Below are 54,792 nucleotides of genomic sequence, written 5' to 3' on the forward strand. Positions count from 1 at the left end.
ACCTAGTTGGTGTTAACAGAAAAAACCCTAGCCAACATTAGCCCAAAAACCTAGCTAATGTGGTTAAGAAATAGCTCTGGCTGATGTCAACCAGAAAACCCTAGTCGATGTCAGTAAAAAAATCCTAATCGACGTCGGCTAAGAAAATCTAGTTGGCATCAACCAAAACACCCTAACTAACATCGACTGAAAAATAACCCTAGCCGATATTGGCTAAAAATCTTTGGCCAATGTCAGCTGAAAACCCCTAGCAGGCGTCTACTCAAAAGTTAGTCATGACTGATGTCGGTAGAAAAAATCTAGCCAACATTGGCAAAAAAAATCATTGGTCAACATCAACTTAAAAAACCTGGATGATAATGGTCAAAAAATCCTTGACCGACATCAGCAAAAAATTCTCATGACTGATGTCAATGAGAAAATAACCCTAACCAACATTATATAAAAAAATTTAGCTGATATCGACAAAAAATAGCTTTGGTTGACATCATACAAAAAAAAATTGATCGAAAAAATATCGGCCAACGTCATTGAAAAACAACTTATGTTGATGTTGACCGTAAAAACTTTGGTCACCCGTGGTTGCGAGTGTTAAACGAGAAAGAGTCGCAAGCAAGAATGTGAGTTAGAGTGAACATCTCCGGAAAAAAAATTTCAAATTCTATATCTTTTGAGAGAATTTGAAATCACAGTGTTTTAGTCAATCAAAATGATTCATAAAAATACCAAAAATTAAATCTCTTTTCAAATATTTTATCCAAACAAGCTATTTTATCATGAATCATTTTAAATTCCTTGAAAAAATGAATTCTTCTACTGAATTGCTCCATTTTTTTAGGACATTTAAACATATACAAATTCCTTTGGTCTAATTAGTATTAAACTCGATCATTTCTCAAGTAAGATTTGCCATAGAAAAAATATCCTTAAAGAGAAAATCTCATTAAAGAAATATTAAAAGAAATATCATTTTACTAAACTTGATCATCTCTTAATTTTTACTTAATATTTATTTTTATTTTACATTTAAAATATTAAAATAAATATCATTTTAAGTATCTTCAATAAAAATTTCTCAAGTGAATTTTTTAACTTACTTTTTTGTCGTCCCTATAGTACTTTTTGTGATATTCAAAGTGTTATTTTATTATAAGAAATCCATACATATTTTTGCTCCAATGGTAAAGAAATTTCAAGAAACTCATTTTTTTTCAAGAAGTAATTTATTACAAAAGATATAGATTTATTTCGATGGGAAAAAAACAATTTTTTTCACTTAAAAGGCCCTTTAAAAAACCTTATTCGAGATGTTAATATCTAATTCATATAATTTTGAGGACTAGTTTCAGGATTTACTTTACACAAATTTTCAAAAATAAGTTTGAGGATTACCGGTCAATTTTGACATTTTATAATGAAAGAGTATCAGTTACAAAATTACTCTCATATTTTTTAAATAGATATTGTTATCTTAATTACTTATTAAATTATTACATTATGAACAACTTGGTGTTACAGAAACTCTTAATTATTTTTTTAACCAAAAAAATCTTATTATTGTTTATAATACTAATAATTACTATGAATGAATCTCTAAAATATAACTTTTTTAAATCTCACTAAGCATTGTTAAATTAAATTGTAATAACAAATTATGAATTGCTTCAAATTCTAGCTATCTCTTCAATAGCCGCAGCTAGTAATTGTTCTTGTTTTTCATCCAAACCTTTTTCTGAGAAATACTTAGTTTTGTTTTTTAGATGTATCATTTAAGTCATTAAAATTAGACAAAGAATTTAAATAATTTATTTTGAGTAAAATTCTACTTTAGTACTTATTATGTGATCCTTATTGATTAACCTTATTGTTTTGATTCCCTCAAAGTTAAATTTATATCATATGAATGGTAAAAAAGTTAATTATATGTAAATTAGACTTGATCGGTAATTTTGAAATGTTAAGAATTTAAAACTTTGAAGGATCAAATTTTAAAAAATTAACCAGTGAGTTGGTATTATTGAAAAAGATGCATGATGCGAGAATCATCTGTTCATAGATCCTTTTCACGGATTATGTTAGGGACTTACCCATAAAGAGAGCAACTTTATTAGACATTTAACTGCTAACCCAAAGAAATTAAAAAAAATGCAAAAATTCAATGTAACCACAACAATCATCAATGAAAGTTACAGATAGAAGTGAATGCACCGTAAAAGTTGCAGGAAGCACACACAATCGATGGAACAGAAAAGCAACGGTCATAGTATAATGTGTTGTTTCTCTTGCCAATTTCCATACGCTCACAAGTTTGTGAAACCTTTTCCTTCAAGCTAAAATTAGTGAATTTTATTTTGTTTTGGCTCGAATAAAAATCACTAGCTTGGCAAAATCCAGAAGTTGATGGGGGTTCAAGAATGCCATGCCAGGGCAACAGATGAAGCTATGTTGGCAAAGCATGCTTGAGAGAATGAGACTAATCACAAAAGAAAAATATTTTGGTCGTTCGTTGCCAATGGAGGCGAAAAGGGGAGACAAACCGCAGTGTTTCGAGAAGCCTTATTGCTTATTGAGAAATGAGAAATGAGAACTGAGGTTGGTGCATTCCCACTTCGCCATACACATGCAGCAGATGAATTTATTCTGCCCATTTAATTGATCAAATACTCAGTGAAATTGGGGTATAAACTTCTCTACATGCCATTTCATATTAGTAGATCTTGCAATATAGAATATGGTGTGGAAAGCTTGCTTCAGCATTCTGCCCACAAATAAGCAATTGGAAAACGCTTGGTCCTTGTGTCCTATTGTTCTTTCTGGTGTTGCAAATTTCAACTTCAATAAAATTATCTCACATTTATTTAGTAGGCTTTAAAAGAAGCATAAATACTCTCTTCTCAAATACTGTATTGTTAAACATAAAAGGCACACAATCTCTTGAGTTTTAGGATAGATTTAATTTCTCCGAGATCAAGTTCTTTAAGACTCAACAACAATTTTCTCCGAGAACCAACATAGCATTTTAATTAACTTGTCTAAGAAACACGAGATAATTACAAAAGCAAACAGATTCACGTTTCACATGCCCACATAAACACATAGATAGATGATTCTTTTTCTAAGCCGTCTCGCCTCCTTCAAAATCAGAACCCTAACCAACCTAAGCCCTCTCGCCTCTGATCCTGCGAGCAAGCTGAATATCCTTAGGCATAATGGTAACCCTCTTTGCATGAATCGCGCAAAGGTTAGTGTCCTCGAACAACCCAACGAGGTAGGCCTCAGCAGCTTCCTGAAGCGCAGAAACGGCGCTACTCTGAAAACGCAAATCGGTCTTGAAGTCCTGCGCGATTTCCCTCACGAGTCTCTGAAACGGAAGCTTCCTGATGAGAAGCTCGGTGCTCTTCTGATACTTTCTGATTTCCCTCAGCGCCACGGTTCCCGGCCTGAAGCGGTGGGGCTTCTTCACTCCTCCGGTCGCGGGAGCGGACTTCCGGGCGGCCTTGGTCGCCAACTGCTTACGTGGCGCCTTGCCGCCGGTGGACTTGCGAGCAGTTTGCTTAGTTCGAGCCATGTCGAAGTGAGACCGTAGTCAAGAAAGTGAAAGAGGGTTTTTTTTTTCTCGGGAAAGTGAAGGAAAAGAAAATTCGAAGGTGTGAGTGGGAAAGTGGGATTTGGTGGATATATAACGTGGAAATTTTTGGGGAAGGGAATGGCGCGGGAATTTGTGAAAAAGGTTTTTGGAAGATGATGAGAAGGGAAAAGCATGGCCGTTGATGGGAAGGAAAATCAGCGGTTGCTCGTGAGGTAAAGTAAGGGCACACGGATCACAATCCATGCCACTAGAAAGTAACCAATAGGGTTTTTTTGTCTCGTTAACAACGATTTTGGCGTTGAGTATTGAGAGGCAAAGTTCTCGGAAATAACTTTGTTATTCTTTAAGGACTTGTTTGGTTAAAAAGAAAGGAAGAGAAAAGAAACAGGTGGGATACAAAGAAAAAATATAGGTGATATAGTTTATAAGATTTGTGAAAATATCATTTTATCCTTACAAGCTTAATATGTTTTTTCTCTTTTTTTAATTGTGGATCCAATAGTTGATAAGATTTGTAAAAATATCATTTTATCCTAATTTTGATAGACTCCATTATGGTGTCTTCATCTTTTTGTTTGTGAATTTTTATGTCTTTGTATTTGTATTTTTCAACAAAAGAAGTCATAAAATTGATTGTGCTTCTATCAACAAAAATAACATTGGTATAACAATTGTCAGCAAAAAAAATAGCATCGAGAGTGAACAAATTATAACCTTAAAAGCACAACACCAAATAAAAAGTCATATCAAATTTGTAACGGCTTCAAAAAATGAAATTAATTTCAACACTGTCAATGAACAGATCGAACCAACCACGTTGAGTTATTTCTATCAACAAACCACCGATGGCATTCAAATCCAACGACGGAAAAAATGGATCTCGACAAGAAGAAATCATTATATAGATGAAAATCACTTTTCAAAAAGACCTGTGCGAACGAAGATAGGGAGGATGGGAGAAAGCAAGAACGAGTAGTAAAGTAAAATATTGAATTTCTTTGCAAATCTTCTCATCTAAATGGGGAAATATGCACATGAGGGTCCCATGCGATTTTCAAAAAAAAAAAAGTTGCCTATCTTTGCACAACCAAACCAAAGATATGAGTTGACTTTGGTACCTTTCCTTTCTCTTTTTAGATATTTAGGTGCAACCAAACAAATGCTTATACTTATTCATTAATTATAGTTTTCCTAATTTATGCTTTAAAATGACAGGTTTTGTAAGATGTATTATTTATGTGGTAATAAATTTTTTATAGAAAATAATTACTTATTTTCATAGAAATAAAAAAAAAATCTGAAATAAGTATAAGTTTAATACTTTAGTATAAATATTATTAAGGATTTAAATATGTTCTTATCCTTCGAAAATGTATCATATTTGATATTAGTCCATGGAAGAAAAAAAATCTTTGAATTTCATCACAAAAATTTAGAAATACTAGTGACATGGGAAAATATATGTAGGAAGAATGAAGAGGGTGGGCTACGGGTTAAGAATGTAAGGACTTTTTAATTTGGCGTTACTAGAAAATAAAGGTGGTTAATGAAGGGAAAATGACAAATTTAATTTCTAATATAGAGTAATCAAGTGTAAGTATGAGATGAAAGATGGAAGACAGAAAAATAAAGGCATAGGGTGCTTTAGGTGGTGGATAAACATAAACTTTATGGAGGAGGATTGCTACTTACATCAAAGTTAGCTATCGAACAATATTCGTAGAAAGGTAAGGGAGACAAGGTTATGTAAAAGGTTCATATAATTATAAATGATTTAGGTGGTTGACAATATGGGATAAGAGTATGGAAATAAAGATGGTTGTTTTAGTGATAACAAAAGCTATTGGGTGAGTTGGAAGTCACATTAAAGAATACATTTTTTAGAGAATGGGAGCAGCATGGGTGGGAGCAAAAAGTAGAGAAATCAAGTATTTTTTCAATCAAGTCAACATATTAAGTAATTGTGTTTAAACTCAAGGAACATGCATAGGAGTTTTTCAACATGCCGTGGGTGAAAAGTGTACCTCCAAAAGGTACAAATAGTTATATGGAAGCTTCATTTGGATATAATATCATCCCTTCAAAACCATGGACAAGGAAAATGTAATTGACCATAGTTAAGAAGGAATGTGATAAAGAAGTAGAATGTTCAACACATTTGTTTTTTGAATGTGTAGTCTCAGCTAAAATATGGATGACATGTTTTAGTTGGTGAGGAATTACCATAGTTCTACATAAGGATGTACATACAAAAATCCTACAATTTTATGGGGGTTCTTAGATTGTGAAGGGGCAAGAAAATGTATTTGAAAGTCAAAGTGGTTGGCTTGTAATTCCTTTTTTTTTTTACATCAAGTGTTATATATGAGGAATAGCTAATTGAGATAATCAAGATCCATTATTGGTGATGGAATAATGCTAATGGTGGGTTGAATTATCATCTCTTTGGTTGAATGGTGGGTCCTAAATCATGCTCGGGGATTAAATGAAAACATATGGATTGACAAGATTTATTGAACAAATCATGTCTGACAGACAACTATGACACCTTACCACAACGTACAGTGTGACATTAGCACGTTCAACAAAAAGTATAAGTTTTTATTGGTCTATTTGGTACAAATGACACTATTTCACTCTAGTTCACTTTGATTTTTTTACCAATTCAATGGTTTCAATATTGAGTCAAAGACATATCCAATCGAAAAATTAAATCAAGTTCGTTATAGGGTAAAATTTTGATCAAACTGATTAAATTAGTCAGTTTGAGTTAAGTTTCAAAACATTACTTTTATGGAATAAAATAATATATCTATTGAATAAAATAACTTCATTCTTTCTTTTGTTATTAATAATTGTTAGCTAGGAATTTCTATTTTGATGCAAAGCTAGTTTTTAGCCAAGATTTTTTTTATCGGCTTTTAGTCAAAATTGTATTACAAGGATTTTAAACATACCAATCACATTAACAAGTGATGTGAATTTGCATTTAGGGTTGAGTTCAAATTCTTTCTTTCTTTCCTCATTTGTGCTTTTACATGACTATCAAGAGAAAAAGAACGAAAACATATGAATTAAGAAGGCAATGGTAGGAAAGTTAGCAACTTAGTATATGTAATCTACCAAATAATATTTTTTAAGGGACACCAAAGAATGTTTTAATAACACTGAAGTGCATATTAATTATCATCAAAACGGAGGAGTTAGTGATTATAACATGTGTAAAAAAACAAAAATAAATTTATAATGACAACATTTGTAAGAATTAAAAAATACATAACTAGTTTATAAATAAAAACTATGACAACAATATTTGTAAAATCCAAAAAATTGAATTACCTTACGAGTAGTGAAACATTAGTGTATCTTCTAAAATGTAGCACATTTGCCAATCACCATTTACCCTTTATAATATATAAGGACATCCATGATAAATTTTTATAGAGTAAATTACACAAACTTTTCTTGATATTTAAATTTATTACACTTGATATCCCTCTGTCTTAAAACATTACTTTTAGTCCTATCTCTGTAATAGCTTTTGATATTTTTTTAAAAGAGTAAATTACACCTACACCTCCTGTATTTTTCTCAAATTGCACCTGATACCCTTTATTTTTTATATTACTTTTACCCCCATTTAATCAACGTCGTTAACTAATGTCATTTGAAATATGTGAGTAGACGAAATTGTCCTAACATCTTTGTTACACTTGCACCCCTGTGTCTTTCTCAAATTGCACCCAATACCTCTTCATTTTTTTTACATTACTTTTACCCCCCTTCTGTTAACATTGCTAACTAATCTCAATTGAAATATGTGAGCAGACGAAATTGTCCTAACATCTTTGTTAAATACTCAATAACAAATTAACAATTGACCCTGTGAGTAGACCTTTCTTAAGGCAATAAATTGTTTTCCTATAACATTTGACTCTTACTTTATTGTTGCTAATATTTGGAGAAGAAGCAGCTTTTGATTGAGACATTATATCAAACATCTAGCCATCAAAAATAAATATTTCAAAGAAAGCAGTTAAAAACACAAATGCAAGAGCAAAACACTAAAATTTGAAGCAAATGATCATATCCAATCAATGAGCATTATTGGTAACACATCCAACAAAAATGCAACAGCCAAACGACCCAACACGCACAAAAAAATTGAACTAAAAGAAGAAGAAGAAGAAGAAGGAAGGATGTTAGCACATGCGTATCAATAAGGTGGGTTCACGTCCAACAAAAAGTTGGGTTCATATCCAATTAGAGGAAAAAGAAAAAGAAGGAAGAATGTTAAAATATTTTCAGGTTGAAAATAGTGTCATGTTTTTTATGAAGTTAAGAGGAAAAAAATGAAGGTATTTTAGACATGAATTTTCATTAAAAGTCATGTGATCAACATGTGTCTACCTTCTATTAAATTATTAAACAATGTTTAGGAGGGAGGGAGTCTAAGTGTAATATGAGCTAAACAATTAAGGAGTTTTTTGTTGGGTACAAAAAAGAAGGGGTGTCAAGTGTAATTTGGAAAAAACACAGGAGATTGCGACTGTGAGAAAAAATATAAGGGTATTTTAGACAAAAATTTTAATTAAAAGTCATGATACCAATATGTGTCTATTTTCTGTTAAATTACTAAATGGTGTTTAGGAGGGAATGGGTCTGGGTGTAATGTGAACTAAACAATTCAGGGGTTTTTTGTAGGGTGCAAAAAATGAGGAATTTCGGGTGCAATTTGAAAAAAACATAGGGGGTGTGAGTATAATTTACTCTTTTTAATAAAGGAAAACAAATAAAATTAAACTTTATGGTAATCTGAATTTGCCCCTCTCAATTAGCATGGTCAGATTAAGTTTAATCCTTCTCCATTGCACCTCACTCCCATCGTCATCTCTAACCTCATGAATTAGCAGCGGCGATGGAGATGGAGATGGAGATGGATGCTAGTTTTGCGACTATGGAGCGAAGGCGGTGAGATCGGAAGAGAGAAGCGTTATATCTAAAGAGCGGAAGCACCTATGCAAGAAGGAGATGAGATATGAAGAGAGAGGTGTTAGATCTGAAGAACCGCCATGGACGCACGTTGTAATCAAATTGAAAACAAACTGCCCAAATCCTTGTTTGCAAGCAAAAATATTAAATGTGGTTGATATTTATGCAAAAATGTTATCTAATGTGAAGTTCATTCTAGAGAAGCGGTTGAAGACACATTGAAGGTTCTGGAGATGATGATTGCTGTGGAAACACAATTTGTCTTTGAGGTCGAAGACACATTCAAGGCCCTTGCTTGAGTAGTTTGGGACCTAGTACAAAATATTTGGATGCTCGTTGAAATTTGTGACCAACAAGGATCCCAAGCTTGCAAAGTGTTTGGTGTTATCGGGGTTATCCTTTGTTACCAGCTCGACCTATGATCCTTTGGATAAATTTACATTCATCTTGGTCATAGTTGTTTTTAGTTGGTTCATATAAAATTATGGAAATTTCTTGATTTAATTCATTTGATTCTATGTTAGTTTGTGCTGAAGAGTTTTATTATAGTTTGATACTTTTATTTAAAGATCTTGATGTGTAATTATTTGATTTGAAGTGGAAAATTGTGATTAAAAGCAAAAATTTGAGGTGTTGATAAATTTGAAATTCATAGAATGCTTGGTGTTCTTGAAGTGTTCTTCAAGTTCTGAAAATAATCCTATGTGTGAACGTTAATTTTGTTTCTCAAGAAACCAATGTTATGTCAAATAAAAGAGATGATGACATTTTTGAAAAAAAAAGTTCATGTGCCAATAACATGACCTTTTCCCTTAACATCTTTTATATCTAACATGCTTAAGGGAATCTAGTGTAACAAACAAAAAAATTAAGAATTTTTTTTTTGTAAGATTCTAATATGAATCTAGTGTAATAATTGTAAACCTCAAAAGTAATATGTATAATTTACTCATTTTTTATCATTTTGTTTATTTTCTTATTAGTACATTATAGTGTAAAGTCATGTTATTTAAGGAGAAAATGACAATAGAAAATTAAAATTTTTGTTGTCTAATCTTCAATTATGGACTAAAATTTTACATTAGTATAATGTACTAATAAAATGAAGATCAGATTAAAGTTACAATTTTTAAAAAAAATTTATGAACTAAAATTAAAAATTAAAATAACATGTCAGAAATTACAATTTAGTCAAGAAAAAATGAATGTACATGGAGAAGGACTTGCCGATTAATTTGATTTTTTTCTTCATAAAAAAACAAATGTTACAACAAAATTCATTAAAAAAATAATACTCCATAATTGCACAACTCATCTTTTACTATAGGAGTACGAAACAGACGACGACGGTTTAATCTCTGCATTGTGTCGTTTAACCCATCTTCCGTAACGCATCCGTACGACTTTGGGCGTTAGGCACAAAACCCCGTTTCACCGACCAATCACGTTCGTTCCAACCTACCGACGCTCGCGTGAATCCTTTTTCGTTTTCGGGTATCGAAAACGAAGAAGAAGCATAGAGAACCAAAACGCGACGCAATTGCACTTTTTCTTCTTCTTTCGCAGCTCAGAATCGCTCAAACAATGACAGAGGATAGCAGCGTTAGGGTTTCTTCTTCCGACAAAACCTCCGCGGCCAACGATGCTTCGCAGACGCGGCAGAGGTAAAGTCTCCTTCACTGTAATGCCTTCCTTTTCGTGTTTTTTGCAAATTAAGTGAAATTGGTTTGAATTTTGTTTGGTGTCGATTCTATTGATTTATTTATAGTTCTCCTTTGTTTTTATTTGGTGCATGGAATTGTGATTATTTGTTTGGTGTAGTGCTTGAGATTTTAGAATTAGGGTTACATTGGCATCCGAGCTGAATGGTGTTGTGTGATCCATGTAGCTGATCTCAGCTATTGGAACAAGAAGTTGTTGTTGGTTTATTGATATGTGATGGAAATGCTAAACAAATTTGTCTCTGACGGATTTGGTGTGTGTTTTGGTTTCTGTGTAGAAAGAAGAGAAAGTGGGATCAACCGGCGGAGTCATTGATGCCAGTTGGGATGGCAGTTCCTGGAGCACTCCCTTTGAGCAATGCCGTGTCTCTTGGAGGGGTTGCATTTCCTGCCATGGCTCCGATGATCTCCGGAGCTCTTTTGAGGAATCCTCTGGCAGCTTCTTCTCAGCTTCCGCAACACACAGTTGCAGCTGCTGTTGCCGCACAAAAATTGAATCAAGTGAGTGTGGGATTTCTAATCTCTTATGATGTTTATCATATTTGTCGGTGCCCTTTCTTGATTAAACTGCTATGCCAATATTTTATTTTTTTGGTTTTGGGGAAGTTGAGTGTGTAGTTGTTAAATGAAATTTTATCCTAGGATTTGTAATATGGGAATGGTAGGGAGATCTTTGAAGGTGCAATAAACACAATAAAGGGGGATAGAAAAACCAAATCCTTGGTCCAATTAAAAGCAATATTGCAGCATAGAAATTTATAGTGAAAAGTTACAAATATGCAGAAACAAGGATCTGTCTGATGTTTAATTTTCCAGTATTAATAAGACTATGGGTGTGTTTGGGTTACAGTTCCAGTGAAGTTTACCCACACTTTTTCCGATCCATCAGTGTTGTTGCTTCTCTGTTTTGTGCTTTGGAAAGTGCAAACAGATGTTTAGTGCCTTTGAAATGGCAATCACACACTATATGGAAGTCCAAGTAAAGTGCAAGCAGAGATTACCTGAACCTGATTAGTAAGTTATATAAGCAAAATATTTTGGGGGGAGGGGGTTGGAGTTGGAATATAAGTAATACTTATTAGTTAGTTATAACAGTCAGCCATTAGAGAGAGGACAAAAAACCTGGCAAAACAGTGGAGTGCTAGGAATCTTATTTTCCTCCTGGGTTTTTAGATACCCACTGAAGCAAATTTGCATAAACAGAACTAAAATGAAGATACGTTGCAAAGATGTAAACAGAAACAAAATGATAAACAAGAGTTTGAGCATTCAAATATATATTGGTTTTGCCGAAAATGAGCCTACATCTAGTCTCCAGTTGAAAACCAGAGATTTTACTGAAGCTGAGTTGTATTTCTTCAACCTTACTCTTTCCATTTTAGAATAAGTTATTTCAAAGAAAACTCTCACATTTTTTTTTCTTTGAATAATGTATTTTATTATACAGATGAGAGCCACTTTGTTTCTGTTCTGATGCGACAATGTTTTTCCCTTCCGAGCTCTGATAACATGGTATAATCTAAATATATGGTGAAGAGAGTATTTCTCAGAGAATTCTCCACATTTCTTCAATTCATGTTTTGCACTATTTGGTGATCAAAATCACTTATAAATAGTTATGTAATGCCATTAAGTGCAGTAGAACACCTTTTTCACTGGACATTGTACACCCTTGTCCATTCATGTGGAACTTTGTGTCACAGGGACTGTGTACTAATATTATGGAATTGATGAGAAGACTATTGAGCTTAGCTCTACTGAGTTACACTTAAAGTGATCTTCTCTAGACTTAATCCTCTTGGAACTTGCTCTATCACGAGTTCTTGATGTCAAAACTTTAGAAATTCTGCAAATTTAATTTTGCAGTTTGATAATAACATGATTTGGTTGATCTTGAAACTTTTTAGGCTGGTTCTATTTAAGATCAAATATATTTTCAAATTATAAGTTTTTAGCTTGTACCCATTATCGCAATTTTTAATTTAGCCTGATTCATTTGTACTTCTCAGAGTCAATGCTCATACATAGGTTTTCAGAGTGGGTTTTGGGATGTGGGGTGAAATCAGTGACTATATTTTTGTCCTTTGTTATCATCAATATACTATCTCATTGATTATATATATATATATATATATATATATATATATATATATATATATATATATATATATTATTTCATTTTATGTGATAGTGTATGTTTTGAGAAATGCGTGTTCTGCGCATGTCACACACTCATATGTATTCTATTCTTTTTCTTCTAGTTTCCTTAGAATAATTGCTTAAGAGTAGATGGATGCTGTATAACCTGTCTAATTAGTAAGCTTTTATCTACCTAGATATTTTGCAGTATGCTTATGATGCCTTTTTCCACTACACTTTACATTTTTTTTATTATGGATTGCTTTTGTATATGTTAAATAATATTTCAAATTTCAAGTTCCATATCTTAATTGTGAGATGAATTTTCTTGTAGCAAAAGATCCAAGATGAATTAATAATTGCTCGAGAAATTGTCATAAATGATGCAGAGTCTTCTGTTCGCTACAAGTTGACAAAACGCCAGACACAAGAGGAGGTGAATTATGTACAATCAGTTCTACAATCTATTAACATCAAACTCTTAATTTTTATCTTTAATGATGGATCTTCTTCTTCATGCAGATCCAGAGGTGCACTGGTGCCATAGTTATAACTAGGTTTGTTGGTCATTTAAGGATTTATAAAATCCTTTTGGTGTTTTCTATACTCCTGTATGTAATGTATATCCTGAATTTTTCCATAGGGGGAAGTATCGGCTACCTAATGCGCCACATGATGGAGGGAAGCCGCTGTATCTTCACATCTCTGCAGGAGCTCATGTAAAAGCTGCTGCTTGATTTCATATAGCATGATGATTGGGTTAAATAATTGAATTTCATTAGATATTTTGTGTAATTCTTTGTTTTGATACTAAGTAAACAGTTATTACTTTATAGATTGGAAAGCTTTGAGAAGTCAAAAGAAAAATAATGTCTAATCAAAGGAATTAATGAAATGTCATATGAAAGGGATTGATGGATGTTTGTAACTGAAAATGTTTTCTTATTCTTTAAAAAAGAAGCACATGGCTTGTTTTCTGTTATCACTCATGACACAGTAATACACAAATGATAGTGTTTGTTTTTGGTGAATTATGTAATTTAGTTTTGCTTTTGGTGACATCAAATTTTATTGCAGATAAAAGAGACAGCAGAACGGATTTTAGCTGTTGATCGTGCTGCTGCAATGATTGAAGAAATGCTCAAACAGGAGCAAAATTCACAGTCAATTTCTTCCGCCTCACCTTCTGCTTTGGTTAATATACTGAAGGTAGACATTCATTTATTACTAGCTTATGCACATTGTTGTGATGTGTTAAATGTTAACCACCAAAATTTCTTACTGTATCAGATGCTGAGTACATGCGTGTTTTTGGGCTTTGATGCTGATCCTTCTTTGAACATTGTTGCTCGTATACGTGGACCAAATGTAAGCCCTTCCCTACCCAATTGATTTATCTAGTCACTCTTGGAGGTTGGGTTCATCTATGACCTGATGTGGTTTAGTCTGCCACATTTTATTAGACAATTGCCACAGTCTAGAAGTTTTTTTTGGTCTCTTTTGATTGTGATGTGACCCCTTGGTCATCTGCTGTTTTTGTTTTCATACTATTCTAGTCTTTCACTCACTAGGATTACCTGTGTCTTTGTTCTCAACTTATGATTTGATGGTGCGAAAATACTTGGGTGTTACTAGGAGTACTGATTTTCCAAGAGTTGATTAAGCAATAAAAGGGAGGACTGGGGAGACTGGAGGAGTGTTGTTACAGTTTATGGTTACATGAGAAATACTAGGAACACACTCTTTTAAACACACCCTCTTTTATTTGTTGAAATTTATTGAAAATGACTAAATTTTGTGTGTCTCACATCATATTTAATGATTCTCTCTCTTGATTTTGTAGTTTCAATAATTTTTAACCAATTAGAGAGTGTGTTTCTAGCACTTCTCATGTTTACATATGGCATTGTAATACTTGTTAGGTGCTGAAAGTGATATTCAGATGGATGGAATTGGAAAATGGTTCTTCTGATGACTTTTGAAGCACATTTTGTATGTGAATACTTTAATCCAAGAGACTGGGGTGAAAGTATGTCCACACATACACTCAATCACAAGTCACAAGAACAAATGATGCTTATCAAATATTTCTTTACGAGAATAAAAAAATAGATACTGAACATTCTCTGATTCATGCCGAACACATCAATCATCAATGAGTAAAACAATATTTATCCCCCGCCCCGCCCCCCCCCCCCCCCAAAAAAAACATCTGGACTTGTGCTAAATTGTAGTCTCATCCTACACTTCAGAAATACTTAGCCTGCCTAGGCTAGTATTTTTTTCTTCAATATCGTGCATCACTAATTTTTATTTGTATTTGCTGGATATAATTTTTCTGAAGTTGAGATAATCTAATGTTTCAAGCTTTCTCTGACATCTCCATACGATTGGGAGAAATTGTTTTGGTGTTGGTGGTGGTTTGGATTTGAACGTGCAGGACCAGTATATAAATCACATTATGAATGAAACAGGAGCAACAGTTGTACTGAGAGGACGTGGTTCAGGAAACAATGAATGCTTGAATGGAGAAGGTACCTTTTCATTTCTGTGATCTGGACTTGTTCAGGGCATGATATTTCAGCATAGCTTATGTTTTAATTGTATATGTTTTTTAATCTAGTTATGTTTTTGCTTGCAGATGGACAGCAGCCCCTGCATCTGTTTTTGTCTAGTAACAATGCGAAAAGTCTTGAAGATGCTAAGCTTTTGGCTGAAAATCTTTTGGATACAATCTGTACGGAGTGTGGTGCTTTAAGGTATTTATTTTTATACTAATAGGGGAATGGGATCTGTGGCCAGATGTTTCTCCTCCAGAGTGGAAAATTTCTGAAATTCTGTGCCCTCGTCAGATTTTAGCCCTTGCCGAGAAGAAATTATTTTTTTTCTTTCTAAAAATTCCTAATTTCTTGCATTTGATCATTCATGGAGCATGACACCTACCTTTTGATAATTCAAATTTACAACATACTATTTTCAACATGCAACATACCTTTTTCATTCTTGGATTATTTTTAGCACTTGTGCATTTGCTGTGAACTATTGGTGTATTACTTTGGTTCTATTGAGGAAAAGGGGGCCTAAATAGTAAATTTTTCTCTGTCTGTCCTGGAAAACCATAGACCCTCTTTTTAAAATAAGGGGTTTGACCTCATTTTAAGCTAGATTAGAAAGATATTGATCAGAGACTCAGATGCCTGGTTGTGCACCTGGTGCCTGACAAGAGGTCCTCGCCTCTGTAAACAATTGCTGCTTTAAGGTGCTCTTAGTAATTTGAAAAAATTGATATACTTTAGGATGAGACATAAGTAGAAAATGAATATTCTAGGTTTTGCACAAGTCCTTACTATGAGGGCTAGCCTAACCCTGTATACCCTAGAGGCTAGAGTTGAGTTTCAGGTTGTCACCTAGGAGCTTTTGCCCTCCATTCAGTCCATGCCAGAATCTCATCTAGGGTTGCATAGATTTTTTGTCATGAATGTAGGTTCTCTCTTCCTGCTGCTGTCTTTTTCACTGTCACAGTCACTGTTATAATTATCTTGCTGTCACTATTATTTTGTTTACAATTTGAGTACTTTGGGGTTGCAGGTATTCTTTAATATAGCTGTGCACTTTAATTTGGCAATTTAACTCTGGATTTCGTTGGATGATTCATATATTAAATTTCAAAGTTTTGCTTTATATTGAAATTTAGTTTTAATTTTTTGTGGAACTGAGATTTAGTTTAAGTGGGCAGTTTGTGGGTGGGAAGTTGAGGTCTGATACATCTGATTTGTAGTAGAGCGAATTTCCCCTGCCTTCTGCCATTTCAATGCTTTAAACTACTGTTGTTTGATTATATTTATTGTTGGTACGGTGATAAACTATTTTATGTTGGATTCATATAAGTTTTAGGGAATAACTTATGATTTAACTGTCATAGGGTTTCATCATGTAAGGTTTATAGTGCTGTTCCACCTCCACAGCAGGTATACACTGCTGTTCCACCTCCCCAGCAGGTTTATAGCGGCCCTTCTTTGTTGAAGCAGATTCCTACTGCCATTTCACCCCCACAACAAGTTTATAGCGCTGTTCCACCCCCACAGCAGTTGTTGACTGGAGTTCAGAGTTCTGGAATTGACCTAGAGGCAGGTACTAGCCTAACCTCTAGTTCAATGTCAGCAGCTGGGGTCTTGACACCGGTTCCTCCAGCTTCCTTGGTTGGAGTGACTGGTGTCACTGGTTCCCTCACTTTAGGGACTCCACCACAATCTATAGGACATTTAAGCTCTGGGCCTCAAGCAAACATGATTGGTTATACTCCTCCCCCTTTAGTATCAGGTGGTACTAGCTATATTGGATATGGCGGATTATATCCTCAAGCTACCCCTTTGCAACAAGTTGCCCTTGCCTTGAGACACTCACCTCCTGTCACATCTACAGATGCTCCCACAACATCAGCATCAAATGGAGAATCCAGGCCAACCTCAAGCTCTGATCTTGAAAAGGAGAAACGGCCGCCTCAGAGACGAAAATTTCAAGAATTGCCAGTTGGTTCAAAAGGCACAACAAAACTCAATCAGGTCATTGTATTGTCATTGATAAATTCTTTAAATACATCATTGCATACATCAAGGGAAATATCATTCAAGTCCCTTCATTTAATTGTAGTTTCTAGTAAGCTTGCAAATGAATGAAGGGCTTGGTTTATGGAAATTTAGATTTATTTCTACCTATGCTCTTTGGATTATGATACACTCTTTGAAATTTGAATATTTTATAAAGCATCAAAGCTGGAGTTACCTGCCATCAGGGCTGTAAATGAGGAGCACCATAAAAAATCATTGTCATTCCAAATTGGAGAAATAATTTTTAAGAATCTTGATTTCACTTAAAATAATAGCATACTTTCTAAACAACACAAAACCATCCCAGAAACTCCATTTTTTTTCAAAACCTTAGTTGAGTTGACACCAACTCCTAACATTTTTATGCAGAGGGTTAGACTGCCTTTTTGTCAGTTATATGTAGACAGGTTTGTGGTATGATTATTGTCTCTAAATTGACTTATTTGATAGCAATTAATCCCCCCACTGGTGGGATAGAACTATAGAAGTACTATTTTGTTGATTTTGCCCTTTCACTATTTTTCCTATCTTCTGGGTCTTCTGATTGCAGCATAGGGAATGATTCTTATACTTACATGACGCATGCATTTTGTATGTTCACTTCCAGTTGTATCTTGTATGTTTAGATAAACTTTTGCTATTTGACAAAGAAAAAATGAAATAAATTTAACCACTTGTGGATACTTATCTGGAACAGGGAGCCTTGTTCTTTTATTGTTTTCCTTTGGCTAAAATGTAACTTTTGTTCCTCTATTTTTCCAAATTTGTAATTTTAGTCCTATTTTTTAATTGAGACATTTTGTCTCCCACTTTTAAAAAATCCTTAATTTTAGTTCCCTATTTTTTAATTGAGACATTTTGTTCCCCACTTTTTAATAATCTGCGATTTTAGTCCTCTTTTTCAATTTCAGACTTGACTATGTACCTTTTTAAATAAATTAAGCTTGTTAGTAATTAAATAATTAAAAAAAAATTATCATGTAGATAATAAATAGACACGTGTCTGTTAAGGTTTACAAAGTATATATATCAATGTTTGAAATTAACCACAAAAACTAAAATTGTGAATTTTTTTAAAAGTGGGGGACGTCTTAATTAAAAAATGGGGGACTAAAATGGAAAACTTTTTAAAATGGGGGATGAAATGTCTCAATTAAAAAATAGGAGGACTAAAATCACAAATTTGAAAAAATAAAGGGACGAAAATTACATTTTAGCCTTTTCTTTTTAACTACATTTGTAGCTTTCTATCGATACTTTACCCTCCAGAACTGAATTCTTATAACTTTCTTGAACAAAGAAAAATTAAGTGCAAAACTTTTCTCTCAAACACTGTTGATCTGTGGCTCTGTTCTGATTTAAATATGTTATCTTGTGCTGACTGTTAATGCTTAATATTCCAGGTATTTTCTCTGACCTTCTATGAAGCTAAAAGCCTGACACTGGACCTGTCTGTTGGGCCATTGGTTTGTATGTTTGACAGGGTTTTCAGTTTTGGAGGAGTAGGAGGGTGCTTGTGGCTTCACAGCATATGCCCTGTCCAATCCAAGATGTTATTCTGATATTTTCTTTCATTGGTAAAATTGCTGCAATATATTTTGTGGCATGCTTTTCAGCCATGCCCTCCTCTAGTCCTGCATATATGGACTGTCAATTTCCTGAAGAAAAGGGTTTACCATACCAGCACCAAATTGATGCCAATTCGTTAAATTGAAAAAAAGACAGTTAGAGATAGGAGAAAATATAAAACTAGAACATGAGATATCATAGCAAGGTATAATAAAAAAGGAAAAAATAAAAATTGTTTGTATGGGCAAAGTAAATTAAAAAAGCTCTTTCCCTTGATTGGTTATCCTTTGAAGAGACACTCTTAGAACATCTTACACCACCATTAATTCTTTTATGCTACCAATCAACCCATTGCTCACTAAAATATCCAGTTGTGTGCAAGATTTTTTATCATGATATTTTACATCAATGCTACATTTGGTATTGCTTTTATCATTTGCAGTTCAGTCTTAATTTGACTTTGTAGTTTGGCATGTTGGAACAATTAGTAAAGTATCTGATTCAAAAGTTGTGTTTGGGTTTTTGTTTTCTCCCACTCTAACTCAATTGCAGGGATTGCAACCTCTAAAACCTTATGAACAATCTGACGGTCTGGTTGTGAGGAATATATTAACAATGCCTGCCCCTAAGAAGTTGGTCCCGCCATCATCCAATGGAATGCCACCTCCTCTACTGAGAACCATGCCCCCACCACCTCCGCCTAAATTTTCTGATCCATTTGAAGTTAAAGTACACAACAAGAACAAGACTTTGCTTAAGACAAAATCTGATGCAGTTCCTGGTTAGAATTAAGCCTGCTTTTACTATATTTGGGTCAATGTTCTCTCTATGGAACATTTATCTTTTGTTTTGTCTGACCCTGTAATTTAACTTACAATGCCATCTTTTGTTAAACATCTTTATACTGTTTTTATGTATTTATTTCAGATACATTGGTCAACCTAATGGAATATGGAGAGGAGGATGATGATGATATAGACGATTCTAGTGAGGAATCACTTCCTCATGACACCCGAGCAACTGGGGTTCAAAAGCCTTTCTGGGCTTTATGAGCTACAAAGTGCATATTGGACGTAGATATGTAAATATTTATTTTTTGGGTTGGAACTAGTTCTTGCTGGTTACATACTCTTCTTCCCCGGGGTGGAATGGGAAGCCCTTAGCATGATTTTTGGAGTGAAATAGTTGGTTTAGTAGCATTTTAAAGGTTGTAATTGCTCATTCTCATATGCTTCGCGAGAGTAGATTTGTATGTTGTAATTTTTTGTCCCTATTTGAGTATGCATGTACACTGGTAGTCTCTTTTCAGTGGTTTAGTAGGCCGCTAAAGTAACGATGCTGTGATAAGGAACTGTTTTTTCCTTCTTCCCCCCATTTTTATAGTCAGAACCCTGTTAATTGTTCATCCTGGGCCCCTGGCTGAGTGAAACTAAGCTTCCATGTTAGATTGAACAAGCAATTGCAAAGCTTGTATTATTATTATTATTATTATTATTATTTTTTACGTGGGTTACCTACCATCTTCATACATATCCGCACCCGGTTCAACGATTTAAAAACACAAGTTGTATTGGATGTGATATAAATTGCTCAAAATTCTGTGTATAATCTAAATTTAAGTCATGTGGCAGTGATATATATTTGTTTTTTAATTTGATTTTAACATTAGTGTGGCTGCTCATCTAATGGTCACGAAATCAAAGTTACTGTCAAAGAAATGGTCAGCGGTAGGAATTGAGTTAAATTTACACTGGTGCCAACTGAAGCACCTAGAGCAACAAAGAAGCCAATTCCCCTTGACAATAAATTAAAGCTTAAAAATTAAAAGATAAAATATGCTTTTGGTCCTCCAACTTTTTAATTCTTGGTTTCTGTCCTTTAACTTTTCAAAGATTAGTCTTTCTCTTTATACTTTTTTTTCATCCAATATTTTGGTCCTTGTCATCTATTTTGATTGTTAGTGATGATGTGTTACTATTTTTATTATTATTTTAATGTGAATCTTTTTTGACAGTTAAAAAGATAGAAATTGTTAAGATAACTTTTTTTAGAAACATCCTAAACATATTTTTTTTGGGGGGCGGGGGTGGGTTAGCGGCCAGATTTTGATATGTCCCAAAATTAGATTCAAGCTCAAAACACGCACACTTGTGGACGGGTGGTGGTGGCGGTGGCGGCGCATGTAAACAGTGATGTAGGGGGAAGGGTTGCACGCAATTACAGTGGTGTAAGGAAAGGGGCCGTGCACATTTATGGAGGTGGTAGTGTCTTGTGCGGCACAGTGGTTGGGTTTGGTGGCTGAGGACATGAAGGTGGTGGTGGCTTGGGTTGCATCACTTTGTGTCAAAGATGACATTGTCGTCACTTTGGTTGGAGCACCTCAAGAGAAACAAATTATATACCCCAAAAACAGAAACTTGGAGATTCACTTGGTTCTGAAACCGCAAGAGGTTCAGTTGTTGGTGTTGGGGTCAAATTCGTTGATGAAGGATTGGAAGGTGTTCCAACACGATGAGGGATCTAGTGCAAAATGGAGAGGAAGAAGGGGGCGTGAAGTGGAGTGAGAGAGGAAGAAAGGTGCGTTGTGCAATGGTGCGTAACTTTTATGTGATGGTAGTCAAAACACATCTTGTCCCTTACAACATCCATTCTCATGAGATCTATAGATCTTAAGTGGCAATTCAATGGAGATGAAAATTTTTGGAGATGTTTTGTTTCTAGGTTTGATGTTCATAGATCAAGAATTTTTTATGCCTAAGCAAGCAATTTCTGGCGGCTAAAAACCTTCAAAATAGAAAACTTAATAAAATAATATCAAACTTAATGTCACGTCATTACATAACGACTAAAATAGATAATAAGGACTAAAATATATGACGAAAAAAAGATAAGGATGAAGACCAATCTTCAAAAAATTGGAGGACCAAAAGCATGAAAAGTTGAACCAAAAATATATTTGTCCAAAATTAAATCACATCCTTAGAGGTGATAGCAAGTGGGTCATTTTGAGAAATAACATATAGAAATTGTCTTTAGGCTACCAATGATCTTTCTAGTTAGAGCAACTTAGTGTTAGGTCTTGAGCTCAAGATCTGTTATTCACTAGATCTCCCAATAAAGGAGTTAGACATCTCTCCAGCATAGAGAATGAGTTCTTGTACAAGAAACCAGATCTACACATTGTTAAAGAAACAATTCTTTTTACTCTCTCTCCCTAACAACAAAACAACAAAATGCAGGAGGAGAACAGAGACAAAAAAAAATAGGACAAAAGGAGATGAAGAAGAAGAAAGCAAAATATAGACAAAAAAAATAAATAAAAAATAGACATACTAGCAAGGGGGTGTCGTGGTGGAGGGGAAGGGGGAAGGGGGGCTCACGGTTGAGGATAAGGCGGAAGGGAAGGAGGCCATGATAGAGGAAGAGAAGAAAAAAGAAAGAGAAGAAGAAAGTCACGACAGAGGGGAAGGAGGCCGCGACGGAGGAAGAAGAAAGAAGAAAAAAGAAAGAAAGTAGTGTATGAAGAGAGACTGAGGAGAAAAAAAAAGGCAACTGAAAGGAAAGGGAGGGGAGAAAAAATTAATTACTTAATTAATTATATTTAATTTAACAAATATTTAAAAATGAAGTTGATGTGAAACCTATAAAAAATCATCTAAGATTCCAAAATGAGATCTATCACTAAAGAAAAAATGAGAAATTTTAAGAAATCTTTAATCCTACATGACACACTAGGATCCATAAAAAATTATCTAATATATTAATTTGAGATCTACCACTAAAGTTACTCTTAGAACATTCTAAATCCCGACGTATTAACATTGAGTATATTGATGCCTTCTAATGTTTTGTTCTTGATCATATATTTCCTTTATAAGAAAAAAAAAACTGATTTTACACTTATTGTCATTATTGTCATAAAGGGATAATGAAATAACATCATAAGACCTTAATGGCTTTGAAAACTATTTTAGGTCGTCCTTGTTGATACGTGAATTCGTGCTACCACAAATGGAGCTAGTTAGCATTGCTATAGCCATTGCTGCCACAGCCCACAAGTTTCATTCGTGTAGTTATCATCATCTCCATTCTGCTAACAATCGACTAAACTCCATCGAATAGGTACCAGCTTGAATAAACTGTCGTCCAAACTCTTGCTTTCCATTATTAAAACATGTCAATTTGACTATATATATCATTCCAGGTGTTGAATGGTTGAAAACTAAAATCATTCTAAATGGAGTTCAACTAGAAAAATCTTATTTTACATCAGTCGTTGAGCTGACAAACTATCAAGTTCAAGCCAATGAACATATGAAAATCAAGAGGGTGAAAAAGAAATTGGAAACACGTTTGTTTATCATAAACTCCAGAAGAAGTAACTTGCTCTAGGCAAGGTGAAAATTCTCATCAGCGGTTCTGAGCGTAGTCAGTAGGTTCATCATTGTTCTCCCTCACATTGTCTTCAAGTGGCTCAATGAATTCATCATTGTCTGCACCTGTTGCGTCATTTTGGTTGCTGCTGAATTCACCGCTAGCTGAGCCAAAAACTCCACCAGAATTTTCATTGAATTGGTAATTACCAGCATTAGCACCACTAGTGTAACTAGTTTCAGCATTGCCATCACTATAGCTGCTTGTAACATTATAATTGCCACTTCCATAGTTTCCACCCCTATTGTAGCCATCGCTGCCACCACTGCCCCTATATCCACCATCACCACCAAACCCTGGACGTGACCTTTCTGTAGCATAATTCACCCGTATCCTGCGACCATGAAGATCCTGCAACAACACTATTATTAGAGATGTTAAAGAAACATTGCCTACTTTCTAAAATTTGCAGACATCAGCAAGATTAACCTACTGAAGAATTGTATCCTTATTCTTTCTTTCCTTATTTAAATAGACAAGATTAAATTTTAATTGGTAAAATATTTTAGTAAATCTTTATACAATTCAAAATTTCAAATTATCAATCTAGGTTTTGAAATCCAATTTCAGTGTAAAATTTTTAAAACCGACTCTTGGAATAAATAATTTTTTTAATAAAGAATAGTTAGTGAAAAGCATTCTTGATAACAATACTATTATGTAGGTAACAATAGCACAAGTTATTTACACTGAAGTTCAAGAAGCCTTAACCGTTTCAGAATAAATGCTTTTGAGTTCGAAGCTTAATTTCTGAATCTGAACTCTCAAGCCACTTGCATATGCACCAAAATTTATCACCTTGGCATTCAACATGTCTGTCTTACCTCGGCCAAATAACAGCAATTGCTTACTCCAGGTATGCACACAAGGTTTTTTTACTACTTTTTTATATAATATGAAGACAACTTTATAATTTTTTCATATATGAGGATATAACATCATGCTTACCATGTGAAAGTGTCATGAAAGTCAATTTCAAAAGTTAGCCCAGAAAACAGATAATACCTGACCATCCATGCCCTGAATGGCATAAGATGCATCCTCACTTGTTGCAAAAGTTATGAAGCCAAAACCTCTTGACCTGCCAGTTTCACGATCCATAATGACCTTGACTGGTAAAATATCCAAAACAAACAGTTTCAGCTTCATATTATGAAATATGAATGCTTGGCAGCCAATTTTTTTAATTCTTCTAAATTTGATTGGCACTTGCCAGTCAGTCACAAAATGCTGCTGGTGGATTATTAAACCACTCTATCATCACCAACAACTACAATTGTGAAATTAATTTTAAAAGGAACAAAGTAAAGTACAGCCACAAAAGAAACAGCGACACAAGTACACAACTATAAAATGAGTAACCTCTATTTTATCAAAACAAAAAATGATAACCACTCTAACAAACTATATACATAGTGAGCATCATATGGGATTCTTTGGCTCACTTTGTGGAATTTGGGGAAAAAAGTTCACAATTAGATTTTTCTTATTTTCTTTTTAGTATGATATTATTACCTTTACCTGAAAAAAAAAGAAAAAAAAAGGAGACTGAGTAAGTAAGAAAATACCATCTATTACTTCTCCATAGCGAGCAAAAGACTCTCGCAAACTCATATCATCAGTGCTGTAAGAAATACCTGCAATGAAAATTGAAAATTTGAAGCTATGTTCAATTCTGAAAAAATTTCAGCATGATCAGCTAAAGTACCTCCGACAAAAAGCTTTGCAGATGACATGGATCTAATTGCTTGGAAAAGTGATGGGGTAGACACTGAAAAATCTTGATTGATGTGCTTGACAGCAGAATTCTTGACCAGATTTCCAATTTTATTTAAGAACGCCATTGCTGAAACCTATAAAAGCATGACAAAGCAAAAAGTCCATACATTATATTAATTGTTCAATGTAACCTGTGCTCTTCTGCATACAGAAGTTCCACCCCCGGTCACATTCTTACACATTATAAAGAATCATTTATACAATTGCAATCTAATTTCAAATTAGCTACAGCACAAAAATTAAAAGTCACCATTAAAGGTTTTGGACTTGTGGTTGAACTCCACTCTCCACAGCATCAAGTCTGAGGGGGGTGTCTGGTTCATTCCACTTGGTAGACAGACTAGAGATCAAATCCTAGGTGAGAAAAAAGCATCCTCGCTTCATAGCAGCGATGATCTCACAGTAGTCATAGATTCATGAATAAATTCTTACACATCATCATTGGAAGCAATTCATTCCAATTTAAAATTACAAACTTATGATAGCCTCTTGCACTCAAAATTTAGCTACAATAGAATGACACTGCTTCAGCAAAACTCTATTTATGCTTAATATATGTTCATATGTGCAATATATATGCCAAAAAATTCTAAGCAAAAAAGCCCACAAGCCAGAAAGGCATAAAAAAGTAATCAGAAACAAAATTGAGAATACTCACTTGTATTTTAAACAAAAAGAACTCTTGCGGACCTTAAAAATCAAATCTTTCACAGGATAAATAATAACCAAGGAGAAAAAACATCCAACCGCTACAAAGCCAATAACAAGAGGTTGCGAGGAAAAAAAAAACGAACCAAAGAAGCTTTCAGAGAACAACAGTGAAATTATGATGGAAATAAGAAAATTGAAAGGAAGTTGAGATCTCACCGTCTTTGAAAAGCACTGGTGGTTCTGTTCTGTTCTTCTGAGGTGTGTGCAGAGACTGAGAATGTGAAGATGCTAAAATCTAAAACCCTTGAAAATCCACGCTGACCTAAATTAAGGCTTTGGCTATGCAAATTGACACGTGGCTACTCAGGTGATGCTGCTGCATAGTAACACTAAACCTTTTAGATTTTTTATTTAATTAAGTTTTTCTTAATGGTCGTTTTCAAAAACCTAACTACCATTCATTTTTTGCATTTTATTTTATTATCTGCGGTAAGATAATATCCACTAAATGATGATATAGTAAATAAAATATCACGTATTATATTTAGTCACTAATCACATAACACAATCCTCTTCACATCATTCATTTTTGTTTAGTTTTTAATTTTTAAAAAATAATATTAGCATTTGCGAAGGAGATTCTCCAACACCTTAAGGCAAATTGGGTTGTCATCCACAGCAAGAACACGCATACCCACAGGAAAATGATCACAACCCCCATCTTCCCTTTGGTTTTCCACACTCATATCGAGCCAACAGAGGCAAAAGCAACACACCCAGATGAGAAAACAAGGTTCTTGTGCAGAGACCGAACCTCAGACCCAAAAGCTTTAATTTTGAAAACGGGAACTTTGTTCTCTAGGCCTCTCTTTCACCAACAACAAAAACTGGCAAGAAAGAAAAGGTGGAAGAAAAAAATGTGGAACTGGAACAAGGTTGTACGAGTAATCCAACTGAACCCTATTCCTTCTCTCTGCATAACTCTGAAAGTGCTCCAGGGAGAAATCGGTCGAGAAATCGTGCTCCACGTCGCAAATCTACTCCTCCAACTCCCGCTCCACTCAGTCGTGGGGCAAATCTACCTTTGCAGTGAATGCGCGCGGTGTCTTTGTGTGCGCCAGGGTGGCCGTGAATCGCCTCAAGCGCAGCGGCGGAGGGCGAATCATTCTGCTCATGACGTTGTAGGTGGTGGTGCTGAGGCCGGGCTTTAGTGCGTACACGATCTTGAAGGCCGCGGTGAGAGAAGGGGAGGCTCTTCCGAAAAAGTTCATTAGGGTTTCAATATGGAAGCATATCCCAAATGCTTGTTGTGCATTATTTTGATTTGGGTTTGAATTTGGAAAGTTTCGAGTGAATTCTTTTATGTTGTTGGTTTGAAGACGGGGAACAGGATGGAAATAAAGATAGTGGCGGTTTTTAACCACCGTTATCTTCAATTCAAAACAAAAATTAATGAAGCGGATAGACTTGTATTAATGATTAAGTTGAATGATAGATATTTTTGTTTGTCACGTGGATGCAGTTTGATGACAAATATTAAAATAAAACAATTTTTTAAATATATGAGAAAAAAGATGAATGTTATGTAATTATTTTTAAAGAAATATTATATTATAGGTAGGTATGAAAAACTTAATTAAGTTTAGATTTTTTATTCAAGATTTTATTTTTAACTAGCTATATTGAGTTCAATAGACATAAAAAAGTTAGTAATTATTTTAATATAATTTTTAAAATAATTTATTTATTTATAGCAAAAAAATCAAACAATTATATATATATATATATATATATATTCAAATAATTTTAAAATATAAATTATGCATTAAATAAAAAATAAATATTAACAAAAGTAAACGTGCACTATATGAATATTTATTTGTTTTATATCACTATCCAATTTTATGTTATCTATATGATAAGTTTATTCAGTTTTATAACAAATATTTTATTTATAACATTCATGAATTTTGTATGATAATTTATAATTATAAATCCTAATAAGTCCTGAAATAGAGGTATTAAACATTGTATAAAGTTTATGGATAATTTTTATTGAAATAAAATTAGAAATGAAAATTATTTTTAATAATCATAATTAATATAGATAGATAGATTATAATAGAATAAACAAGAATTTTAGTCTTATATCTACAATTTTTTTAGGGTTGATTACTTAATTTTTTTTTACTTTAGTCTGTTAAATTATTTTTGTTAGATTAAATGTGTCCTTTTGTTATGTTAGTTTATAAAATTAACTTGGCCAACTTGACCACACTCTGAGAGATGCCACACCAAATAGATGTCTGTTACATTAACCAAAATTAACTGTTAGTGTCAAAAGCTGAGAAAAACACATCTCATAAGAATACTTAGCAAATTAAAACAACAAATGTAGATGAGGGTTTGTGTTTTAGCTATTATAATTCAAATAAATTAATTAATACGGGCTAGAGTATTCACCAAAAGTTAGGTCCAGTATAGGTTTGTAATTTGAATCCCAATCTCAAAAATGGCAGGGGTTTTAGATGCACTATAGTCTTGCGTTAGTATCTGTTTTTTGAAAGGAGATCTCTTCTTGTTAGCAACATAATGACTCCTATACAGTTCTTCACTAGCCCCGTTTGACTGAATGGTGCTGTACTTAATCTATTTGACTGCAATAGTATATAATTTGTTTTAAAATGTGGAAGATATCTCAACCCCAAAAGCATACATTTTTATACCCCATATGTAGTTGTCTAATGTTGGTAACTAAATATTAATACAACTTTGCTTGTCTATTAAGTTTATTTTAAAAGTGACTTGTCCCGGTTTCAATTCCCATTTCTATTCAACAGAGAAATTCTTAAAAAATCAGTGATGCATCATTTTGACATGGATAAGTAAAATTCATTACACGAGAATAGAGATTGTAACATTGTAGATGTTGAAGTTTCATTTTGACTCATTCCCATGCCAGCAACATTAGTATTTATTTTCCCCTAAAGTCTACGTAGTTGAAATACTCATCTAGTCTTATGAATTATGATACTGAGGTTGATTGAGACTCAAACCCGTAGAGTTAATTAGGATATGTTGTGACCTAATCAGTGACACGAATGAAAATGCCCACTATCCGTGATGAAGGACAATTGATTGTTTGTTGCCACTTAGTGGGTAGAAGAATTAACGAATTGAAGGTTGGTTTTCATTTTCAACAACTTGGGGCACTGCTTGAGGAAGTGATCCAATGAAGATCTACGACGTGACATGTTTTTGTTGACTGCTTGCCTTCAGTGCCTTACAAATAGTTAAAGATTCAATGTACATATCTCTACACCCCAATTCACGACCTAATAATTTCTTCCAATTCACGTTATTGTTGCTCCATGTGTTTTTATTTCTTAGTTATTTACTTCAGGTCTTTGTCTATAAAGTTTTAGTTTGTTTGGTTGAATATTTAATCACATCCTTATTAATACTGTGGCCCCAATTCACGTTATTGATTTTTATATTTTTTTTATGCACAGTGTAAAATCTTGGTATATGGTGATTTAGTTAGAATTTCAAAATTATTATCATCAAGGGTGTTGATTGACTGATGCTATATTGTTCTAGTTTAACTCAGAAGGATGCTTGTGAACTGTGATCTTTATAAAAAGAATTTCAAAATTATTATTTAACTTAACAAAAAAAAATTACAAAAACAATTTTTTTATTTAATTGGTGGCCATAAATTTGGTGTCAGTGAATGTTCAAGATTCAGCCACATATAATTTATTTGGGGTGAAGGACCATGGTTGGAATTGCAGTACCTATTAAGAATTTCTTGAAGCTTTAAAAAATAACTTTGAACACAGATCACATTCATCAAATATCTACACAATACATATTAGAAAAAGGGATTTCAAGGTATAGTTTTTGGTCAAAGGGTGAGGAAATGTCATTATTCAAAAGAACAGCCACATCTCTTGTCTTCAAACAGAACTTATTGCCACTTAGCAGATACAGATATAATAACGTGTCAACATGCTCCTGCAGCCATGTTAAACTTAAAATAAGGCCAACCAATGAGGACCTTAAACATTTTTCATTTGTTCATTCATTCTCATTCAAAACCCCTTTTTCTTTAAACATTTTCCACGATAGAAGAAACTAGAAAGAGTAATTTTTGTTTGAGGCAACCCCTTGGTGGGTGCTCCGTAACGGTCTATTACTTTATTCCTTTATGTTTTTTGGGGGTATGATGGTGGGCAAGGGGTCTTATATTATCTTCATAATAACTCACATGGCATGAAAAAAAAGTGTTAGGTCCAAATTCAATTTCCCATTTAAAATATTGACCAATATTGCTGACTATTGGCCAATGGCCAATTCAGGACCCTCCAAAGATTTCAAGTTGCTCAAGGAAGTGTCTCTTTCAGTTTAATAGAGTGAGTTACACTTCCAGGAGGGAAAGACCAAGTGCTCGTCACCAATTTGTTAATAAGCAGTGTTTGACCCTTTAAACTTTTCTTAAAAATAAAAGTCCCTCTAATTAGTCTATGCAAAAATTCTCATTTTAGAATTCATTAAAAAAATACTTCTTTCATTTTTAAGATTTAATTCTAAAATTATTTGTCCCATCTCCTTTGAAGAAGAAAGTCTCAATATATTACACTTGAAAATGATGGCACTGCAATAGGTAACTAATTCTATTTGCAGGCCGTTTGGTGAATGCATCTGGCTTGATAACCTCAAGTTGACTTCAAATTTCTCATTTCCAGACAATTTCATCAGCTACAGGTCAAATTTATAATATCTTTATTGCCTTATCAAGAGCCATTTCGAATACTATTTCTAGATTTTGACCACTATAGATTTCTTTGATGACCATTCACTGGGTCAAAATGCTTACCGGTTATTTAACTTGGTTTATGGTCCTACTCACATATGCCTCCAATATAACTTCAAGTTCTATCAAGTTATAACCGTGCTAACTGCTAAGGTGTCGTAGGAATTGAATTACAAGAGAATTAGAATATAATAGAACCATGTTTTTCGTTAAGGCCAATAATGACCATACCCTTTAGATTTATTGCATGTGTTGAACACATAAACCTTAAAGAGAAAGAAAACAGAATATCGTATTACTCCTATTTTGGAAACAAGTTTAAGTAAATCAAAAGAATACATTGCAAAAGGGCAGCATAACTCTGAAACTCTTACAATCATTTAATATAATACATACTAAGTGGGACAATAAGGTTTTGACATGGACCCTAACCTGTTTATGAACACATACAACAAACCAGTGTTAAGAGAACAGCATTATTCTTGCCCATCTGCTATCACCTCCTATGAGGATTTTGCAACCACTTTTGAGATCCTTCAAAGAAATCGAAAAGGTAGTTTTCTAACTCTTCAACAGTGTACTTAATGATTTTGTAACCCATGTGACTAATGTGCCTTCCGACAAACGTCCTATAAGCTTGGATTACTTTGACGGATATAGAAATCCGCAAATCTTCACGAAGCTGAATATCTGGGATAATCCAAGCTGTCTGGATCCTGTAAACATCCTCAAAGCCAAGGAAGAAGCTTTGTAGCCTCTCTTTAAGAAGACTTTTTGAGACCGAATTTGTACCCGGAACATGAATTCCCTCATCCTTAAGCAAGTTGAGAATGGGATTCCAACTAGCTCTCTCATATTTCATTGCATGCTGCTGAAACTTCCAGTTGCACTTTCGAATCCATTCATCTCCATGTATGAGCCTGAGTTCAGACCCCTTAACCTTTTCAGCCATATAATGCAGGTTGTTCATTAAGAACAAGTGCTGCAAGGAGACTTCTTTGTATAACTTGGACTTCTCCTCGAGGTTGCTTTCCAAGATTGAAGCAATTGATCGGAAGTGAAGGGCCATTGAGGAAACTCTACCTGGAGATCCCTGGCTTCTGCTATCTTCCTCTGTACCAGGGCTCATGTCAGGTGACAGCGAAATGGCATCCTCGTCTTGGTCCTTCAGAAGCAGATTGAGTATGTCACTGTAGTCAGTAAGGGTTCTAAGATAATTCATAACATATTTGGTCAAAGGATGTATCCCACCACCTACAAAAGGAGTTGATGATACATTTGTTGCAATGGCATTTTCAAATTCAAGAAATGTCACCCTCACACAATCACCTAGTCTCTTCAGAACCTCATGACATTCAATTTTAACCGAGGAACCAACCTCAACTGAATACAAAGCATCAATGTCTGGCATAAGGTCTTGTAGAACCTCATACATGTCAAGAACACGAAACAATTTCTCAGGTTGGTGAGGCCCAATGGACATGGCTTCACCAAAATTCAGAAGCTGCAATATCGAAGCCTTAGATGCATCGACAAAACAAGATAGACCAACAGGCTCACCCTCCCCAAAAAGCTGGTCACTGAGCCACCTCTCACTTGCAAGATAAACCCTAACAAAAATTTTCACAGCCCAAATCCATCTTTTGATTTTTGAGTTCAGAGTACCCCACTCCATTTTCAAGACGTCCTCGATGCTGAGCCTTTCCATTTCAAGAATGAAGAGGCACTCATCTAAGGCATCCCTCCGGACAATAATATAAGCATTGGAACATTCCTGAACATAATTAGAAGCAAAAAGCAAGTTTGCAATACACCTGAGATCCGGGATCACGGCTGGATGAACCAAATAAATGATATGCTCCTCAGAAGCTCTGCTGACACTATCTCTTTGAAGTGATTCCTCAACTGATTCATCACCTAAAGAGACTATGGAGTTCTCATCAACAGCATCTTCCTCGCTGGAGCGAATAGAGACATACTCAGGCTCAAAAGGTTGCCTGTTCTGGATAAGCAAGTTCCTGAATTCTTCTTCAAGCCGTGCCATAGCTGTTTGAAGAACACTATACGCCCTCTGCATAAACTTGTACTCTTGATCCTCTTTCTTCAAATTCAAACTTTCCAACTTCTCAATCAACCGGCGGGCTTCGTTAGCAGCATTCAGATACTCAGATGCTTCCTCAGGTCCCAAATCCCAAATCATGGACTGATCTTCCTCCCATCTCATAATTTTCTCCTGAATCACATTAAGCTTTTCTTCAATAGCACTAATACCCTCATCATCATCATCATCCTCATCATAAAGATCACCACCGCCATCATGATTATCACCATCATCCTCCCCTTGCCCTTGTTTCCCCTCCTCCTTCTCACTAGGTATGGACATGGAGGACAATCTAGTGCTAAGATCTGCCAGAATTTTCTTGGCATCACTAGTAAGGGTCTTATTTGGCCCCAGTGCCTTCACAATATGCCTTACCGCAGCAATCAAATTCTCCTCCCTTTCCAGCTCCCCAATCACAGGCTCAGACTCCTCTACAGCCATTGAGAAAAAAACCAAACTTCAACAAACAATAATCAACAAAACAAGTTCAATCCTTTTCAACTCCACAATCAACCTCAACACTTCCTTCTCCACAATCCTCCAATACACTCTTCAATAATTTAAACACCAACCAAATTCAACACCAAAAGTTCATATAGGTAAGAAGAGAAACCTCCTTTTGCCTGCACAAAACCCCCCCAAACAAAATTAATTGTTATCATAGAAACAGAGCAAAACCCATTACAACAGCCATCAAAATACACATATTCAAACCCCCAGATGAATAATGAACAATAACAAGAGGATAATTATAATAACAAAAAAAGGGAACACATAAAAACTTTACCTTTACTTCCGTGATATGAGAACACCCCACAGAAATCTGAGTGAAGAAGAAGCAGAAGAACTGAATGATGTGCAAGATCTGGAAGGACAGCAGAAGCATCAAAAGCACTGAACGCTAAAAATGGAGAAAGTGAAGGAGAAGAAAGAGCTCTTTTTTGGACCTTTAAAACAGACAAATCTATCTATATATATAGTATAATAATAATAATGCTAATATGAAAAATAATGGCGTGGCTGCGATTTCTATGACCAATCTCAAACTCGTTTTCTGGCTACAGCTTGCTGCTAACAATAACAATATATCCTTAAAAAATTGAAAATTTTCGTACTGGTCCTTGTTCTGTTTGGTTTGTACGACTTTCACTTTTTCTTGTTTAATATTTTTTCCTTACATTATTGGATTCCCTGTACTTTTTTAATATAACATTCTTTTTCTTGTGGATCAGTGTCTTTTAACTCATTAATTTTACTCGTAATTGTTGTTAATTTTTTTTTATATATTATAAAAATTAAACATGAATTCTCACACTAATATAATATATACTTTGGAAAAGCATAATTGATTTAGATAAGCTGTTTTATTGTGTACGCAAATGACAATTAGAGTTATTATACATTAAAAATTAACATATTAAAAGTAAGATATAAATTAAATCATTTATCAATATAGAATTACTTATTTTAAGAATCAACACAGCTTAAAAATTTTATCTGGATGCACCAGTAAGATACTAACCTAGTATTATTCTATTATTGACTAAATATTATTCTCTTCATTTTTCATATTTTTTTATTGACTAACTATTTTTAACTTTTTTAAATCAATATATATTTTGAAATAAATTAAACATTTCAAAGAAACATGTAATATGAATTGGAGGAACTATTTTTATAAGTATATTCATATTTATTAAGCTTTATTTTTTGGGGCAGCAATTTTATAAAATTTGTTCACATGATATATCTATATCAACTCAACAGGTTCATGCATGAATTTCTTCTACTACTGTTGTGCTTTTTGACTTCTTAGACCCTTGTCTTTTTCTTCGGGGAGTTTTTCTTCCTTCACCACTGGCAACTTTTGGTTAGGTTAGTTCATAATAAATATTTTTTCACCAGATTTGGATAACTTTCTTTATAATAAAGAAAAGGAGTGTCTATTTTTTTACACGGATTTATTAGATTCGTGCAAGAGTGTGTCAGTCTTTTACACGCAGACGTACACTGGTAACCATATACTATCTCCAAACATCACAGTACACTATAGTATTTTTTTTTAAAAAAGAAAAAGTTATAAATATATTATTTTTGATTATTTTCACTCCTTAGAAAGGGAATTTAGAAGTGTTGAAACAACAGTGTATGTGATGGAGAATAATTTGGACGGCACGAATTTAATAATATACATAGACAATAAAGAAGGTAGCATTATTTTTCGTTAAAGTATAAACCGTGAATCACAAAATTATTTGATATATCTGGGCTCCATTGCTGCTTTATCGGATTCCTTTTCCTAATAATTTCCTTGTCCACTTTTCTTTAAAAAAAAAAAGAAAAAAAAGAAGACAACACTCCCTTTCCATATATCGCCTGATTCATTGTCGCAGAAAATAAGCACAGAATGACCTTTGATTCACACCAAAGTAAAAAAGAAAGACCTTTGGTCAATGTGATTTTAAAGTCCTACAATTAGAAGTTGGACATTAATTTGTGGTGTTGATATTGCTGGATTACTGGATAGCACTAAACGACACAACCCAAAATCTACTCTAAATGAACAGTGGTGCATGCATACTCATAAAATAGTGACAAATATCATAGTTTTTTTAAAAAGACCCCATGTTTACTGATAAACTTAAAAACTATAAATTGGCTTCTCTCAATTCTTTTGACTCTTCACTAACGAGTTGGCAACCATCACTTTCTTAATTTTCATTTAGAATGAGAAAATAGAAATTAGTAGTACCTAATTTCCTTCAACGGTAATCAATTATGTAAGGGTATTTAGCTATTTTTTCTTTTATTGACTCTATAGCATTGCTTTAAATTTTAACAATTTATGAAAGCTCTAGATTGCTAAGTGGGAGATTTTTTTTTTCTCCAAAAGATAATAGTACGCATATTTGCCTATATTAATGATTTGGTTTGTTGTCTATCACCATGTGTTCAGATTAAACAAAAAAAAGGTTCAATTAAATATTTATTCTATAAAATGTCGTTAGATAAGAGATTCTTATTTTAATAAACATATATAGGGTTTAGCAAAAGCTAATAGAGGTACTTATCAAAGAAATTTGTTGACATCAAATTAATTTAAACCCTGCAAGCAAATTGTCTGAACTATTTGTTAGCAGAATACTTTTGGCAAAGGGAATATTTATTTTTGTAATTTGTTCGTTCCAGTCACCTTTTGACCATCATTAATTGACTTTAATTTTTCTTTCATTAACTTTGCTGGTATTAGCCTGTTTGTATAACATTTTAACTGTTACGTCTTGATATTTGAGGCAGTGTTTTCTTAAAGTAAATCATTAAAAGCCTAGTCAAACAGACGATTATGGTTGGTATGATTTGGTTATATTAATGTGCAATCACATAATTTGGAAAATCAAAAGTAAAAACTCGTAAATCAAAGTCCTTTTATGAAAGAATGATAAAAAAAAACTCTTTTTATAAAGATAATTAATATAACAAGTGTATTTTGCATATTAACATATGTCAATGACAATAAGTAATAAAGTTATATTTAAATTTTTTGAAATAGAAGAAGATTGCAATAAGCTCTCACCATAATACGTTGATATTAAAAAAATTAATGTCAGTTTGATTCATTATATTAGATTAATTATCTTAAAATTTTAAAATTAACAAAATGCTAAGGTTTTTAACCTAAAATTTTAAAAAAAAGACAAATAATATATTTTAAAACATAAAATACTAAAATTAAACTTTTAAAACTTAATACAATAAGATAAAACAACTGGAAAAACATAATAACTAAAAGTCACATTAAATCAATAAATAATAAATAAAACAATAGCTTTAGAAGCACCTTTCTAGATTCTTGACATAATTTCTATACAATGCATTGAAGCAATAGAATTCGAAAGTTGACCCGACATTTATGGTATAAATTTTACATTATCTTTTATAGTCAAAGTGAGTACGAACAAGAAACGTAAAAAGGATCTAGCTGCCAAAGATTGAATGGAAACTTTATACGAGTAGCATAAAGTTAAAACGTGTGGCACTAGTGACCAATATTAGGTACCTCACTTTCGCAAAAATACGAAATGATGCAAGGAATATATTGTAAAGTCCCCCTTGTGTCAAACAAGGTATGCTAACATATTGTTTTATTATCTAAAGGCAGGTGTAGGGCCATAGTAATGTTCTGATAAGAGAACGTAGCAATAAGCAAAATATAAGAGAGAAATTATCAAATCTTTAATTGGGTGAGGTTCCCACAATATCGGAGCATTGATCCTTAATCCCATTGGTTTGAATCCCTCTTTCAGCCAACTCAAAGGATGGTTGCTTATCCACGGAGCTGAATTCTACCAACAGCAATTACGACCCTCCAAACAACTCTTGATTATGTATATACTTCTTGGCAATTTTAAAATTTATTTAAATTTAAACATATTTTTATAATATGCAAAACATTCTTTGATTTATTACAATTGCAATGATGTAGTGGTAAAATTTCATGTAATTACGTTATTGTTTCCTATACTTCAGTTATATTTCGAAGAACTCATTTCGAAAGTATTTTACATTTGAAATAAACTTTTCAAAATATAATGAGAAGGGTAGAAAAAAATAGTAAAAGTGCAAGAAGCAACAACGTAGGTAAAAAAAAGAAGTTAAGATTCAAGATTTCCACTTTGTTTTGATATGAAAGTGGTGTTGTATTTATAATCTAATATATTTTTTTTTTATTTTAAGTAAAGAAATGAGGATTTTCTTCAATCATAGTTTTAGTTTTTATAAATTTTATAGTTATTTTTAGGTCAGTCTAACTTTTCAATCCACCCTTAAAGAAATTAAAGAAACTAGATTGCATTTTTCAGCTCATATCAGAAGTAGGCAAACTGGGCCAAAATAGATTGACAGGACTAGTTTTGGGGTGTTGCTAGGTGCACTCAGTATTATTGCAGTGCACCCAGCACTTAAGGTGAAATAACAAAAATATCCTTAAAGTCATTTAAGTTGATCCGTAGAAATTTTACGAATCAATTTGATCCGTAAGTTTTTTACAAATCAAGTTGATCCGTATTGTTCTATAAATGACTTATGGATCAAATTGATCCGTATCAACTTGATTCGTATGATCACTCTCACACACACCTATCACAAATAAAAAAAAATGCAGGAACAATTTTAGTATTTAAAAAAAATACTGGGTGCACAAGATATTTGATCTTCCCGTCTTATTAATGAATATAATAAAAATATTAACCAAAAGATGCAATAAAAAGGAAAAAAGGAGAGGAAAAAAATGCACATTTGAGATTTTAGAATGGACACTTTCTTTTTCCACCAACCCGTTTTGTTAATTTGTTGACAACGAAAAATGTCATAAAATTTGTTCGGAACAATAACAAGGCAATAGAAATTAGCACCACCTCTAGGCTTTTACACTTGTTTCCCTCTTTTTTAATTTCCTTTGTCATTCTTTTTTTTTCACCTCAGTTTTCCTTTTTCTTAACACCATCTTCTATTTGGTTTTCTAGGACTTTGGAAGAGGCTTTCCTGTAAGGAATGATGTGAATAACTGAAGGGCTGCTCTTGGCTTGAATAGTGGCACTTCATGACCTGCTCCTCTCACTGTCGCGAATGTTACCCCTTCGTACACCTCTGTCCACCCTCCAACCTTCATGACCACACAAATTCCCTTAATCTTAAAAACCCAAAATTGAATTTTCCATTTCCATATACAATGTACTCTTATATTATATATAGGGGAAATTACAATTATCTCATGATGTCTTCTTAAGAGTGTTGGGTAGAAGGGAAAAAGAGAGAAATGGAAACAAAATAGGATGAGTTCTACATCTTTTACACTCTATTTAATTTAAATATTTTTTCTGTATTTTCATTTTCTATTTTTACCATCTCAACCAAACACACTCATACTCTCTTGTTTTTTTTTAAAAAAAAAACATTCACCTCTCCTAAATATAATCAAAGGAGTGAGTGTCTCTTGACTAAATAAGTATGTCGCATTATTAAATACTGTAATACAAAGGTGAGTGTCTATTTGAAAATTAGAGAAGAGACTTATGTCAGTGTCAAAAGTAAATGTAATTTCTCCTTATATATATCCACATCTAGTACCATTTAAGGACCCTATTTTACATATAGTAATTACCTCAACATGATTGCATCTTTTTTTATGTGGCCAAGAAGTAGGTCCGCTCCACAAGGGTGAATAAAAATTAAGTAGGGGCAGGCAGCTTATGTATGATAAATCGAAGGTAGGAGTAGGATATTAGGGACTTTTACACTTTAAGCAAGTTCAACGTTTGGCATCAGGTGAAGATTGATTTTGAATCAACATAGACCAGAAATGTTTAACCACTGAAAATCAAAGGATTAATTTAAAGAGTAAGGAGTGCAAGAGTCCTATCCTATCAAGGTTGGGAGCGGGCCAATCGACAACTGCTAACCTATCAAGAGTCCTATATCATAATTAAGCTCCATTATCCATTCTAATAAAATTTCTAATTTTATGTTTATGTATATATAAAAAATTTATTTATGTGCCGAAGTGTCCGATTAGTGACTCAGTAGCTCTATTATAAACCCTAGCTAGCTAGATAGCTAATAATATAGCATTAAAACTATCCAAGACACACGGCAACAGCAACTAATCAGTGACTAACTAATACTAATATATACTTAGATATGGGAGAGGAAGAACAATTTTCAAATGCACTCACCTGGTTTTTGACATACCAAGGATACCATGGTATTTTAGTTGACAACTTAAGCTGTGCAAGGGCATATCTTGTTGCTGTGACAGGCACCACTGAGTCCACGTCCCCACTGTTATAGCCAAAAGTGTCAAACATAATTAATATGCATCTTCCCATTAATCATTGACTTGGATCCTTTCTAGCCAGCTGCACTATCTCGTGTGAGAGAAAACGAGACATGGGGAGATACTAGTAGGATTTGCTACAAAATTTAGACGCAATTCTTTACATGCTTTTCATACAAAATTTAGAGCTTCATTTCAATATCTTATCCCGACTTATAAGATAAACTTTTACTATGTAGATTATTAAAGTGAAATTCTAGCTTTAACTAAATTAAAGAACAATATTTACTAAAAGTCTAGAAGTATTTAAGAAATTGCATGTTTTTTTCTAGATGGTGCAGCTAGAAGAGAGAAACACAAGGGTGGAGAGCTATAAATTAATGCATTTCAAAACCAACCTGAACACCCAAACTCTTATTCCGTGAGCTATCAACTCTCTATAAATTGGAAGAACAGATACATCTGTATCATTCCAGTTCCGATTCAAAACCTCACTGCATCAAATGAAAACCAACATGATCATCAATTAATCAACTTTTTGTACATGACTCTCATAACTCATTTTGCAATTAAAACATGGGATTCAACCCTTCATACTCTACAGCAACATAAACTAACCTGCAAGCAGTCCACCTATATGGAATGCCAGTTTTGTTAGCATGGAGTGCTTTCTGAACATCAGGCCTGTTGTAGTAAATCTCGGCATACTTTTCCGTACATGGATCATAACCAGACCAATGCCTAAAAGCCTGAACATAAATAAATTTTCCATAAGCTCATATGAATTAACAAGATTATCTGTCATATACATAGCAAAAATATCATGAGAAAAATTTAATGTCAACTATTCAATCTTACATAAATAACCAACATTAATTAACTTCTATCTTATATAAAACTGCCGATGTCTTCATGCATACTTATTTTTTTAAAAAACGAATACATTACTATGTCACAATATTTTATTTATATTTAAATTTGTAGGTTTCTAATATACCCTCATGTACATTTTTTTTGGTGATCAAGATATTTTTTGGTAGAGAGACAAAGACTAATCCCTAAGATAGTTATTTAAGGGATTAACCTCTTTTAACCTATGTTTTTCTATACATTCTTAAGAGACATGTTATTTGCAACCAATATCACACTATGATGTTGCTGTCATGTACATTTTTTTTGAATACTAACATGTGCCTTCTTAAAAGATATGACAAGACATAATTATAAAAATTTAATTACAGTGGCAGATAGCTGTGTTGGATGAAAATTAAATACCACATGGGGTCGGTGAGGTAACCGCATGGTGCGGCGGGTGGCAGAGCCACTACCACTACTACTACCATCAGAGTTGTTGCATGGAGGAGCATAGATGTTGTACTGATCAATGTTACCAAACTCTTGATCCATGGCATAGCTATACACAGACTCACACTCATCAGATTCCTTCTGCCTGTGAAAATCACATCTACTCATTAGTTGCCGGAAAGTCTGGTCGGAGATCATAGCATGGCTCCACCAATACGTCACTGTGCCCAAGTTATCATAGTAGTTGTCTGTCACTGCATTTCCTACCTGCATTGCATTATTAATATTAACAAAACTTCACCATCAATATTCCACCCCTTCTTATAACAACATCTATATAATCTTATCTTAAAATGTCAAGATATTACATTTTAAGTTGTTAAAAGTTGTAATTTACTCTTGGGTCTTGCTAATCATTCAGTGTCCTAAGAGTATTAATTAAAGAATTAAAAGGATAATTTTTTTTGTTGAGATACATAAAGTTACACTATCCTTTGTTTTTGTCCTCTTCTATAATTTTTATATTAAAATTAATTATTTTAATTCTTTAACCAATGCTTTTAGAGATACTAGTTAACATTTGTCTTTATCTTATAAAGTCCCCGGACAAACAAATAAAGGCAAGTTAAAATATACATAAGCATTAAGAAAAAAAGCAATTAGTATAAATTTTTTGGAAGATACAACCTCCTATGTAAGTTCACATTCTCCTATTAGACTTGTACTTCAAACAAAAATATTTATTACTACACATTTGTAATTTGATGTAATAAATATTTTTTTTTCCTTTTTAAGAACCTACCACTTTTATATGCATGCTTAAAATGAATCTTATTATGCACTGAAAAAGCTGTTTATGATTATAAATGCAAAAAAGAGAGTGGAGTGTTTACCATGATTCCTTTGAGATTGATGGGGTGCTTGGTTTTTGCATTGTAGGTCATGATTTCCTTGGCTAATTGAGGAACATAATGACCTGCATAGCTCTCTCCAGTGATATAGAGCTCCCGAGTTTTGTAACGAGGGAATCGTTCTAGCCATTGGATAACAAATTCCAGAGAATCTTGAGCTGAACACAGTGAATTGAACACATAAGCATACAAGTATAGGATTCATTAGTCATTAATTAGAAAAATGATTAGTTACACATGTACCTACAGCAAAAAAAAAAAAAGAATGAAGAAAATGATTCCAACCATATTGCAATTGAATACATGAAAAGACATTTAAGAAAAACAACAAAAATAAATGATTTGGTAAATATCACTATTCTTTTATTGAGACAACAACATTTTGTTGCTAATTGAATCAAATGGATAAAAATAAAATTGAACTCTAGCCTCTAGGTGTTATTTTCAGCTGAATCACGTTTTGGAAGTTTCAATTACGATCACGAGAAATTTTTGTACTGAAGCGAGTGCTACAATCAAGTACAGCTTGTTTAAAGAGGTACGTGGTTGGTCAATACATAAATTATTATGTGATGAACGTGGACCACCAAAATTGGTCCATCGTTATCAATTGGCAATTATGTTTGGGGACACATATCAACTCATCATAATAATAATGTTAGAAGAAGTAATTAATTTTGGTGAACCTCGTCCATTCAGCTGCTCAATTTTATCACCAATTTTAATATGCTCATCTTTATTATTTTCCATGGCCTACCAAAAAAAATCATCACCAACAAAGATATATATGAACCGTGAAGGGTGGTGGCAATTAATGTGGATGGGAGAGTTGTGGGGCCCTACCGGTGCGGCGGTCACCGGTGTCGAGGAGGTCGGAGGAGCGGTTGGTATAGGAGAAGCCGACGCCGGCCGGAGCTTCCAAGAACAAGAGGTTGGCCACTGAGTTCCATGAGAACTTGTTTTTGTATAGACCAGAAGCTGTTTTGTTTATTCTAAATGGGCCAATCTCTTCAGATGCTCCATATGCCACTGATGAACATCCTGGACCTAATTTACCACAAAAGATTATTGCACGCTAAATTAGAAAAAATGGATTAAAAGTCAAAACCTAGTAAGATAAATAAATTGAATGAAGTATAAAGTAATGTTTAAAAAAACTTGGTTAGCCTATTTAGGGTTAAAAATATAAAATGCAATACTTTAAAAAGATAAAAAAGTAAAAGATTTATTTAAAGAATATGGTAAAAGAAATTAGAAATTGTTCATTCTGAATTCTTTTAAGTGTACTTCCAAGTCAGGATGGTGATTAAGAAACAAAATGAAAAAGTTAATTTTATAGAATCTTTTTATTATAAAGTGCTATTTAATGCATTTCTACTAATCATTAGTACTAATACACTTCCAATGTAGTAATGTTCAATAAAATATTTTTAGTGATTAGTAGCGGTTGCTTAATAACAAGACCCATGTTTTTATTACTAGAAATTTTTCTTTTATTCATTTCAAATATTGTTCAGTCGTTTTCAAAAAATGATTTAAAGTGAGTTTAATTAAAGTTCAACTAAATGCTTAGATAGTTAGATATAGATGTGCACTCTGCTACACACAGTATAGGGTTGTATTGATGGTGTGCCAATGCCAGCTGACAAGTTGAATAACAGAACCTTAAATAATGGCTCTGAGGCTACTTAATCATCAATGAGGCTGGTTTTTAGTTGCTTTCAGGCATTAAGTGTCATGCGTGTGTATGCGTGCGTGTATGAGAAAAGAAAATAAAAACAAGAAAAAAGGAGAGAGAAATCGAGACCAGAAATTCACTGTGGCCTTGTGCGTGTATGTTGCTTTGCACCATTCATCGTTAGTTAGGTCATCATTCCAAGCTATCCATCGCCATTTGCCAACCTACTCATGTGGGCTCTACAAACACTTTCTTTTGTTTCTTTCACGGTACAAAAATTCAATGCATTTCTACATCCAATTTATTTTTTCAATTTTTCATTTTCTCTCCCCTAATTAAATTAAATATAATGACACACTGTAATGTAAGTGTAACCCCCCCAAAAAAATCAACCACAAAACTGGCTTAATTAATTAGGCCACTTTGAAAATATAAATAAAAAATAAGCAACACGGAAAAGAATAAATGTTTTTATTCAATTTCAAGTCAAACTAATAGCGTTGCCAATAGGCGGTATTTAAGGAAAACGAAATGAAACGTCTCATTAATTAAAGATGCACAGAAAAATATTTAAGAGGTTCTAAAAAAGATAGTATGTGTACATCTTGTTGACTGGTTTATGTCGGTAGCAAAATAGTATTAGCTGTATTTTTCATCGTTTCTTAGCGTTACTAAAAGCATATGGATTAAAATGCCAAATGAGGAAAAAAAGAAATCCATATCACTAATCTAAGGCCTATACAACAGTTTATTAAAAAAAAATCGATATAACAGTGTCTTTAGGATATGTTATAGACTATTAAAAAATAATGAATTTGCATACAACTGCTCTCACTTAATCAAAACACTTAATCAAAATGCTAAAGTGACTATGGTATGTGAGTGAGAGAAGAAGAAATTATTAGATAGTTATGAATGATCATGTATTTATGACTTTAATTAACCTTTATGTAAGACATGTGTTAAGTTTAATTTATAAAAAAGTAAAATATTTAATTATGTGTTATGTGGAGATTAGTTGAGATCATAATGATTTTGGAGGTTATAATAATTTATGAGATAAGAGTGGTTAGAAGTTCTAACCTCCATTAAGCCAAATGACCAAAGGTTTGGTGAGAGGATTTTGGGCAGCTTCAGCGAGCCAGTAAAAGAGAGCTCTACCAGCAACCTTGTTGACAGTAACATAGCCAGAAAATTGCTTAAATGATACTTTTGGCTGACCAGGGAGTTTCAAAATCCTATCAGCAGCTTCTTCTCCTCCTTCTTTTGCTTTAGCAAACCTGGCTCCAACTAAGAACATGAGCAACAAAATCACCACTCGAGCAAAGATCTGTCTTTGCTTCATGACTTGGTGGTATTGGTGATCTTAACTACTGAAAATGAAGAAAAAAGATTATGAGTATGACCAAAGTGGTATATGGCTTAAGAGAAAAGAGAAAATATGTCTCACTTGTTGGTTGTCAATGAGAGTGAAAGGTGTTAGGCGTGAGTGTACTCTTTGGGGGATTAAATAGGAGAGAGAGCAAGAGGGATAGGGGGGAGTTATTATGAGTGTCATAAACAATTTTGGCTCTTTAGCTACAAACCAATTTTTTGTTCAAAAATACTATTTTGACCCTATTTTGTGTAGCTGCCATACTAGTTTTGGTTTCTCTTACTTTCAAAGTATGTTGATATAGAAACTGTAGAAGAAAAAAATGGCGTTTGAAAAGGTGTCAGTTGGTTACACCTAGTTGAGGTCAGGTAAGACTTTGGAGTTTCAAACTTTGAATAAAATAATTTTAAATGTGAAAAAAGAAAATTATCAATAATTTAAGCTTAATCAGGGGACTAAAAATGGTAAGGAGAGTAAAAATATAATTAAATCATAATTTAAAGGGTCTTACTAAGATGTTAAAAATTTAAAATAGTATTATTCTTTTTCACTTCAAAATAAATATTACATTTGAAAAAATTATTCCAAAATAAATATAGCATCATATTAACTTTTCAATTTAATTAATGTATATTTTTTTCCACTAATACTTCCAATAAGTTTCATTTTAGTTTTTTAACATAATATAAATACTACTTTTTCATTTAATAAGATTAATTTTATAAAATTATTATTTATTTTCATTTATTTATTAACTTTTTTTAATCCAGTACGCGATACTTATTTTGAAAAAGAGAGGGTAATATTAATATCATTATTCTTTAAATTGACAATACAAATGCATTGGAAATCAAATTATAGTAAATACTAGTATGTATCAATGGCAATTCTAAATGAAAATTTTCATTTTTTATAACCTTCAAAAGTGTCTATTGGTTAGCATTGGAGTATTTAGTATATCTAAAAAAGGGGCAGAGTTTTGTTTTTCTTTGAGAAAGAAAAAAAGCCTTGTATTATGCGCAATCACATTGACCATTAGGAAAAGATTGAAAGGAGGAGTTTGTATTAAATAGCCACAAATTCAAGCTGGGATGAATGATTTTGATGGGTTCCTTAAAATCTTATATAGCTGGCTCACATGGTCATTACTCTTGGCATGACCGCGAAACTGTCGCTTTGATCCGCCATTAATTAAGCACAAGAACTTTGACTAGGCCTTCATGTTTTTTTCTTGGCTCTATCTATTCCTATTAAATCTAGTTTGCTTCAATCTGGCCTTTGTTCACAAAAGTTATAAAATATCTAATTTATCTTGTACAATTACTTATTATTGAACACATTATGATTCTTTTTTTGTCACATTGTGTTCTAGACTTTGCAGTACGTAGTTCATAATTAGAGTTTTTTGGGCTCATGATTTTGGAGGTCTCCAATTATTGTCGTCATTGTAGACGTAGATGAACAATTGGTAGCCCAAGAACATCATCAAGCATTTGCAAGTTTAAAAAAAATTCAAAAGGAAGGCTCAGTCATCAGTTTTAAATGCTCTTGCACTATTCTGCCAATTACCAATACATGTTCATAGGCCAGAGCTTATTTAAAACAACTGGATGTCATTTACATTTTCTGAATCGAAAAGTGACTTTTCATTTTACCAATTTCATCAAACATCCAATTAACTAGAATGGGGAAAAAGAAATAAGAATATTATTTTACACCATACCAACAACAACGAGTGCCAATTGTATATATCCTTAACCACAAGAGAAGGGGGAAAATAGAAGAAAAGAAATAAGTACAATGATAAAAGAAGAGAAAAATAGAAAAGCGATGAAAAAAGTGTACTAGTATAAAGTAGGTTGTGAAAAAAAAATTTGAAAGGAATAAAATTTCATTAGCATCCATAATTTATAAATATAAGAGAATAACCCAATTCAAAAACTGGTCTATTAAATGCAAGAGTCTCATATCCATAGGTTGCGAATCACATTAAATTTCGTATTTTACTACTCAAGATGAGATTCATCACTTCCTTTGAGAGTGACTACTTGATCTTAGCATGCACCTTTCCAAAACATTGTATGCTTCTCTCACCTATCACTATAAGTATAGATAATGTAGTCTAATTTCTCAATGAAAACATTAGTAATTGTTATGACTTTGCATAAAAAGAGTCTAATTTGAAAGACTAATCCATTTTAAGAGAGAATACCATGATAAAAATATCACATTAAACTTCTTACTTTAGTTAAATGGAAGACTAACAATTTAGCTGTGATTAGAGATAGTGCTTTTTATTTAAAAATATTAAAACTAGAAGTTTACCCACTCAGGCGCTAAGGTTGTGTTAGATATGAATGAAAATAATAATATGCAAAAAAAAAAATAATATTTTCTAAATATGTTCGTAACGAAATTTAATTAAAAAGATGTATCAACTTTTTTTATAAAAAAAATACTTATTTTGTAGTAAGAGTATTACATGTCAATTATTTATAAACTTAAAGAAAATAAATCAATAAATAACGTAATTTCATGTTAAAGAAATCTTGGCGCTCCAAAGTTCATACAAACCATATCAAATAAAATATGGTGAAAAAATATTCATTAATTTAATTTTTAGATAAATAAATAAAACCTGTATTGCAATGTTACATTGTTCTAAAACATCTATAATCCTAAAATTAATAGTAATATAAAGTGGAGACCCAAACTTCTCATGCAGTATCATCATCATAACCTTATAGAGATTAATATACAAGTGTGACATTTAGCCTAAACACAAACAAGACAAACAGACGAGGAGAAAGATACATCTCATAATTAATTTAAAATATTAAAGAAGTCATAAAGATATAAGACACATTTTTATAAACAATTGCATTCCACAACACAAGCATGCTTCATCCAAATCAAACATTCCACACACAATTCACACATGAAATGCGATGCAGATTAGACATGTAGACTTGTATGCATGTGTACCATTTTGGAAAACATTATGAATGTAGTCCGATAGTTCATGTATTTGACGAATTATCACACAATGGGCAGCCCAACATTATCACTCTCACCGAGATGACACCACTGCCAACACGTTAGGGTGTTTTGACCTTGCAAGGATACTTTAACACATGTGATGAACATGAACTTAAAGGAGATTCCAAATCGTTGCACCCTAAGGTTAGAGTTATACGTCAACTCATTCATGACCTCCATAGTTAAGTTCATAAATGTCCTTCACTTCAAAACATATATGCACAATATGATGCACGATTCATAGACAATATGCACATGATTTATTTTCAAATTTCCTTAGAGATTTCTATCTCGCGGGGATAGGTTCTCCTAACATTTTTTGCAACACATACGCCTACCATGTTGTCGCAACCTACCCTTCGGCGGGAGGGCGACGCGAGACTCGCGGGATGCGTGTTCCACGAAAGGAATACGCGCGGAGTCGCCACCAACGTTTATTTGAGGAAAACGTCGGAAAAACCGGAAAAGACGCGATCTACGAACTTTTTAAGTGAAAGGTTCGGGAGTTGTATTTACGCACGGGGAAGGTATTAGCACCCCACACGTCCGTCCCAAGGGACGGCAGCCTTTAATCGAATGTGCAAACATGACTTTGATTTTTATGTTCCCTTTTATGTTCTTATATCCTTTATACCCTTTTTATATTTTTTCTTTTTGTGGTCGACAAGGGTGTTTCCCTTTGCTCCTACGTATTCCTCAATTTGGGATGAGAAAATCAGACCTACGTAGTTCTTTCGGAACAAAGTGTTTGGTTAAGTTGTTTTTGTCTTTTTTGTAAAATATGTTTTTTATTTGAACAAAAGGTCATTTAAGGTGTTGAACCATTAAACGGTCTTTTGATTTTGAAAGGGGAGAAACGTTAAGGCGTTGGACCATTAACGATCTCTTGTTTTTGAAAGGAGAGAAACGTTAAGGCATTGGACCATTAACGATCTCTTGTTTTTTTGAAAGGAGAGAAACGTTAAGGCATTGGACCATTAACGATCTCTTGTTTTTGAAAGGAGAGAAACGCTAAGGCATTGGACCATTAACGATCTCTTGGGGTGGTCGACAAAAGCGGGGCTTTTGCTCCTACGTATCCTCAATGAGGAACTCAGACCTACGTAGTTCTTGCTTATCAAGTGATTCTTTTTTACTTAAGTGGTGATCATTTTAAGGCGTTGGACCTTAAAAATGATCCATTTTACTTAGTGAGAAATTGAAATGACAAACTTCAAAAGCCTATTTTTATGGACGAGCTTGACTAGGTGAGTTGATTTTAGCCTTAGTTTCACTTTAGTTATTAATCAATTCGATTAAGAATGAGAAATCCCAAAGAGAAAACGTCCGATTGATTTTCCGCTTTATTTTACTAAAAGATGTCTTTTTGATTATTATATTATTTTTTTACCTCTTTTTGATTTCCAATGTGGTTACGGCATGACCGAACGGTCGGAATTGATTTTAACCGAAGTTAATGGATAATATGATTCAAATGTTCGGTGGAAATTTATTTTATTTTTAAGTTAAGCGAGAAATGACTTAAGCAAAAAGGCTTAAGCATGTCAACAGGGGGTATAAAAAGTAAACAAAACGAGAATAAAAATGCACGAAACACAATGTGGACCACTACGGGTACATAGAATGAATCGAAAAGCTTGGTTCGAGGTACTTACCCGTTGAAGATCGAAGAACGATGAAGAACGAATGAAGAACGTCGAAGAACGGTTCAAACCTTTGCGAGATTCCTCACGGAAAACGTTACGGAAACGTTTCGGAAGCGCCTCGGCTTAGATTTTCTTCACGGAAACAATTTTTCCAAGCAAATTCCAAAGAGAGAGAAGTGCCTAAAGGGCTGGGATCCCCTTCTTCTTCATTTCCTCCCCTATTTATAGCAAAATAGGGGAGGTGGTTGCCGCCCAGCTCGCCCAGGCGAGCTCAGCTCGCCCAGGCGAGCAGGGTTGCTTCCTCCAGAAGCAACCGCCTTCTGGAGGAATCTTCTGGAGGGCCCAAATGGGCCTGGGTGCTATTTGCACCCCCATTTTTACTAAGTACACCCCCCTCTGCTGTTTTTTGGTGATTCTTTTTTCGTAAAGTTACGGAAACTTACGAATTTCGTAACGATACTTGTTTTCCCTCCGTAATGTTACGGAACCTTGCGGATTACATAATCATCCCCTTTTTGACTCACGGAATGTTACGGAACCTCACTTAATTATGCAACGATGCTTCCTTTTGATTTCCGGTGTGTCACGGAAACTTACGGATTGTGCATCAACATTTTTTTGGTTTTTCGGCATGTCCTGGAATTTCATAAATTGCCTAATGATGGGTGCCAAGCACCTCACGAGGACCAAAGAATGGTCGCATGTCATCAAGCAAAGGTCCCCGGACGAAATTAGGGTATGACAGTTGCCCCTCTTTACTTCTCTTTTATTGGAGATAAAAGAAAAGTAAAGATAAGACACTAATTTTGTCCCTCTCGATTTGACGAGAGTCGCGGGTGACCATAAAATCTCCACATGCAAATGACTTTGTTGTTCCCGGAGGAACAAAAGGTGCAGAAGACTGTGTCAGCCCCTGCATGCTATCAAGCGTTCTGTCTTACAGATAGCAAAAGAATGGGTGCGAATAACCATAAGGTATCTCCGCGTATCATGGGTGCAGAATGACCAAACTTGGTCTCTGCTTGTCATCGGGCCCGCCGCCTCTGGATGACAAAAGGGTGCGAATAACCATAAGGTATCTCCGCGTATCATGGGTGCAGAATGACCAAACTTGGTCTCTGCGTGCCATCGGACACGACTGTGTCTGAATGGCAAAGGGGTGCGGATAACCGTAAGGTATCTCCGCGTATCATGTGTGCAGAATGACCAAACTTGGTCTCTGCGTGCCAACGGACACGACTGTATCTGAATGGCAAAGGGGTGCGGATAACCGTAAGGTATCTCCGCGTATCATGTGTGCAGAATGACCAAACTTGGTCTCTGCGTGCCATCGGACACGACTGTGTCTGAATGGCAAAGGGGTGCGGATAACCGTAAGGTATCTCCGCGTATCATGGGTGCAGAATGACCAAACTTGGTCTCTGCGTGCCATCGGACACAACTGTGTCTGCCTAGCAAAGGGGTGCAGATAACCGTAAGGTATCTCCGCGTATCATGGGTGCAGAATGACCAAACTTGGTCTCTGCGTGCCATCGGACACAACTGTGTCTGCCTAGCAAAGGGGTGCAGATAACCGTAAGGTATCTCCGCGTATCATGGGTGCAGAATGACCAAACTTGGTCTCTGCGTGCCATCGGACACAACTGTGTCTGCCTAGCAAAGGGGTGCAGATAACCGTAAGGTATCTCCGCGTATCATGGGTGCAGAATGACCAAACTTGGTCTCTGCGTGCCATCGGACACAACTGTGTCTGCCTAGCAAAGGGGTGCAGATAACCGTAAGGTATCTCCGCGTATCATGGGTGCAGAATGACCAAACTTGGTCTCTGCGTGCCATCGGACACAACTGTGTCTGCCTAGCAAAGGGGTGCAGATAACCGTAAGGTATCTCCGCGTATCATGGGTGCAGAATGACCAAACTTGGTCTCTGCGTGCCATCGGACACAACTGTGTCTGCCTAGCAAAGGGGTGCAGATAACCGTAAGGTATCTCCGCGTATCATGTGTGCAGAATGACCAAACTTGGTCTCTGCGTGCCATCGGACACAACTGTGTCTAAATAGCAAAGGGGTGCGGATAACCGTAAGGTATCTCCGCGTATCATGTGTGCAGAATGACCAAACTTGGTCTCTGCGTGCCATCGGACACAACTGTGTCTAAATAGCAAAGGGGTGCGGATAACCGTAAGGTATCTCCGCGTATCATGTGTGCAGAATGACCAAACTTGGTCTCTGCGTGCCATCGGACACAACTGTGTCTAAATAGCAAAGGGGTGCGGATAACCGTAAGGTATCTCCGCGTATCATGTGTGCAGAATGACCAAACTTGGTCTCTGCGTGCCATCGGACACAACTGTGTCTAAATAGCAAAGGGGTGCGGATAACCGTAAGGTATCCCCGCGTATCATGTGTGCAGAATGACCAAACTTGGTCTCTGCGTGCCATCGGACACAACTGTGTCTAAATAGCAAAGGGGTGCGGATAACCGTAAGGTATCTCCGCGGGCTACCGGCTCTTGAGTTATGGCAACAAAAGGCGGTGTGGTCGACAAAAGCGAGGCTCTTGCTCCTACGTATCCTCCAATGAGGAACTCAGACCTACGTAGTTCTGGATAACTTGTGAGACTTGAAAAAGTCTCGGTGTTTTCTCCACTAAAATGCAAACATGCTTTAGCAAAGAGACAAATATTCCAACTGATTTAGAGCAGCATATGCTTTTTTGAGTGAAAAACAATGCGTCTACCGGGGAAGGAGAGTCTGCTGATGAAATCTCCCATAACCATAAATGAGATTTTGGATGTTAGCATTTCGTTTCTAAATGACCATTTAGAGGAAACACTGGGTTCGACAAAAATAGAAGAAATCTACTCAAAGTGTATCAATCTCGCACAGGTAAGTGTTTCATCCTAATTCCGAACCATAGATATGTCATGACTTGACTTTGCAAATTATTTCCTATCAAATCAAAAATTACACGCGTGATCATGGATCAATAGGGCTTCCCTTGGGAATGGGTTCTTTTGGTGGTTTCTTCTTTCGGTTTTTGTGTGTTTTTGGCTTTTGATTTTCCTGGCTTTTTCTTTTTCTGTTTTTTTTGTTTAGTGCGGGGCGAGAAAAAAGGGTCGCTAGCGCACGGAATTTTGGTTGGTAATTAAAGGGGGGGAGACCATTTTAGGTCGTGGTTTCCTTTCCTTCCTTTTTTGTTCATTTGGTGACAATTCTGTATTATTCACATATTGTCCGGTCCAAAGACCTCTCTGCACATTTCTTCTGGTTTCTTTGACCAGGAGCTTCCTTCTTTTTTACTTTCTCCCATTCTTTGGTTGGGAATTTTCTTTCTTTTCCTTTTTCTTTCTCCCACTCTTTGATTGGGAATTTCCTTTCCTTCCTTTTTTTTTTGCTTTCGAGGGTAAGGTTTATGGTGAGTCAGGATTTTGGCTCAAGGCTTGTAGAATGGCTAGACATGATACATGTCAGGGTTTGGTTTGGTTCAAGGATAAAAAGGGATGCCCCACATTATTTCCATGACACAAATGCAAAAAATGATGATTTGGAAATTTTATGCAAAACTGGTTATGCATGCACCTATGCGGACACTCAAATGTCAAATTTTTATGGTCATGTGATGCTAGGGCTCAGGATTCATTTCCTCTATTTTAATCAACCCAATGTTTCCAAAATATGTTCTTTTATCAATTTGTGCATTCATCCGAGTCCATTTCGGGCGACAGGGGAAATTTCATAGCATTCACCCTTCAGGTGTACACATTTTTTCCAAAAACTAGTTATGATCAGTGAATTTTTTTCAAAGAAAAGTTGGAAGTCATCTCTTTTCAAAAGCATGTTGGTTTTTCAGCTAGACAACTTATTTTCTTTTTTCTCCTTCTTCTTCTTTTTTTTTTTTATCATTATCATTTGTTTATTTCTTTTTCTTGTTTGTTTTCTTTTTTCCCCCTTTTTTTTTCATGAGGTATTTTGCTACCTAAACATGTGTATATTTTTGCGAGGTATTTTTGCTATATACATGCATATCCAAGGTATCTTGCTACCTAAACATACATATATATGTTTTGTAAGGTATTTTTGCTGTATACATGCATATCCAAGGTATCTTGCTACCTAAACATACATATATATATTTTGTGAGGTATCTTTTTGCTACATACATGCATATCTAAGGTATCTTGCTACCTAAACATACATATATATATTTTGTGAAGTGTGTTTTTGTTTACATACATGCATATCTAAGGTATCTTTCTACCTAAACATACATATATATATTTTGTGAGGTATGACTACCTTCCGAGCTTGTGCTCGTTTTATTTAAATTCCTAGGATCATGAGCAACTAGGTGTGTCTTACTATGAAAAGTGATCAAATAACAAGCACAGATTCAAAAGGTACTAGGTTGCCTCCTAGTAGCGCTTCTTTAACGTCTTTAGCTGGACGCATGATGGCTTGTAGGTCACGGACCTAGTACTTTGCTTACCTTTGGCTTTGGATTTGGTCGCCTGCTGGTCGGCCATGTGTCGTAGGCAACGCTCTAACTTTTTTGCGGATGAGCTGAGGTTAACTCTAGAGGTGGTGGCGGTGTGTCTATTGCCCGCTACCGGCCATCCCAATGCTGCTGTGGTGTTTCGCCCTGCGCCTGCCTGGGGGCGCAGTACTTCTTGATGAAAGCTCGATTAGTAGGGGGCCTGATGCCCTTGCTGGAGGTTACTGGTACTCCGTAGAACTGATAGAGACCTGTAATTAGAGCTTGACAACTCCAAGACCCTGTTGGACTTCTTCGGGTCCACTGGGTGTCTTGCAGGCGCGATCCCTGCAAGCAATAGATGAAATCAGAAATCAGTTGAGTGATGTGCATACTTACCTATGATGACATAACCTTGCCGGGGGGGTACGGGCACCCTATAGGACTGATAGAGGCCCGTAACCAGAGCTGGAAACCCCAGGGCCCTGTTGGACTTTTCCGGGTCCACTGGGTGTCTTGTGGGTGCGATCCCTACAAACAATAGATGGTATCAGAAATCAGTTGAACCATATGCATACTTACCCATGTCGGGACGACACAAACCAACTGATACTTTTGCAGGGGGAGATTGGCATTGCGGTCGCTGGGCAGAATATTGCTAAGTAGCAATGTCATCTATGTAAGAGTGGTCATGTTGGTGCGCATGATCCGCACTCGTCTCTTTGCAGCGGCACGGATGAAATCTTGCCCCAGTATACATAGTAGCAGTGTGATAGCCTCCCTCTCTAGTTGTGCTCGCACAGTTGGCGCTCCTCCAATATCAGGGGGTGGCCCAGGAACCATTAAAAGGAAACTACTGGTCCCTTAACCGGGAGTGCAAGTCTCGGTTAAGCATTTAAGGACAGAGGACCTTAAATTATCTGAAGGTGTGGATATGGAGCCCACTGAAAGTGAGGACACGTAGTCCTCTAAAGGTGAGGGCGTGCAGCCCTTTCAAGGCGAGGATGTGTAGTCCTCTGGAGGTGAGGGCGTGCAGCCCTCTACTGGTGAGGACGTGTAGTCCTCTCAAGGCGAGGACGTGTAGTCCTCTCAACGGTGAGGGTAACTAGTACCCAAGGTGAGGGCGTGTAGCCCT

General features: G+C 34.6%; 5 protein-coding genes across 10 annotated transcripts; 1 reads left to right on the forward strand and 4 right to left on the reverse strand.

Moving 5' to 3' along the window:
- Positions 1-2,891: 2,891 nt before the first annotated feature.
- Positions 2,892-3,668, reverse strand: LOC114422702 (histone H3.2). Its single transcript, XM_028389186.1, has one exon. It carries the CDS (start codon positions 3,566-3,568, stop codon positions 3,158-3,160), a length of 411 nt encoding a protein of 136 aa, XP_028244987.1. The 5' UTR covers positions 3,569-3,668; the 3' UTR covers positions 2,892-3,157.
- A 6,238-nt stretch (positions 3,669-9,906) lies between these two features.
- LOC114422703 (protein RIK) lies at positions 9,907-20,130 on the forward strand. 4 transcript variants are annotated; one of them, XM_028389188.1, is made up of 13 exons: positions 9,913-10,245; positions 10,581-10,803; positions 12,776-12,877; positions 12,964-12,998; positions 13,085-13,160; positions 13,519-13,650; positions 13,732-13,809; positions 14,882-14,975; positions 15,083-15,200; positions 16,364-16,572; positions 16,756-17,003; positions 19,170-19,398; positions 19,545-19,933. In XM_028389188.1, the coding sequence occupies exons 1-13, from the start codon at positions 10,166-10,168 to the stop codon at positions 19,667-19,669; spliced, it is 1,749 nt and encodes a 582-aa protein (XP_028244989.1). In that variant the 5' UTR covers positions 9,913-10,165; the 3' UTR covers positions 19,670-19,933. The 4 variants fall into 4 exon arrangements, 3 of the variants coding, with proteins under 3 accessions (XP_028244989.1, XP_028244990.1, XP_028244988.1); XM_028389189.1 differs by having other exon boundaries at positions 16,864-17,003; XR_003668716.1 differs by having other exon boundaries at positions 9,907-10,245; positions 16,364-17,003; positions 18,452-19,398; positions 19,545-20,130.
- Positions 20,131-22,752: 2,622 nt separating this feature from the next.
- Positions 22,753-25,854, reverse strand: LOC114422704 (glycine-rich RNA-binding protein 4, mitochondrial-like). Of its 3 annotated transcripts, XM_028389192.1 has the most exons (6): positions 25,698-25,845; positions 25,489-25,579; positions 24,760-24,904; positions 24,620-24,688; positions 24,057-24,163; positions 22,753-23,402 (listed from the first exon to the last, which is right to left on the reverse strand). In XM_028389192.1, exons 3-6 carry the CDS (start codon positions 24,893-24,895, stop codon positions 23,028-23,030), a joined length of 687 nt encoding a protein of 228 aa, XP_028244993.1. In that variant the 5' UTR covers positions 24,896-24,904; positions 25,489-25,579; positions 25,698-25,845; the 3' UTR covers positions 22,753-23,027. The 3 variants fall into 3 exon arrangements, with proteins under 3 accessions (XP_028244993.1, XP_028244992.1, XP_028244991.1); XM_028389191.1 differs by lacking the exon at positions 25,489-25,579 and having other exon boundaries at positions 25,698-25,854; XM_028389190.1 differs by lacking the exons at positions 25,489-25,579; positions 25,698-25,845 and adding an exon at positions 25,081-25,184.
- A 4,645-nt stretch (positions 25,855-30,499) lies between these two features.
- LOC114422705 (exocyst complex component EXO70E2-like) lies at positions 30,500-33,424 on the reverse strand. Its single transcript, XM_028389193.1, has 2 exons — positions 33,186-33,424; positions 30,500-33,021 (listed from the first exon to the last, which is right to left on the reverse strand). The coding sequence occupies exon 2, from the start codon at positions 32,837-32,839 to the stop codon at positions 30,794-30,796; it is 2,046 nt and encodes a 681-aa protein (XP_028244994.1). The 5' UTR covers positions 32,840-33,021; positions 33,186-33,424; the 3' UTR covers positions 30,500-30,793.
- Positions 33,425-37,699: 4,275 nt separating this feature from the next.
- LOC114422707 (serine carboxypeptidase-like 25) lies at positions 37,700-44,681 on the reverse strand. Its single transcript, XM_028389194.1, has 9 exons — positions 44,575-44,681; positions 44,208-44,497; positions 42,290-42,493; positions 41,429-41,604; positions 40,506-40,802; positions 39,849-39,979; positions 39,629-39,724; positions 39,130-39,235; positions 37,700-38,060 (listed from the first exon to the last, which is right to left on the reverse strand). Exons 2-9 carry the CDS (start codon positions 44,467-44,469, stop codon positions 37,917-37,919), a joined length of 1,416 nt encoding a protein of 471 aa, XP_028244995.1. The 5' UTR covers positions 44,470-44,497; positions 44,575-44,681; the 3' UTR covers positions 37,700-37,916.
- Positions 44,682-54,792: the final 10,111 nt, after the last annotated feature.

The sequence above is a fragment of the Glycine soja genome, chromosome 8, assembly GCF_004193775.1.
Source record: "Glycine soja cultivar W05 chromosome 8, ASM419377v2, whole genome shotgun sequence".
NCBI lineage: Eukaryota > Viridiplantae > Streptophyta > Magnoliopsida > Fabales > Fabaceae > Glycine > Glycine soja.

Bases quoted from the DNA above. Each gene is read 5' to 3' on its own strand.
- LOC114422702 (XM_028389186.1), bottom strand. From the start codon at position 3,568: ATGGCTCGAACTAAGCAAACTGCTCGCAAGTCCACCGGCGGCAAGGCG.
- LOC114422703 (XM_028389187.1), top strand. From the start codon at position 10,166: ATGACAGAGGATAGCAGCGTTAGGGTTTCTTCTTCCGACAAAACCTCC. The intron at 13,651-13,731 runs GTAGACATTCAT...TTACTGTATCAG, and splicing joins CTTTGGTTAATATACTGAAG to ATGCTGAGTACATGCGTGTT. The intron at 17,004-19,169 runs GTCATTGTATTG...ACTCAATTGCAG, and splicing joins GCACAACAAAACTCAATCAG to GGATTGCAACCTCTAAAACC.
- LOC114422704 (XM_028389190.1), bottom strand. The intron at 24,164-24,619 runs GTATTTTCTTAC...ATATTTTACCAG, and splicing joins CTATGGAGAAGTAATAGATG to TCAAGGTCATTATGGATCGT. The intron at 23,403-24,056 runs GTATTATCTGTT...GTGTTGTTGCAG, and splicing joins TTCAGGGCATGGATGGTCAG to GATCTTCATGGTCGCAGGAT.
- LOC114422705 (XM_028389193.1), bottom strand. From the start codon at position 32,839: ATGGCTGTAGAGGAGTCTGAGCCTGTGATTGGGGAGCTGGAAAGGGAG.
- LOC114422707 (XM_028389194.1), bottom strand. From the start codon at position 44,469: ATGAAGCAAAGACAGATCTTTGCTCGAGTGGTGATTTTGTTGCTCATG. The intron at 39,980-40,505 runs GTATTTAATTTT...ATTTATGTTCAG, and splicing joins TACCTCACCGACCCCATGTG to GCTTTTAGGCATTGGTCTGG. The intron at 38,061-39,129 runs GTGAGTGCATTT...GTGGTCATGAAG, and splicing joins CTTGGTATGTCAAAAACCAG to GTTGGAGGGTGGACAGAGGT.